Here is a 69,018-nt window from a genome sequence, read left to right as displayed (position 1 = left end):
AATACTATCTGATGTATCTTTTGCTGCAGTGAACTTCTCTTGCTAGTCAGCATTTCACACCTTACATACATGCAGCTCATTATCCATATATTGTGCAAGTTCTGTGATTTGTATCACTTGATTTGCTACTTAAATGAATCAGGACAAGAATTCTCTTTCTTATTCTGTTTTCTTTTGACTATTACACATGCAGCAAGTACATGAACAAGCATCCAAACTCTGGAATCCTCACAGCATGAGAAGGGTCTTCCAAAGGACCCATATGTGCTTCAGCTAGTTTTCCTGATTTAGTTTGTATCCTGAATAACCATGTCATTTGTAAATCTCCTTTTAACATGTTCTTATCATCTTATCAGTAGTATGGGGGGTGATTGAATTATCTTGTGAAACCATATCCATGTTCATCATTACACCACAATACACAGATAGCATTAGAAGGAAACTCTTAGCCAAAGAAACCTCTTTATTTTCAATCTGGCAAGCCATTCAATAGTTCTATTGGCTCCCTAAAACCCATTTTTGATTTTATAATTCAAATAATTCCCAAATAGTAGACAGATATGTACATACATACTTGGAAACAATAGCTATTGAGATATTGATAGGTTATTAATTTTGTTTGACTTGTATAAATCAATATCCTCTTCCTCTTTAATGGAGGAAAATGCAGTTGGCTAAGGAGTCTATTCATTGTGAACTACTTTGGTGGCACTTCAATGCTCTTCTTGCCTTTGTCAATTAAGTGTCTGTCTATGTGTAAGCTTATCATCTTGAGACAGGTCATATGCAGCCATCTTCACCCAATTTGGACAAGCAAAAGACTAGTAATGTTTCTTATCCTTTTCTTTGAGTTCTTCCAACCTTACCATCTTAGACTTTCACTTCCTCCGAAGACTCTTGATCTTGCAACAAGCATATTCAAGAAAGAGAAAGAAAAATAACCTGTCAAGTATGTAGATGAGAGAGAGAGAGAGAGACAGAGAGAGACCTTGTACCAAACACATTCAAGGAGAAAGAAAAGTAACCCATTTATATATATATTTATAGAGAGAGAGAGAGAGAGAGAGAGAGAGAGAGAGAGGTTTTATCAGTGTCAGAAGGCTATGCATCACAAGAGAAAAGAATGAATAAAATAACACAAGAGATTAATTCTATGGTAGCTGCTTGGACTGCAGAATTCCATGGTCCAAGGAGTGACCACCATCAAGAACTCATCCAATGGTGGTCAGGAGATCAAATCCCTATGATCGAACCCTGTGTGGAGATCAAGATCAAGTGACCAACCTGTGAAAGAGGAGGAGGAGGTAAACAGAGGCCAAAAAGTCAGCTCTGGCACAGAAAAGTCCAATGATGGCCATCCCTTCACCTTCTTCTTCCGTGCCTCCCTTCAGCTTGTCTTCATCTACATATCTGGGAATTGGCTCATCAGATCCCAGAAAGCTCCGGGAGAAGGAAGAGTAGGAGTTGACAGCAAGTTGGTAGCAGGACTGGACGAGTAGTTGCTTCCTCCATCGAAGAAGCTCCGATTGCCGCTGTTGATGGTGGTGGCGAAAGCTGGACTCAGGTCATGCAAGAAGCTGAGCACACTCGGGTCGAACGAGGGAGAGAAGAGGTTGGGAGATATCGGGGGGAGCGACGCCGGAACCGGCGACAGGATCCCCGGGAAGGAAGCAGGCCGGTCAATTTCCCACTGGTCCACGGAAGCCGCTCGTGGCGACGACGTCGCCTTTTCGAACGAGGCGATGCGGGCGGCGGGAGAGAGCGCGCCGCCGGGCGGCGACGGCGGTGGCGGGAACTGGGAGCCGGAGTTGGAGCCGGTGAGTCGTTGGACCAGCGTCATGAACTCGCTGGGATCGGTGTGGATGATCTTGGGCGAGACGGCGTAGATGATGACCGGGTCCCGGTGCTGCTGCGGGGGTGGCCGAGGCGGCAGATCCGCCGGGGGTTGGGAGTGGTGGGACGGGGCCACGGGGGGCTTCTTGATCTTGTAGGAGTCCTTGCTGACCCTGAGAGGAGCAGGTCGCGGGCCCTGCAGCTCACGCCGCGGCGACGGCCGGGACTCCGAGGGATCCATGTATAGGACTGGTCTTGCTGGGGACGAGGAGGAGTTGAAGCTTAAGGTGGAAGGGTAAGAAGTTTCGTTGGGGGCGGGGGCGAGGCCGAGGCCATGTTCTTTAGGTAGAGAGAGAAGGAGAGAGGAAAGAGGCACTGTGGAAAAGTAAGAGTCAAAACTTATTTTTGCGGCCGAGTCAATTGACAGACCGCTTATTATTTTAGTCAAACTTGCTCTTTATATATATATATATATATAGAGAGAGAGAGAGAGAGAGAGAGGGAGGAAATATTATAATGAATTCAGGGTGTCCTACATAGCATATATATGATATTTTTTAAAAATTAAAATTTTATTTTTTTACATAGCATATTTTTTATTTTATTCTTACAAAGCATCTATTATTTTTTAATGACAAGATTACCCTAGCTTCCGTTCTATATAGTGGGCTACCTCTATCATCATGAGGATTTGCTACCATATATTTTCTATTGTAGTTGTCTTACCACGTTATATAGTGGGTCACCTTTGTCACTAGGAGGCTTTGCCACAACTCATTTATTATTGTCCTTATTATCTTTGCAACGAGGGCTCGCTTGATCTCTCTCTTCATTGTAGCTTTAGTCACTATTTCGAAAATAAAGGCCGAGGAAGAGAGGGACGGGGTGGTCATTGTTGATGTGGGAGGAGATAAGACAGGAGCATTTGAAGGAAGCAGGCGGGTGAAAAGTAATTGGGAAGTCGAGGGTGAGGTTATGACATCATGGACAGTAACAAAAAAAGATAGGAGCTATGTCTCATCCTCTTTTGCGCCACTTGTGGCCACTTGGCGAAGGCTTCACCAGATTAAGATTAACCCCAATGCGAAGGGGCTTCATAGACGAAAGTGGTAACCATGCAAAGAGACAGAAATGACAACACGATGAGCCCTTGTTGCGAAGATGACAAAGATAATAACAAGAACCCCGGGTGATGAAGGTGGCTTGTGATACAGCCTAATAAGATAGAGGTGAGAGATAGAGGTGGCTACGGTGAGGTCACAATCGATAGGACGAAGGTAAGTATAATCTCACTCTTTAGAAAATAAGAGGTGATACGTTAGAATAAAGAAAAAAGATGTGCTATAATAAAAATAAAATAAAAACTTTTTCTTAGAATTTATGTCTCTCTCTCTCTCTATATATATATAAAAACCTAAATGAGGAACAAATATTACCTAAATATTTTAATTAAACACCAAACATATAACAAATACGTCATGTTATTATCATTGATAAAGATGTTGATTGGGTAATTAATATTATCTTAGGAAAGGATCCTATAAATATTTTCATAAAGAGGGACAATGATCGATCATTAATCTACAATCTTCTTGCATTTTCTTTGATTTCAAGCTCTCGAAGCTTTACTTGCTGTTTACCAAAACACAAACAAAATTAAATGACATAGTATTAGCTCAGTGACCGCATGAGACGCAACCAAGTCCCACTCCATAATTCAACATACATTACTTGACAATATCAATCATTAGATCATCCAAATGTTGGCGAAACTTGTTGCTTACAAACCATCATGTTGTCATGCATGTCTTGTGAACACAATGTCTCATCTGTGATAGTTTCAGATCACATGAGAAGACATGGCCAATGTTTTGCAGCCACATTTGACAGTATTCGTGCTCTCTTTATCTTCCAAAGTCAACTTAGACACACTGCTTTTAATTTCTATTTTATGCAAATATTCGCCCGGAGAAGAAGACAGAGCTCGGTCACGTCGACTGGTCGTCGAAGAACAGCCACAGCTCAATCGACGCTGTCGCGGTGGTAGGTGATGCCGGCGGCGGTGGTGATAGGTTCCTTCACGATCTCAAGTGATATATATGTCCCACCCATGCAAACGCTGCTTTCTTCCTTCTCCGCCTTTGCCGTTCTCTGTTAGATTTGATGAGTGCAAGACGAGGGCCATTCCGTGGTCACCTAAGGTTTAAACCTCTACGTTAGGCCCGAGCATTTTGACCGCTGCTAGTGGAACTTCAATGCCGGATCTCAATATAGTCACCATCGGTGTACAGTAGTCTAATGATATCTGTAATAGCAGAGAAATTTAGGTTCATCAGCGATTCATTCAGAGTCCACAAGGGGTAGCGGTCAGCCCCAGTGACGGCGGATCATCTCCACGCCGGCGTTCATCACGCCTTGCTTCTCTCCTTCTGATGCTGTTCCATTCTACCTCACTGCCTTCGGAGTCCAGACGAAGACCGTTTTGGTACATTCAAAGCAATTCTAGATGGGCTGACGATCGAATAGCCATCGTCATCGCCAACTTCTTGTCAGCAGCATGTTGCGATCGATCTAAATATAACCACACCATGATGTTTCAGGTCATCGGTTGAAGTTTTTTCTGTAACCGTGTGGAAGGATCCAATTTATCCCCACACCACCTATCATGAGAATTGTCTTCCATTGGAATTCAAGTTTTGCTCAGATCTCATAGCCGAAGCAGAAGGTCAAGCAAAACCTGCAGCCTCTTCTTGTTCTGTGTGGAAAGAAACCGAGGGAGAAAGGTCAGCTGTGGGGTTAGCTGGACATGGAAGAAGTGGAAGAAACATGATCAAAGAATGCCAGTTCACAGCATGTACTTTTTATTCGAGTCTTGAGAGGAATCTGATTCAGATCAGTCCAAATCTGCAACATGAATTCTTAAGTAATAGGATTTGACCTCACACATATATCAATCGCGATCTCGAGCTAATGTTGACTTTCTCACATGCTTCTCTGCACCTCGTCTTAAAAGTCCAAGATGACAAATCAAACGGCCAATATCCAGCCGCGTGTCAATCTAGAGTCTGCAAAGGGTTCTTTTACACATATATCCTTTCACAGTATAAATATATTATATATATATATGCCTCAAATACTTGTATATGTAAAAAAAAAGGATTATTAATCTTATTATAAGTAACTAATTTGTGTTAGAAATATAAAATTAAATTATCTAAAATTCTTTTTCTAATTTCATTGAGTATCTTTTTCCTCTTTTTTATTTTCATTTTAAGGAGCATTTCAAGATAATATTGAAGACTGTCTGATAAAAAAAGTCACTAAATCTGATGGATATTAATGTCAAATTGAAGACAATGTTATTATATTAACAATCAAATCAAATAAAGGATATAAAAATGATTAGAAAAGCAAAATAAAAAACCTTGCAGGGGCGTAAACGTAAATTGCGAGAATTCAAGGACAACGAGGACGCGACTCCTTCCCTCCTTCAACAAGGCGTCTCGGCTACCGACCCCATCAAGCAATCCATCCATCCATCGCCGAGCGGGCGAGGAGACACGAGGAGATCGCCGTCGATGGGGGCTCCGCAGGCGATCGAGATCCTGACGCAGAGGGCGAGCGTGCTGCGGGAATCGCTGCAGCGGAGTCGATCCAATACGGAGAGCATGGTCGCCATGCTCGGCTCCTTCGACCACCGCCTCTCCGCCCTCGAATCCGCCATGCGCCCCACCCAGGTTCATCTTCCTATCCCTTCGAACTTGAAATGCTCTGGATTATGCATCGGATCTTTGATCGGTTGGTTGCAGGTGAGGACGCGTGCCATCAGGACGGCTCATCAGAACATCGAGAACACATTGAAGGCGACGGCGGTCGTATTGACGCATTTTGATCTCCTGCGGCAGGTTCGACAGCTCATCCACATGTTTAGCATGTTTGTGCTTTTCTCTTCTCTCTGACTTGTGACATGGAGTTCGTTTCTTCTTCGCCCTTTTGTTTGATTTGACTTAAAGTATGCTTATAATGGGTTGGCATTTCCAATTCATGTGTTCTAGTGTGTAATGCCATAGTTCATGAATTTACGGTTGCTTCCAAGATGTAATTTTGGAAACTCAAATTAAACTGAGGAATTTATGAGAGAGAGAGAGAGAGAGAGAGAGAGAGAGAGAGAGAGAGAGAGTGTTCAATGTTAGATAGAACACTTACTCTATAATCATGCATGATTTTATGTGTAATTGGTATTTTTATATGTGATAACACCTAGAAGCTTGACTGAATAGTTGATAGTTAGAGCTCTTGGTGACTTAAAGTGTGCTTTTAATTGGTTGGGATTTCCAATTCATGTGTTCTCGTGTGTAATGCCATAGCCCATGAATTTATGGTTGCTTCCAAGACGTAATTTTGGAAACTCAGATTAAAATGAGGAAATTATGAGAGTGAGAAAGAGTATTCAATGTTAAATAGAGCACTTACTTTATAATAATGCATGATTTTATCTGTAATTGGTATTTTTATATTTGATGATACCTAGAACCTTGATTGAATAGTTGATTGTTCACTTGGTGAGAAACCAATTCCCCTGCTTGCCAGTGCTTTAATCTAGTAACTAATATCATTCTGGAAAAGATAACTGACTGCTCTGTTTCTTGGCACATTTAAATCTGTCCATGTTTCTGATTTAGTAATCTTGCTTGTGAAGGCTGAGGTTGCGATACTGAAGGGACCAGATGAGGATCTAGAAAGTTTTCTTGATGCAGTTGATCTGTTGAAATGCAACATCAGGTTTTTTAGCACAAACAAAATCTCCACGAGTGAATATGGTTTGTTAAACCATGCAAATAATCTGCTATCTAAGGCAGTTGTAAAGCTGAGGGATGAATTTAGGCAACTATTAGCTACTTACAGGTATCTTTTTGCAGATTATTCTTCTCGCTGTCTCTTTTCTCACAATGTTGCAGATGCTTTCAAGTTTCAACGAACAGTAACAATTATCTAAATAAATATATGATCTGAATTACAATGAACATATAATTCAAGTTTTGCATCCATGTCCAGAAAATTGCAGTTGCCATTGTGTCCTAAGTTGAGTTTATTTGTTTTGTTGCAGCAAACCAATTGATCTTGAATTTATTGCCAATTTTCCTCCCAACTCCTTGCGATCACTATCTCAAACAACTGGAAGCCAATCCGATAGTGGCAACCATGTGCCCGCCAACAATCATTCTGAGCATCAAGGCAGGAGCTTGGAAACTCCTGTGTACAAGACACCAACTCTCATGCCTCCTAGGATCCTACCTTTGCTTCATAATTTAGCTGAACAGCTGGTCCAAGCTGGATACCAACAACAGTGCTCAAGGATTTACAGGTACGGTCACTGGAGTTCTTCAAAACAAGGTTATGTGCCCAACTGTTTATACTTTCAACTGGTTTTCAGTTTACTGCAGAAATTAGAAAGTTCACTAATCAAATCATTGAAAGAATGATAAGTTCTAGTGATGCATGTATTTCTGTTTTTCACATTTGCACTGTTTCTGTAGCCTTCCTCCTGTCTGGAAGTTTATTAACCATTTTACTATGATTTACTTATATCAAGTTTGTCATATTCCATTTAGTGATGTTCGTGCTTCAGCACTAGAATCAAGCCTTCAAAAACTTGGAGTTGATGCGCTCACCAAAGATGATGTGCAGAAGATGGAGTGGGATACTTTAGAAACCAAGATTCAGGACTGGGTTCACCTTATGCAGATCGCGGTAAGGATATGAATAAATTTTCTAGGCACATGTGACTTATTCTTTTCCAATCTGTTTGATTTTGTGTTGAACAGGTAAACCTTCTGTTTGCTGAAGAGCGAAAGATTTGTGACCAGATTTTTTATGGTGTTACTTTTAATAAGGATCTGTGTTTTGCTGAAGTAACAGTAAACAGTGTATCAATGCTATTAAGTTTTGGAGATTCTGTTGCCAAAAGTAAAAGGTCTCCAGAAAAGATATTTCCGCTTCTAGACATGTATGAAGTGTTGCATGAACTTCAACCAGAGGTATACAATTGAAACAGCTATTTACAAAGTCCTATAAGCATTTACTGGGACCTTAGAGCTAAAGAAGATGTTAAAATATTGTCGTTTGTTTAGATATTACCTATTTGAATCATATAGTTGACATGGCGAAGCAAATATTTTATTACTCATATTTATCTGGAGCATATATCCAAGTCAAGATTTTGGACTTGTTGTTTGCATTAAAGAATGTGAATGTTTGACCAGAAAGTTGCCTAATTAATTGTCCAACCTGGTTCTTAAATTGTATTCTCGTTCTTATTCTGTAGAGCTTAGACTATGCCTGATCTATGTAGAATGAAAGATATCTATAAAAGTTCATCCTTGGTTTATAGCCTGGCATCAGCCGCCTAGGTACCTCATTAGATATTCACCCACTCATTGTCTGTTTCTATGCACATTAGCATGTTTTTTTTTTTAAATCATTCACATGATATATTTGTTGATTTTCCTACCTATGACTATGAAATTACGTTAATGTTCACTTTCTAGTGTTTCATCAGATTGCGAGAATTTTCGAAGGCAAGGCTTGTTCTGAGATTCAACAATCCACATTGACTTTAGCAAAGCACTTAGCTCATGCTGTGAAAGGGACATTTCTTAATTTTGAGGAGATAATAGAAAAGGATTCCACAAAAACAATGGTCGCTGATGGAACTGTCCACCCTCTGAGCAGCTATGTTATCAACTACATGAAATTTTTATTTGAGTTAGTGCTTATTCTTCCTTTATTCTACCTTAATATATCAAATTGATTTGGCATTCATTCAAGCAATTCTCTAATATTTCCTTGTGCTGATCATTTTTGGCTATTCTGTCCTCATCAACTATTTCTATAGCTTTTGTTGTCTATTTAAAATACTTTCTTCTGAAATTCCAGTTTGGCCTTGTGAGTGCATGATCAAAGTCAGACACAAAAAATTTTTCATCTAGGGTGATCTGATGGTTATATTGTTTCTTTTTTTATTCATCGTGTGATTGGGAAACCTGTATTTTGGTGTATTACCACTGATTGAGCTTATTATTGATTAAATTACAATAAGAAGTTTTTGTATTGATGCATAGATCCGGAAGGTTTTTGCTCTCTTAAGATATTCTTTCTTTGTTTCCATGGCTATCATTTACAAGATTTGCTAAGAAGATCGACGAGTTACAGATCTACATATACCATATTTGTTTTATTGTCACATTAGCTTTCATTCTTATTGATTCTAAGACTACCATGAAAGTATTTATCTCTTCTATCTTGTGCCAGCTTTTTCATTTTGGTTCTAATTTGTATATAGTATCTCTCCAAGTTCTTTCGTGATTCTGTTCATCTATTGGAAGTTATTTCTGATGGACATATTTGTTACCTGGGGCTGAACTTTTGTGTGAATTTTTGGACTGTGCATACTTTGTCATGAAACTTTTTGTAATCTGTTGGTAATAACTGAGTTTTAGTTTGCATGTGAAGAAAATTTCTGATGCACATATGCATTTGATATATGCAGCTACCGATTAACAATAGAGCGTATTTTGCAAGAGGTGGAAATTGGGAATAAAACAGATTCTCAACTTGCAATCATGACAATGCGGATTATGCAATCTCTTCAGAATAATCTAGATGGAAAATCTAAGCAGTACAAGGATCCTGCATTAACTTATCTATTTCTTATGAATAACATACATTATATGGTGAGATCTCTTAGCAGGTATGGAGATAAAAAATTCAAACTTCAAACATTTACAAAATATGAAAGAGTAGATAGAATAATGTTTTTTTTGTTGTTGTAAGATCAGAAGCAAAGGATTTACTGGGTGATGACTGGGTTCAAATACACCGAAGGATCGTGCAGCAAAATGCAAACCAATACAAAAGAGTTGCTTGGGCAAAGGTTTGTCTGTTAAAGGACTGGTTCTACTCAATTGGTATTATTTATGTACTGTACTCAGGCTATTGCTGTCAAGATGAATTACATGATAGTCAATTATCATAATGTTTCATCATTTGAGAATTATCTTTTGAGTTCCCTTTATAGCCGATTCCTAGACCAGCTGCTGCAGGATCAAAACTTAGTTTAGTGGCTGCATGCTGTTCATGTCTTCATGACTCATGGTATCACACAAATTGCATGCATTGGTACCTATATCTGAATACTGGCCCCTGAATAACTAACTTGCTGTAGCAATGAGGATAGTATGCAGAGCCTCCCCAACTTGTAGCACATTTTATTGAGTACCAATAAATAAATCAGACAGACTCAATAAAATGCATCAAACAGAATGGCATCTGCCATTAAAAGGATATTATTAACAAATAATTGAAGCAGATTTTACTAGTGGCACCTCTAGATGCAGTTGAAAAGTTAAACATTGGAGAAAAGCAGTAATTATAACTTATAAGACCAACCTACTGCTCAGATAACAAATCAAAACAGCAACTTTGGCTTATTAAGGATGCCTGTTGTTTAAGTAAATTGATACAGAGCCAAAGGCTCCATCATAAAAAGAAAAGAATTTAAGAAATGCAAAGATAGGTAGAGAAGAGAGCAAAAGGGGAAAAAACGACAAATGAAACTACAAGGAGAAATGTTGTATGTCAGTTGTAGGTCCAACTTCAAAGTGCACTCAATCAGACTTGTCTTTGGGAACCTAACTGATTACTGTTCCATATATTCTCTAGATTCTGCAAACCCTTTCTGGTCAAGGTTTGAGTTCACTTGGTAGTAGTTCTTCTTTGGGAGCTGAAGGAGGTAACAGCAGTGGAGTGTCAAGAGCATCAGTAAAAGAGCGGTCCGGATCACTTACAGATCGCTTTTTAGTACCAATTTACAAATGCGTTGGAAACTCAGCTCCCCTTTTCCTTCATCAGGTTCAAGTCCTTCAACACGCAGTTTGAGGAGCTTCATCAGAGGCAATCACAATGGGTTGTACCTGACCCTGAGCTTCGTGAGTATCTGAGGCTTGCAATTGCTGAAGTCCTATTGCCAGCATACAGATCTTTCATAAAACGTTTTGGGTATGTTCCTCTAAATCCTTAATTTTGTACTTTCATCAAACATCTTCTGAATCTTTAGCTGTTTTCTTAAAGAATCTTAGGATCTTTTTCATACATTCAGATTCTAAATCTATGGTTGTACCTGCTAATTATTAAAGTGAAATTAAATGTCTGTTCAGATTTGTTGTTTCAGATTAATGTTAAATTAGATGCTGCTCCATAAGCCTATCATTAGCAGAACAATAGTTTGATCCTTTTTATTTTCAGGACAAAAAAGGTTAGTTTTACAGATTTCTTGAGAGTGCCCGGGGGAAAAGTAGAAAAATAAATTAAAAAAAACAGCTTTTTTTTGGAAAAAAAAAGTAAATTGATTTTGAAGCAGACGACGGGTAATTGGTGCCGATCTCTTGGTCAGACCAGTAAATACTAGATGGTACAAACTGGTCTGATCGGTTTCTAAAATGTTTGTTTGGAAATGGTTCTTTAATCACTTAGCCATCTCCTACTGCCTACGCCTCTGTTGCTACTACACACCACCTATTTCCAAGTCCCTTTGCTTCTTGAACTTCAAGCAACTTTGCCTCTCCTATACTGGAGCTATAGTTAAATAAGGGAGAATAAGCAAAATAGAAGGTTAACCTTTAGTTGGGAGTCGTAACTAGTTTGTACAGAGGAGAGGATGATAGGCGGCAATGGTGGAAAACCTGAACCATTCATCTTCACCACTTGAATGGATCAGATATGTGATGGAATAGGGGCTGAGCTGACTTGCCAAACTTCACTCAGTTCACTGTCTACATGTATTTAAGTTCATGTGGGGTTACTACTGGCATGACCGACTTGTGAATCCGCCTTACTGACCTAAAATTGGGCCCCTAACACCTTGATGTGAGGTCCAACCAGGTTAGGCTTAACAAGTATCACACAGTTAATGACTCATCACACTAATGGTCTATATGGCATCATCCACGTAGAGGATTATATCCAACCAGTATCAGGCTTCATATTTTAGATCACTACTTTTAATTCGTCAATGGCGATAGATAAAGTTACCACTGAGTTAGAGGTTTGAGTTGGAATGTCTTAGTAACCAACCATCAGTTTGTTGCTCGTTAAATACCATTCATGTTAGTTTCTTAAAACCGCACACACTTTTGATCTTACGCTTCGCTTTGTTATTGTTCTGAGACCACCGCCATATACATTCAGGTTACTAGTTGAGAATAGCAGCAAGCCTCAGAAGTACATCAGATACACTCCAGAAGATGTTGAACAATTGTTAGATGGGTTCTTCCAGGGAAACACAGTGGGGGAACCAAAGCGTTGAGAGTTGAACGGAAATGGAGCTGTGTAATCTGTGTAAGGAAAGATAGAAGAAGATTTTGGGTAGCATATGTGGCTGCTGGCTGTTGTTTTCCTTTTTCTATAATTTAAAAGTCTCTTCTGAGACATCCAGTGAATTAGAGAGAAAATTAGCATGACTTGTTAGATGACATGCGCAAATCAAGAAATAATCCTCTTTCCATTCATTTGAGTATGGAATGGAGAGGTTTAGTTACATTCATTTGAGTATGAGAGGTGAAGTTGAAGGCTTAATGGTTAGATTCATTTGAGTATGGAGAGGTTTATATTTCTTCCTCAGTTTGTTGTGGTTGTCTACATCAACACATACATATGAATCTGACCAGAATTCATTAGTCTTCTGACCAGAATTCATTGGTTCAGAGATGCCAAACAACAGGAACATGGCCTTCCATTTGTAGTCCCATCGAGTTATATATAGTGTGCACTCGTAATAATAGGTATGCTATTGCTATGCCCACTGAACCATAGCTTGGAATTGGCATGATGACACGGTGGTATACTAGTATTCATCGAGTTGATGAAACCCACCCAGTGCAGCAGCAGCAGCAGCAGCAGCAGGTTTCCACCATCTGAACAAGCTCTCTTTCTAAGAGTCAGACAAGTTTCGTCCCCAAATCCTGTCTCATCAGACCTTTACCTTTCTTCTCTTCCACAAAGCAAGGTCTCGGCCTATGCCCACCCACCATCTGTTTGTCTTGTGTTCATCACCATCCTCTCTCAGCTCCCAAACCAATCTCCCTGGATCATGGATCATTCTGCTGCTGCCCTTCCTCTTAGTGAGGAGCCTCCCACCAGCCTAACAAGTAAAATAATGCTCCACTAAAAGCTGCCATGTGTTTGGCCGTCAAGAATCAATTCATTCTATGGATTGGTGGATCAGTCAAACTATTTACGGTGATTTATGAGTTTTTATCCATAAAAATACTCTAAGATTGGTTCAAAAACATTATATATCGATATTATTTTATCTCAAAACATTCACATTAAGTCTTGACAAATTGTGGGTTAAATTTAAACTGTTTTACCGGATTAGATATTATTGATCTAATTTTTAATGATATATTTTCAACGACATCACAAAATTACCGTAAAAATAATTTTAAAAAACTATAAATATCATATTTTTGATTAAAAATTCAACCTACTTTATTTTATGAGCCAGTCCAAGTGTTTACAATACATACCATATGCATAATTACACCATAATGTCATTTGTCATTGATTTCAAAAAAGTGATCAAAATATATCATTATAGTGTTTTTTTTAAAAGTCATTAAAATGTGTTACAATATAAAAACAACATAAAGATATCCTAAAACCTTAAATTTCATCATTCTTTCGTTCATTCATACATAATTGTACTATACATTATTTGCACCATAAATTCTAAAAAAAGTGATTAAAATAAATAATTATAATGTTTTTTTGAAGTCTTTATGGTGTTTTTATTTGTAATCATAAAACACTATAATGGTAACATAAAAACACTACAGAGACTTCGTTTCGGTAATTTAACCTATAACCTATAAAGACTTTATGTTTTGAAACAAAAATAGTATATATATATATATATATATATATATATATATATATATATATATATATATATATATATATATATATATATATATATATATATATATATTTGGAACCCGTCAAGACTTAATACGAATGATCTGAAACAAAATGATATCAATATACACTTCCTCCATAACTATATAGTGTTTTTGAACTAATCTTATAGTATTTTTTTATTATATAATATTTTTCAATTAAAATTATAATATTTTTGTGGATAAAAACTCATAAAACACTGAAAAACATGATAGCTTTTGGAATGAGCGAAAAAACAAAATGACAGATTTTGGAATGGGTAGAAAAAAACATGACAGTTTTTGGAGGAATATTTTTGTATATGGGATGACTAGTTGAAAAAAATAAAAAATGAGGGTATCATCCGAGAAATACCCAAAAAAAAAGAGGGTGTTTTATAAGACAATCACCCTATATATAAAATAATTTTTTTTGTCAATATTAACTTTATAAATTTCTCTAGTATATTAAGGGTTTATATAATTTACATGTGTATATCATGTCATATATATTTGTTGATTATTCTGATTATGGTTATATTTACGTTATGATAATGTGTCTCATATTTTTATTATTTTTAAATTTAATCAAACAAATGTTGTTCATAATTAAATTGTTAGATTATGTGGTTCTATTTAATTAGGTAAGATATATTCTAAATATGATTGGATTTTGATTATGATTATTGGTCAATAGAAAAGAAGTTCATGCTATAGGATTCCTTAGGAGATAATGGAGAAACTCTCCTAATAACTTATTCTAGACCTTCTGCTCTTGTCTATAAATATACATGATTTTTATGAGCTAAAAATAAGCATCTAAATATAGTTATGAGATTAAAGTTATTTCTCTTAATATCTCGAATATATCAATCTAGTAAAAAGATAGGAAAAGATTAATATTAAAACTTGTTGTAAAAGCTGATGTGCTGTGAGAGAGAGAGAGAGAGAGAGAGAGAGGGAGAGATGATACGAGATATAAAGAATCATGTCCTTTTTTGTGGTGGCTCATCATTCATGGTGGGAGAGAAAAGTGTTAGAGAAGGAATCAACCCAACGAGGATGAACACCTAATTAGCCTTTGCAAAGTTCGAGGATGTTAGTCCTCGTGACTTTCTTTCTCATCTCATTCATAATATTATTCATACCCTTCTTTAACTTTTATTTCAGTGATCAGCCAATTTGGTCCATTGCTGGTAACACCACCACCATTACAAGTTGGTCCGATGCAATTAATTTACTCGATCCAAGGAATATGAATGCAGTGGACTTCCACAAGGCTGTGACTTGGAAAGAGAACATGTCTTGCGAAAGCTTAACATCAGGAGAGGAGAGTGTTTGTGTTGGAGGATGATGGGATCTGTGCACTTATTGTTTGCAGACTTGACACCAATAACATGTAGTTAGGTGTCTGTAGTCCTGTAAATGCTTGCTAGCTATGGTATCAAAGAGCTTGAAATGGTCAAAGGAATCATGGCAGAACGCATAAATAAACTTAATCTACTCTCTTGTATTTGGTATTTGTAAAACAAATCATGATAATGAACTGAACATAATCACATTTTAGAATTCGATTTAGATTTATGACGGTCGATATAATCTTACGTCATACGAGTCTAGTTAATTATTTTGAGTTAGGCTCATCAAATTAACGAGTTAATTATTGGATCGTATACAAATAATATTACGACGAATCTATTACCGGATACGACGAGGATCCAAAAATTTAGTGAATAAACCAAAGTTACGCTAAATTCTAGGTCAAGTTTAGGTCCGAACTAAAAACTCAATGATGAGTCTATTAACATGATTTAGGCTTAATTATTTTGGACTATATAATTTAAGATTACTAAGTTAGTGGATCAATCATCCCATCGAGTAAACCTTAAGATTCTTCGGTCGAGGCCTAAGGATGGATTAGGAACTAATTAACCTAGAGTAAATAATAATCAAGAGGTTCTAAATTTAGGTAACAATTCTGTAGGAATTAACAGGTGCTGCTTTCGGCTTTGTAACTAAGAAAGTATCTTCTTGTGCATTGGTAACTCATTTCATGCTTTTGCTACTATACTATAATGCAGTAATGTATGTTATCCATTATGACAAGATGGCAGACACAATGGTGATGACTGCACTACTGTGGTGGTGATATGCCACAGAATAATTAACTTGAGCTGATGACTTTGACTTCCTTAGACTCATATGTTACAGTCTTTTCTTTTACTTGCTACTACAACCTTCTTCTTTAGAGAAGAATATTATTTATGATGAGACAAGAAACTTTGCATAGTTTTATGGTATTGTCAATATTTTAGGTCAATCAAGTTAAGTCAATCAGACTTGCCGTAATACCATAAGCTAGAGGTAAGAATATTTTTTGAATTATTCTTTATTCCGTACATATTCATCTCAAGAGTCACTCAAGTATTATTCAAGATTTGAAATCTTACTTTTAGTTCTCAAACTAGATCTCTTATTGACTTTGAGCGACATAAACGATCTCGTTAGACACCCTTCGATGCTAGTTTTTTCAGATGATGTTGAAAGTGTATGATGAGATCGTCTTAACGCTTAAGTCAAGTAGCATGAATTTATCTCGAAGAAGTCGGTTTGAGGAAACATTCAGCCTCGTAAAGATTTGAGTTTTTAAAATAATTCAACTTCATAACATTGAATCAGTTTTAATCCACTAAAAATAATTTCTTTATTGGAATCCTATTACAACCTTTTGCTTCTTCTTCTTCTCCTCCTCAAAATATATTGTTTATGTTCACACAAAAAAAAAGGAATTAGGTAGCTTATGCAGATATGGCTAGGTTTACTTGACTTTTAACATGAGATGCTTTGATAAGACTGCATTCGTTAGATGCTAATCTTTCTTGAGAGGCACACACGACAGGTTCTCTCCTTGCAACTGGGTTTTGTGTGGGGTTGAGAGAGAGAGAGAGAGAGAGAGAGAGAGAGAGAGAGAGAGAGCTTTTTAGGATTCTGAGCTAACAAAAACTTTAAGGTCTAAAAGACTGGGATGCTTAGCTTTATCTTGCATTAATATTTTGACCCCACTACTTTTGATAGTCTACAAAGCTGGTTTGTGAAATCTAAAGCAGAGAAAAAGGGATTCCTTTCCAAGTTTCATCACCCCGCATAAAAAGCAGTGCCCTTTTGATAATTCTCAAGTGAGTTTCCATGCTTTTGCTGCCAAAGTGATCAACCTCTCCCTCCCTTTGCATAATTCTCAAGTCATGCCTCCTCCTCCTGCACTCTGTCCTTTCTTCATCACCTCAGTGCAGTTTCTACCTCTCCTAAGTTGACAAGCCTTATCGTGATTATGATACGTATATTAAACCACGATCATGCTCCAATCAATCGACTAGTTTTTTTGTCTGCTACACACACCATACACCTCTTGACTAAATCGATTCTCTCTGTGCATTCCGATGTTGTCATAGGTGATAGATAGCAACTCCCATGATGTCAGGATCAAAGTAATGGATGGATCCTACAAGGAAAGTAGTGACAATACTCTTTAGCGTTAGTGCCAATTAGTGATCAATCCAAATAAAAGTGACTGCACGCACTATGTGCAAAGACAAAGACACGGAAAAGTGGAGGTTGCCATTATCTTAAACCTGTGGGGAGTGCTTGTTCTCCTGCAGAAAGGGAGGAAACTCGGGTGATGGAAACAGGCCGAATGTGCTATTATATCATGCAGAAGAAAATTTTCCGTGTCCTCTTCATGATGAAAACGGGTTTGGAAGAAGATGCAGCAGGAAGGAACCACAAGCACATCGTTAGTGTGTTCCTCCATTGCTGAAATGATGTACCCGTCATGATGTGCCCACTATGGAAACAACTTTGATCGATGTTGCCCAATGAGTTCCTGAGAGTGTGATCAAATATTCCAATGAGTTGATCCGATAAAGTGGTTCTCTGTTCCGGCAAATCTAACACAGGGGAAGGAGAGAATTTGTTCATCTTCCGTCATCGATCGTGCCGCACAACAACATTAATTTGTTTCTCAGTGCAGCAAATGAAAGGAAGACCGGAAAAAGTTCCCTTAGCTGATTCATGAATAGATTTGAGAGATGAAAAGAGGTACAGCAATTTCATCATGTTTTAAGGAAAATTATAAGAAAGCTATAACATGCAATAACTCCATATCCCAACCCATAAACCAGTTCAATCTACAAGTGTTTTCTTCAAACTTCGCCTAAACTAACGAGATCCTCCGGAAGCTTTGGAGGATACAACATACGCTGCATTACAGGTCCTCCGGCAAATCAAAGCAGAATGCCCGATCCACCATCTCCGGAAGCCCAACGTCATCCACGCCACCATCATCATCAGAAGCACAATGATTCAAATCCAAAGGAAGATGCAGTTTCGCTTCCTTCTCATCATCACTCTTTGAGGCCTTGTACTTCGCTGGAGGATTGAAGCTTTTGCAACTGAGGATGATGATTGCATCACTTACACCGACTTCCTCACCGCCGTAACCACAAACTCTTCCTCTTTCTATCGCGGTCTTCATACCAGCTTGAGTGCGGTAATCCGCTTGCTCAGTGTCTTCGATGAAGATAACACGGTGCGGGTTCTCGTTGATTGCTTCGTACAGTCTCTCAAGATGGCCATGGCTTGCACCCTCTCTCAACCTTTTTTTGGAGTTTGAACGAGGTGATGAAATGCTGCTGAGACCAATCGAAACGAAGTTAGTCTTAGAGCAGAAAATGAGGCTTGCAAGCTCCTTAGCTACCCTCTTCTTGGCTTCACTATCATCGCCTCGGAAGAACAGCCATGTCTCTTCCTTGTTCTCGTAATTAGACCTCGACTTCTCTTTCCTCTTCGTCATTCCTGCTCTGCATTGCAGGATGGAGCTAGCGATCTCAGGGATGATCTCCTGCTGCCATGGGACCTTCTTCTCCAACGCACTGCAAAGGATCTTTAGATTCTCGGCATTGAGCTCCTTGAACTTGGGAATATACTCCATTTCCATGGTGCTGCTTGAAGCAGAAGAGTTAGGGTTAGAGTCAAGGTTAACATAGGGTATGCTGCTTCTTGAGTCATGTTCAAAGCCTTCTTGCTCGGTGGATTCCGACGACCGCAGCTGGTAACCTTTGCATGGGTCTGTGACCTTAAGCTGTGGTAGCCAATGCTGCTGGTTCTGATGCAAGCTCGGAGGGCGTTGATCATAGGAAGAGATGGAAGAAGAAGAAGAATCACACGGAGAAGCCGAAGAGAAATTAAAGGTTAGATCAGATGGTCTGTGCTGGCTTTTGAGAGCTGAGCTACACACGGAGTTCCACCCCCTGCAGGGATCTTCCAGTATACAGAAGCTCTACAAGGAGAGTACAAGGTAAAGGTTATACCATCATTGTATCAACCCAATCCATAGGTTTTATACATCACTGAGGGTTAGTAATTTTACCTGATCATCGCTACTTCTCCTGTTCTCTTCCTTGTACTGTTGGAGCCATGAAGGTAGAGTTGGAGCTACTGCACGATGACTACTGCATAATGGAGAAAGAGAGTCAGAAAATGGAGGTTTAGATGTGTGCAATTTCCCTACGTACAAAACATTGTGTCATAAATTCAAGGATTATGAAGTTAGGTATGACCAAATGATGCAGATGAAAGCATGTTTACCTCTCACATTTGAGGCTTAATCCCAAGCTGTCAGATGGAATGGTGAGAGGCTGAAGACCCCAAAGAGTCTCCAGTGAAGGCTGTCCGATCTTACATCTCATGTAGGTCTGATATGTTGCAGTTCCCATGAGCCATAATCTCCTGCTACTGCTCTCTACCTCAACTCCCTCACAGACCAAGCTGCTGATCTCCATCACGACGTGCTCCACTGGGCAAAAAGGACTTCTTCCCTTCTCCCCGGAGCTAACCCTATACTGAGAGATCCATGTGAGGTTCCCCAGGTACAAGACAACCACTCTTCCCACACAACATCTCCTCAAGAGGCATCTCAGCTCCGCAACCTTCTGATCCACCTCCTCCCTTGACATGTGCCTAAAAGAGAAGAGTGGGAGCGTGATGAACTCTGAATTCCTTAGAGCCACAGGCACCTCTCCCCTATCAACCCTATCTATCACCCCTCTCACGACAGCATCAATGGTATCCGAGCACTCTCCCACCACCACAAGACTCCTCCTGCCCATGCTAACTAATGCTTCCACGACGCTCGCTATGTCGTCGTCCTTCACCGCGGATGCTGCAGGCTTGGTTGTGCTTGCTTGGGGAGGTGTGGCAACACAGGTCTCCGTGCAGATTGACTGCTCCACATTGTTCTTGACTTGAGTGCTGCAGAAGCCAGCCTCCCTCATGACCCTGCTCACGCTCGGGTCATCGAGGATGGAGACGACGAGCTGTTCCAGCTCGATCTTGACGGCGAGCAACGCCGGCTGCTGGGCCTCGACGCATCCGCGCCGGTGGTTGGCCTGTGCCCTCTTGAAGGCCGCCACGAGGGCGTTGGAGAGGGAGGGGAGATGGTGGCGGGCGTGGTAGGGCGCCGACGCCGGGAGGCGGTTGAGGGCGACGTTGAAGCACAGTTCCAGGGCCTTGCAGCGGAGGGGGTGAGAGTGAGAGCGGAGACAGGCGGCACGGAGGAGACCTGTGGGGGAAGACAGCATGGTATTGGCCACATGGAGGGGTGTCACCTGCGTATGGCCTCGCCGCCGGGCTAGGAATACGGCTTGCCTCACCACGCTTGCAGCCTCCGGCGTCAAGCCTTGTTGCACGCTGCAACTCCCTGTTCTCATCTTCTGCAGATTGGCCTGCGGTTGAGGTGGTGGTATCAGATAACAAGAGAAGGAACAGAGGAATGGTTTTAGGGTTTGTCCTGATTCGCCTGCAAAGGAGTTGGAAGGAGGAGGAGGAGGGAGGAAATAGGAATGGAGATGACCGCAGTCTATACAGTAGAGATGGTGGGATTCCTAGTTTATATGGAGGTGAGTGCGTGATACTGTAGCAGTACGTGAAAGCACTGCCACAACTCGGTGGACGACTAAGACGCCAGCAGCAGCCGTGGCACGATGAGGAGCAAGCCACCTCGACCAACCCCACTCCCCCACCTGTTGCCCTTCGGTTCTTCTGGTGGCGACTTGAGTTATAACTGATGCGAACTTGTGACAGAGGTTAAGTTGGTGGTGGCGGAAAGTGATTGCATGAGCCACACTTCTTTTTGCTGGCTGAGAAAGAGGAAAGTAGAGAACGTCGTCAGTATTCCTTCTTGTCATATCATCAACCAAGTTATAGTTCAAGCTGTGTACTGTAGCGAATAAATAGAACCAAGTCACTACAGTGCTGATGCACACCTTTTAAAGATGGAGATGCTGCCCTGAAATGAACAGGCAGGAATGTGCTTTCTTTTTGTGAAATGCTTTATTTGAAGAACTCATGTATTCTTATAAACAAGAACACCTAATGGAGCATTTTTCATTACGTTACCACTTACTACTGGATTCATCATGTGAAGGTAGTGCTTTAATTTTTGTTCATTCAGTCTATAGTTAATGTCTAACATCTAAGAATTTAAACTCATGTCCTGCTTTAATATCATAAATGAAAAATACATCAGTAATCACTTATCCTAAACTTAAGTAGAGAAGACATGCAAGGCTATATTCTCTTTGAACTGAACATAAAGAGGCTTGTTAAAAGAAATTAAACAGCAAAAATTATGCTAAAAAATTTGGACTACCATTGCTTTTTATCTATCTATACATGAAACAATCACTAGTTTGTGCCAATGGATTGATGATTTGGATGAGCATATGTTCTTAGTTTACTAGTCCATCTCTCTCTCTCTCTCTCCCTTCTTCATATGCAAACACCCAATCTAGTTCAGGACAAGTTTTATGCATCTGAAAACCCTATTTTCTTTAAAATAAGTGAATAGAATGAAATTCCCTAGATAGGTGGACAGGTAACTCCAGTATCTGCATACCAAAAGAACATATTTTAATTCAACAACAAGATTTATTTCGTGACTACTCTAAGAATTGCTTCTTTATATGCATGTGATAGTTCATTTCCTGATCAATGGCAGTAAAAAGATGTCTTAAGAATATAATCGTTTTAAGTCCCGGACAATTTCATGGAAAGCAGAGCTAGACCTTCACTTTGGTGTTAGGAGGGAGGGAGAGGGAAAAAGACCACACACCTTCCAAGAGATCTCCCTTCATTCCTCAATCATGTTAACTTCTCGTTTGGCACAGATAATTTCTTTGGCACCCATCACCAATCAGCCTGCATAAGAAAGAGATTGAACAGGACAAAGTAAAGATAATAAGTTCTTAATCATCTGATAAATTGATGACCCAATATGCTATTTTCTTTTATGCTCATAACAGGAAGAGAAGACTGGTGTCTCAACCACTGCTGACAAAATATCTGAATCCATTTTGTAGAACATTTTTGTTCAAAAGAATAAATTGCTACAGTCTTGTGCATGGAACAGCAAGTTAGATACAATGTTTCTCTCTGTCTCTCTCTCCTAAATGCTGAAAGATTATCTGCTGCATCTGTCTCATGCTCTCCTTTTCAAGTCAGTCTTACAGTCACAGTCACAGTCAAAAGCTTTAGTATGCTATGGCCCAAAAGACATCAAAAGGACATTATCTAATAATTAGTAAGGTAAAAGCAACCAGCAATGCCATTAAAGGCGTGCCTGAAGGAAAAAAATTATCTGTATGAATGCAGTAAAGTCCTTAGTTCTGCCTCCTTTCTCCATTTCTAAGGAAACACTGTTTGAAAGCTTGCACACCACTCAATGCACTTGATGGTTGAAAAGAAATCAAGAGGAGTACCTCTTTACCATCTTTGCTTTTGAGTAAATCACTATTAGCAAAGTAACATAAAAAAGCATTACAAGGCATTGTCTTTGCAAATTTCTGCCTCATTTTTTTGATGTGACCTTCCATTAGCATCATTGATAGCCTCGGATCTTGTGTGCCAAAGCAATTCAGGTGGCAAGAAACACAGTTCCAGACAACCTATGTAGAAAGATAAGTAGTTAATATACCAAACAATATCAATCAACCAATGGTCCTTGTGTCAAAGATACAACCAGTTTTCCTAAATGTATCACAATCCTGCAGCCCTCTCTTATCCTAAAAGGCTTATTTCATTAAATGTGGATGTCTGTAGGATTCCTTCAGTAAGGTTGTTTTCATGGAGAGGTGCTTTAGTGGCATTTGAAGAGAACAAAATACAATCAAATTAATGTATGAGGCTTCTACCAGTATAAGATTTTGAAAGAGTTAATGTACACAATCTTATTGTTGCAAACATTGCAGTTGTATCCTCAACTCCAATTCGCATCGGCCATGTCAAAAAAGACAAAATTCATATACTTGAGATCTGATTCAAATGAAACTTGCGACTCTTTATTCACTATATCAATTACATTTTAAAATCAAATGTAGCCTTGATCACTTAGCAAATGCTCGTCAAGTGAAATTATCTGCTGTCTATCACAACATTACTGGCCATTCATGGACATGGACATGGTGCCTTGGACATGAGAATCTTATCAGGGCCTAGGCTATAAATCGAGATCATAAAATGCAAAGTAAATTCTCTCTAGAGGTTTGCTTGCTCAATTACTCTCTGTACTTACAGTCGAAATCCAACAAATAAGACCATAAGCCTCTGTTGAGTATAACTCCAACATCGTGACTGCTATTAGAAGCCTAAATAAGCCCTCGGAATTGGGAAAAGGTGGTCCATCACTAGGTTGAACAGAGAAAGAAAACGTGAAAACTCTTTTAAAGCTTGAAACTTCTACGTTCATGAATGTGACAGTCTGCATCAATGAATGTAAGTTTTGGAAAACTTCACACATGAATTTAACAAACCCGAAGCATTGTTTGCAAAACTGCAAAGCTTTGATTGAACCCGTGGTGTGCTGCCCAATCAGTCCCCTGTTCACATAAGAAAACCTGTGCAGTGAACATGACAAATAATACAAGTTAAAATATCCTGGTATCATAATTTCAAAATGGTAACTTATAAATGTTACTAAGCTGCCCTGCCTGGTAACAATGAAAAATTCAGCTAGTATGATGCACAAGTCATGATACATGTAGGTATAATAATATGGCACATCAACAAGCTTAATAACAAGCAGCCAAGATACCTTGCTTGCACGAAAGCTGCAAAGTGGAGATCTGCTTTGTCTCACAATGTACTCATGCTGAAAATCTGACATGTGGCTTCTGAGTCCAGAGTGCTTCTGCTTCATTGCATAGAGCTTTTAGTATAGGGTCAAGTACTACATGTTGAACATCAACTAGCTTAATAACAAGCAGCCAAGATACCTTGCTTGGACAAAAGCTGCAAAGTGGAGATCTGCTTTATCTCATAATGAACTCATGCCCAAAATCTGACAACATGTGGTTTATGAGTCCAGAGTGCTTCTGCTTCATTGCATACAGTTTAAGCATTGGGTCAAGTACTAGATGTCTGAAGCTCAATAATGGCAAAACATTATATTACAATAAGAGAATGTTGGGTAAATGCACTAAGAGTGACAAAACTCCTAACTATTTCAGACAATGGAATGCCTTTTGCTGTAGTTGCAATTATACTGTTCCCCTGCAAGGCACTCCTTGTCGAGGGTCTGGCTTCATGGACTTCTCTCGAGGCCTCCATCCTGCAGGGCCAACCTCATCTGTGTTCTCCTGGATGTGCTGCAACGCCTGCAATATGAGGTGTATGTATAAAACTGGAAGGTATGGTTGGGCCAATTAATTTATGGAATCATCAACTGTGATTCAATCCACCTAAAATATGTTATATATTATGTATAGAATGCTGAAGAACCATAAAAGCTAGATTTAAAGATCTGCAACAATATTGCTAGCTGAAGCACATGGTGCAAGCTAGAAATCCTCTGGTTGGGTATACTTTATGATCTTCTCAGACAGATGTCCAGCTATGATAGAGCAAAACACGAGTAGAAAATCATCTAGTGAATCATAGCATAACTACATGAGTGATAATTGCGTAAGTATTTCGTCTTTTGTTACCTGAAGGGTCCTCATGGTTTCATCAACACTTTGGCCAATGACAAGGTCTAGTAATGTTTGAATGTGAAATCACTCCTTTCTTGTCAATGATCAATAGTCCCTCCAAAGCAATACATTTAATATCATACATGACAAAGTTATCTTGTATCAGTGTCATTTTTGGTCATCAATCTGACGTGGTGAATTTGACTTGACCCGACTTTCTTTTTGAATATGTTACCACCGAAGTGTCACGGACTTAGCTAGAATTGCTAAGTCGTGAGGCACCATTGCGGCAAAGTCACGAACTTAGCTGAAGTTGCCTAAGTCGTGAAGCACCCTTGCGCCAACTCCTTGGACTTAGCTGGGATTGCCTAAGTCATGAGGCGCCCTTGCGGCATATGCATCCGCAAAGGTTCAACCTAGTTGCAACCTCGTACAGGTCCTGAAAGACCTGTAAAACAAAAAATTGAATAGATTGAAAATGAGCGACGGACAAGTCTCGACGTCTCCCGGAGAGGGAAGCTTTACAAGCAATTCAGCAAGCACATTGAGTACAAGAGAGAAAAAAGAGGAAGGAGAAAAAAGACTTTAGAGGGTAGAATGAACAGTTACAAGTCCACAAACAACTGCTCACCGAGTGCCGAGCGTGAAGGCAAGTTCCCATTAAGTTAACGTGCGAACTTGTGAAGATTTTTCAACGCCCGACAATATACTGAAGCCCCATCCAGCCCTGTGCCATCCGGGAGGTTCCAGGGTGCTGAGATGGTTGACGTTTCGCGTGCAGCTGCGGCTTGCCGAAAATAAGCTGTGGCATGTGAAAACGAAGCTGTTTTGGGCAGTTCGGCTCGACGCGGCGAGCGATCGCACTGCAGCGCTGCAACCTATTCGAACATGTATTTTTATAAGCAAAAACACACAAAACTAAGGCAAAACATGTTGCCATGACTCGGTACAAGCATGCAAAAGTGACGAACAGTTCGTTGAACGAAGTTGTTGCGGGTGTATGACGACCGTTCGTGACAGAAGGCCAGATAATCTTCTTTCCAAATGTGTCATAATTGAAAACCTAATGCCCCTTGAGAATGTCTGAGCTGTATGTCTCTTTGTATCTTGCTCTCTAGAGAGTAGCATCCTCCCAAACCACATGATTCTACAAAACTACGTTGGGAGCATACTCATCAAGGTCTTTCTAATGCTTAAGTCGGTAATAAGATCAAGAAACTAAGTCCAGTTTGGAGAGTTCAAAGTGTCGATATACCTCAAGAGGCCTCCTTTTGTAGGTATAGTTGTGACATTTGAGACATTAATGGGGAATATTCCCTTTTAGATGTAATGCCGATTGGGCATGCTTAAAAAGCACTACATCATTGCATCATTAATTGGTCATGCCTAGATGGTGCCACATACTCCTTGCTGATTGCGCTCATGTGAGGCCTCGATTGGCCACCCACTTCTTAATTGTCATGCAATAACTGAACTTCATCGACCAACACTGTCCATAATTCTTTCTTGAGTGTTCTGCAATCGACCGTTCTTACCTGATATGCAGCATAAGATTCTGAAATTAATTTACTAATTCCAAATCTCCAATCCCCCTGACCTGTCGTTGTCATGCGTGATGGGAGAACTCCAGATGGGATATTTACAATATTGAGGAAAGGTTCTATGTTCCATACACTGCAAGAAGAATACCTAAATTATGGTCCACACAACAAAAGATTCATAGCCTGAAGGAAGACTTCTTTAATCTACAGGTATTGCTACCAAAAGTGCACAATGTTTGTTTAACTGGTCTTCTTATTTGTTCTTATTACCCTCGATTTGTTCTTATAACCAAAAAGTGCAGATGATGGTCTCTATGCTATCAAGTGTATAGCAGCAAAAAAAAAATCGACATGACGTACAGGTTGCGATTAATGCAATCTGTGATCTGAGTCAGAAGCATTAATATCCAACGAGAGGCAACAGATCAATGGTTCAAACACAACGACCTAGTTTCCTCTATCCCCTTCAACTTTGATACTGTTTCCCGGTCTCGATTCATGATGATTTCATGCCCCAGTGGCTGTTGTACATGATCCAAAACAATAAAATTGGATATTCAATTTCATCAGTCATTCGATTTTACATGTTGTAACCAACTAAATACGTATAACAATAGAGATTGTCAATCACAGAATCCCAAAGAAATGCTCAAAACAACAAGCACACTAAATGATGAAGGGAAAAATCGATGATCTCAAAGCTTTTAGGTCTGCTATTACCTAAACAATGCTATGCGATCTCGCATGCATCTATCGACGGTGGAAATCCTCGATGATGATCTCTGATCAGAAGCCAACAAGGTAACGCGAAGAAGAACCCATTGGAGTTAAATCCTTCTATAAGAATAGGAAGAAAGGGAGCAAGGAGCCATGGCGAGATGGAGCTCTCTCCGTCTCCTTCTCTCTCGCCTGTCGCGTCCGCTTCGCTCTGGTTTGAGATGAAGAGCAGGAATGGGTTTCAGTTTATAGGCCGAACGAACGGAAGGCGGATACGGGTATGTTTGGATGATTCAAATCTAAACCCGAATCCGTCAGATTAATTTGATCCGGAATCGAACCAAATCCGCGGCCTATTTATACTTGCGGATTTTGCCTGACAAATATTATATATATATATATATATATATATATATATATATATATATATATATACCCACACATAAATATTTTCACATAATTAGAAAATATTATATCTCCTTATTATTAATTAAATATACCTTAAAATCGAGTCCAATTTCTGAATTTAATTAAAAGGTAGATTATAAATATATGCTTTCGCATAAACAAGCTTTTATCATCGTTTCCTTTATCTTCATCTTTTGCTCTTGGAAACAGGACATCGTCTGGTCCAAGAAAGCAGACATTGAGTCCGGTCGCAGGCAAACCGAATGATCCACTCTGATCCCCTGCGATCGCAGTGGCTCCCTTCCCCACGGATTGGATCGCAAGGACTCGTTCCCGAAAGCGCGCGAATCGCTGGTTCGAACTAAGACCACTCCACGAAGAATAACAACACTCGTCCTCACCCGACCGTCCACCCGGCTTCACCTTTAGCGACTTCGCGGGGCCCACCGGGACCCAGGATGTGAAACATGTCTTACGCCAATAGAAAGACAGGTAGGTTTGCAAGCGAGGAAAACTGTTTTTTTGACAAAGTTCCCGCAGGAACCAAAAGTAGGGAAAAAGGAAAACCCATTTCCCTGTGAGTCTCTTATACACCAAAATTCGATGAGGAGTTTGTTCCACTCCATTTCATATGGACTACGACAGCCTGTCGCCTTCACAAAGATTGGCTGAGTGGTGGCGCTTCAGGGGAGCCATTTTGGAGTGTTAGTAGTGTTATTTGGCACACGCCTTCCCTCCACATGTTTATCCGAAGCCCGAACACTATAATTTCCCTCCCTCGCCTCCCCTTCTTGTTTTTTTCCTCCCTTTTTATTCCGCTCTCCGTTTTCTCCACCCTCTGCAGTCTCTTCCCTCCGCGTTCTCTCGCCCCTCGGATCTCCGATTCGAAACCCTAGTCCGATCTCCCTCAATCCTCCAACCTCTCCCCCGATCGCATCCTCCCTGCCGTTTCCGCCGTCGAATCGCACCCAGAACTAGGGTTTTGAGGGCGGGTTTCGCCCCCCGAGCCGATCTCCTCGCCTTGCTCCCGGACCGGTGCTTTCTTGCTAGATTCCCGTTGGTTTGATCTGGTCCGAGTTGATGTCCGGCGGCCAGGCTGCTGGGAACCGATCGGCGCAGCAGCTGGGACAGATCTTCCAGCCGCCGAAGCAGTACTTGCAGTTCCCCTCGTCGAGGCCGCCGTTCGTCTCTCCGGATGAGTACCACAGGTTCGACGGGCGTCGGGGCGGCAGAGATGAGATGGCCGACGCCCTCGTTATTAAGACACCAGTGAGTTTCTGGTGGAGGTTTGTCGGACTATTTTTTATCCTTTTGATGAACTGGATGATTTTCCTGCTCGTATTCTTCTCATGTGCTATTTTTTTTTTGTTTATTTGGTGAGCTTGTAAGCGTAGGATTTTATATTGGGATGAATTGGATGTTCCTGTTGTGAAGAATTTAGATTCTAGGAATTTGGAATTGCCAAATTCCAATTTAGGAGTTTCATGTCATCGCTTGTTTATGAGTTTCCTTTCTTTTTGTTCTTCACATTGAGTTATATTTGGAACATCAACTTTCATGAGTTTGTTGTTTCACTTGAGAGTTGCGATATTTAGGAATATAATGCAGAGACACTCAAGACTGGTACTATGTTAATATCTAACATATAGGTTTAATGACGATCTTGTTTTGTCTTTGTCCTCACCTGAATTTAGTTTTTAGGGCTAATGGTCTACTCAAATTAGGGCCAAAGAGAGTATCATTTATGGGAATGGTGGACTTTTTTAATTGTGGGTATTATCAGCATGAAACATGAAATTCAAAGACCACTTGGGCTTTTTTGAAAATTGCATCATATTGATCCTATGCTAAATTCACAAGTAAAATGGACTATAGCAATTGAGTTTGCAATGAAGTAAAATTCTCCTCACTCTATGGTCTAAACTACTTGGTCGGATTGGTACATATTGATTAGTATTAACTGGTCTGACCAAGCATTGATATTGAACCAAACACCTCGATGTTGCTCAATGTGTCACTCATTCTTATTGTTTGATTCAAATTATATTTCTTGGTACCTTGGTAAGCACCTGTCCAATAGCTTCAATGGACATGTATTTTAAACTTTGTCTCACCCTTCTATTGCTTCATTTTGGATGATGAATGTCTGGGAGTTAGGAGACTTCTATCTGACACCTTCATGACATCCATGCATCTGTATGGATTCTAGACTAAATCATTATAAAATTTTGAAATTTCAGTAGTAAAATCTCAGGTCATGGTTTTCCTGAAAGGATACTACTGGAACCAGTCCATCTGTATAAGTTGCTATTATTGTATTTATCAATAGAAGTTGCAAGAGTGTTTAGCTACTGATCAAAGCCTATCAATAGATCTATATTGTTGTTATACGAGGATATCTTGTTAGATATATGATAGAATACCACAAGGTTGTGAAATTATTTAATTGCTTGCGTCTTTGATTAATTCCCTGATCCAAAATTTTGGTTCTGAAAAAGATCTATATGGTTGTAGTTTTAGGTCAACCATTCTATAGAAATGGTAGAAATAGCAAGCTTGATAGGGAGCCATTCCATCCTAAATAACTGAAGAACTAGATACTGACACTTTATAATCTTTCAAATGAAAAAAAAACTGAAATTGTAGTTATATTATATTTAGTGGCTAACTTGGTTCATTATTTAGTGGGATATTACTTGATGAAAAGCACCCTTAGTTCAAAAACATGTCAATGTTGCATCTTTGGAGAGATTGAGCTTAAGGAGGAAGTCATGAATAGGATCTTTACAGACTTTATTTCTAAAGGCTAATACTGCTTAAAATTTTAGTTGCACAAATCATTTTAGTCACTGCTTAGTATAGATGATTAAACTTCATATGCTGAAGAATGTGAGCTAGAAATCACAGCTTTCATTCCTCTATCTCTTTTCTGAACCTTTACAAGATTTTCTATTATTCTTTAGTAGAATTGTCTCCTTTTTAGCTTCTTGTATTGTCTGTTTTATGAGATATTCATATTATATGTTTTATATCCAATGTTTGCAGAACGTAAGGTAAGTTGCCAACTAGTTATTTGAAAAAAGATGTTTAAATTGTGGTTCTTGAAGGACAATATGGATTTTGTATAATTAATTATCTCATATTCTTATAATTTCTAAAATCTATCAGATCTAACATGCTGCACATGTTCTCATCTATGTGGCGAATGGTTTCCCTTCACTACCTTTGGGCTTGCTTAACTAGCTATTATTGAGTTCTATACCCAACTTGTGGCTTTGGATGACCATCGGTAAGCCTTGTAGCCTAGTTGCAAGGCACTATCCCTACTTAAAATTAGTAAATGTAATTTATAGTTGAATGGCTTGCCGAGAGAGTTCAATCACTAAAGTGCCATGTGATTGTTGAGAGGGACCTATTATTCAACAGGAAAATGGATTGTAAAATTAACTATTATAATAAAGATGCAATGGTTAAAATAGAGAGCTTTTGATTTTTTTTTTGTTACTGTAGGTTTCCCCTTAGATTAAAGGAAAGATACATAAAAATAAGTAGATATAAGCAGCATCAGATACAGGTTTACTTACCAACTGGGTACTTATCAGTCCGACCAAGGATCTCACCTAGACCAAGCAAAGTGTCACAACTCAAGCATGCGACCAGGTGGGCTGAGCTCCAAAAGAAGAGTACTTATAATTTACTCTTTTTGGGTGGGTAAGGACTTGAATACTATCCACATAATGGTCCACTTCCCATATGGGACAAATTGAAGGTATCTTCATACCCTTCTCCCATCTTGCAACATGTCCTTATGTTGTCTGTAGTCCTTGTCCCCAAAAAGTTCAAGGTACTATTTGGGGGCTGTAAGTTCTATATCATTCACTTAATCAATATCCCACATTCGAATAATTGGGGTTGTAGATATGATGGGACTTGGACTATCTAGTTGCCCTCAGTAGAACTCTTTGGCTGGAGAGGATTTGTAGTTGACCTTGACTAGTTGGGAACAATGATTTATTTCTTATTGTTGTTATGCTTTTTATTGGAATTAGGATCATTTTTTACCTATTCATTAATTTTGCCTGATGATTTCCTCAATATAGGTTCCATAGTTTCTCTGGCACTAAATATCACGGGTCATTTAATCAAAGTTTGCTGAATGCTACTGGATTAACTGTGGAATGTTTGTGTTATATTTATTTTTAACAAATTTTTAAACCATTCTTAGTTATATGTCTCTAATTCTGGTTTAATCTCTATCAATGTTAGTGTCTTCAGCCGAGAAAGAATGAGATTGCAATCCTTTGCAATTTTGAAATGTAATTTACATATGTTGAACCATGATGCCAACTCTGGTAACTGGTTATGTTAGTCTGAGAAATAGAATGCTGAAACCCTTCATCTTTGGACCTAAGTTCTCAAGTTAAAATGCTTACATGTACTTATTACACATCTTGCTATTCTGCTTAGCCAGTGGGCATTAACTTGCTGGGGGAAATACAACCTTTATTAGTCAATGTGTTTGTTTTGTTGCTTCTGTGAATGTACTGGGCTTACATTTGATTTTTAAATGCACGTTAAGTTCTGAGCAGTCGTCGATCCTTGGCATGTCATTTATATACATACATTTTGTGTCATAAAATTTGTAGAGATATAGATCGGCTTCTTTATCTTAGATATATATTTTTTAATCTTTTTTTCTGAAATACTGACCATAATTCAATAAAATTAATTTAATGTTCAGTTGAAGCAAAAGTCTGTACAAGAAGATAATGAGGTGGTAGAGATTAGCGAATGGACAACCAGCCCTGGGTGTGCTGTAGGATTTACTAGTCCACTACTCACACCGGTATCAGAGAAAGGAAGAAAGACATACAGTAAGTCAAAGGTTGCAAAGCACAATAAGTCTGGGGGTCAAACCCCTGTCTCCAATGCTGGTGAGCAGATTTTTTATCTAATTACTTCAACTCAACGTAATCACATCTAGCATTTGGAAAAAAATTGCTTGTTACTTTTATATGTGTATATTGTGAATCACTGTGGTAACTGTTAAAATTCTCTTCATCAAATGATCAAACTTTGCAATTCTCAAAAAAGTAGATCTATTTTTTTTTTTCAAAAGTTAGATCTATGAATATAACCAGTATTAATTTTTGAGTCATTGCAGGCTCACCTACAGGAGATAATCTTACTCCAGTTGGTTCTTGTCGCTATGATAGCTCCCTAGGTGATTCCGACTCAGTTGCTGTAAAATTGATAAAGAGCCATATGATTCTTATAATTATTGTGGATTTTGTTTTCATGTGTATTGACACTGAGTTCTTTGACCTTTCCAAGGGCTTTTGACTAAAAAATTCATCAACTTGCTTAAACACACACAGGATGGCATCCTTGACCTGAATAAAGCTGCAGAAATATTGAAGGTAATACAAAATTACAGATGACTGCTGATTTAAGTACTTCTGCTGTTTTCCAGGCTTAATGAAGATCTCTGATGTACAGGTGCAAAAGAGGCGGATATATGACATCACTAATGTTCTTGAAGGCATTGGACTCATAGAGAAGAAACTTAAAAACAGAATTCGTTGGAAGTAATTCCTCTTTTTTGTTTTTCCTCTCTCAGATCTTTGCTTGCTTCTGTGTAGTTCTACAGGCTCTTTAATCTTTGAATAATTTTGGGACATGTTAAATAAGTTTTACATCGCATGACAGGGGAATAGATGACTTGGGTTCAGTTGAGGTTGATGGTGATGCTTCAAAATTGCAGGTGTACATGGCAGCATTGATGTTCATTGCGCTTAGTAACTTTTAAGTACTTGAGCAGTGTGCTTACAATGCTCTGTTATATAGCTTTGTAAAATGTGAAAAAAAATTTATGTGAAACATCTTTCTGTTAATTCAGGCAGAAACGGAAAGCCTGACAACGAAAGAGCGCAGATTAGATGAGCTTATCAGGTGAGTGTTTTATTTAGAGCTGGAATATATTAAAGAGATTGTCTTACCAATTTGATGAAACCTATAAGTTTCTTCCAGCCAAATGCGAGAAAATTTGAGGGAGCTTACCGAAGATGAAAGCAATCAAAAGTAAGTGTTCTCATTTATGCATATACATGCTATTGATGTTAATTAGCCTTTGCTCGTATAATCACTGGCTACAACTTTGTGTGCTTGTAGGTGGCTTTTCATTACTGAAGATGATATCAAAGGCCTTCCATGCTTTCAGGTTTTCGTTGTTTGCTTAGATGTTCTAATTAGCCCAAGTTCACCTTACATGCAATCTGGGCACTGAAAATAGATATTACCTGCTCTAGATCATAACTGGTAATGGCTTCCAATATTTTCTTATCATCTGTTATATGCAGAATGAGACCTTAATAGCAATTAAAGCACCTCATGGAACTACCTTGGAAGTTCCAGATCCTGATGAGGCAAGTAGGAGAACGAAAAGTTATTTGAAGTTCAATGCTTGGTATTTATAAAAACATGTAATTATGTTTGGTGCAGGCTGGGGAATATCTCCAGAGGAGATACAGAATTGTCCTAAGAAGCACTATGGGTCCTATAGATGTATACCTTGTTAGGTGATATTATTCCCGCGGTTTCCATTTGGAATTTCTAGCTTTGCATTCATCACTTGAGTCATCGCTGTTATCCACAATTCATTACCAGTCCTTAATGCTTCGTTTTTTTCTTCTGTAGTCAATTTGAGGAGAAGTTTGAGGAGATGAGTGGTGTTGAGATTCCTCCAAAGCTCCTTCCCACGTCAAATTCAGATTCTGTTGAGTACTCCATGGTGCCGATTGTCACAGAAGAGAGCAGAGGGAATGAAATGGAACTTGATATTCAACAAAGTGAGAGGATCTGGTCTGATGTAAATTCTTCGCATGATTTTGGTGGTGGTATGATGAAGATTGTTCCTTCAGACATTGATGTAAGTAGTTTTGGAGCATGCATATTTAAACTGAATTAACTTTATTCTGAACATGCATATTTAAACTACATAACTATGTAATTGCCTGCCATATGATGGCTTTGGTGGACTTCATTGTTTGCACAAACCCTCTTAGCTAGAAGTTCATCACTATAGGGTTTGATTAATGTATAGCCCCAAGACTTCTTACATGCTTCCAATTATAATCCAATCCATGACAAATGAACATTATGATCAACTCCATCATAAATGTAATATTATTGTGATAATGGCCAAGCTTGACAATCCTTTTCATTGTTTTTCTTTTTTCTAATTTTCAGCAGAGCTGCTATAATTACTATTCTAGGCATTAAGCTTAGGTTTTGTTTTATCTGTAATGATCAGATATTATGTTTGCATGAAAGAACAAGAACGTACCTTATTTGCATAGGGTTTGCATGATTATGAACCTCTCACTTTCTACGAGAACTAGTTTGCTGCATTCTTCTCTAGAGAAAAAAAATCTCATTCCATAGGTTCATTGCTTTTATGTATAATCATTGATGATCTATCATTTGTAGCAGTACAAGGCAAAAAAGAGGTTAATCATTGCACATTCTGTTTGAAGAATATGTGAATGGATTATAAGAATATTTGCTAACTAAAATTGATTTATTTTTTCATGCAGACTGAAGCTGATTATTGGCTTCTATCAGATGCTGGTGTTAGCATTACAGAAATGTGGAAGACAGCACGTATCCTCCCCAAGATGATGCTTTCATTTGATATTCTCCGTGTAATCTCTTCGATGATCTTTTACAACCTTAACTCAAACCACAGCAGAGATAGAATGGGATGCCATGGGTAGGTTTGGCACAGAGTCTACAGATGACTTCATCACGGATGGCGCTACCACACCTCGGCCACAGACTCCTCCCTCTGGTGTTGTTGAGGTCCCCTCTGATGCAACTTCCTCTCGAAGATGAATGCAGGATGGATGGACTAAAACCCAGAAGCCGAGGAGTGCTTATTTTGTTCGAAGTACTGAAGATTGCCTTTTGTTGTGGGGGCACTCAGGCTCATCGTTCACCTCATCTTAAATCTTAATGGTAAACTGTGTATCTGGAAAGCATTGTGGAACATACATGACACAAGGAGAAGAGGCTGCTACTAGAGAGTTCCCAAACTGTTGGCTCATCGGATGTCTCAATCCCTAATGTAGGCAAGCAACCAGGTACATAATCCATAGTTTTTTGAGCCCTTCCTCTCTCTTCTCCCAGCAATCTTGTACTCGGCCGCTCAGTGAATTGTGGCTATATATCATTAAAATCTTGTTATTTAAGTAAGGTGACGTTTATCTCGGCAGATCTAAGTCGGTTCAATCTGTTCGTCTCTCTAAATTGTTGCTCCGATCAGCCGTCTCCAAGTTGATGGCTTGGGTTGCCTACCTTCTAGTCTGAGATGGCAATTGGCCTTCGTGGTGGTGACTCAATCTTCCAACTCATTAACGAATCATTCGATGTTATATTTTTAAGTTATTAAAATTTATATGTTCTTTTGGACGATCGGTGAAGATAAAATTTGATTTCAAATTATTGTAATCAAACCATATGCCAAACAAACAAGATGATACAGTGTGAGTCCAATACACCCGCGTCGGACTGAAGCATATGCAAGCTTTCGGATAAACTACCGCAATAAAGGCACGTAGGTTTCGCATCCGACGGTCATAACGAGCCATCAATCAATGACGTCGCGCATACAAGTGTCCCAGGTGTAGTAACGCCACACCGGTCCGGAAACAAGTAGACTTGGGTGCGAAGGCGATTGCGGCAAAGGCAAACCGATCGCCTCTATCGATGGCGTCGCCCATCTGATTAGGTGGAGTTCAGGGTTCTTGCAAGAGGTTTCTTCCCGATTCTTCTTCTTCCTCTCAGGTATCGCCGCTCGTCCCCTTTTCGTTCGATTCTTTCTCCGACGTTCGCCGTCCTTTTTTCTTTTTGTTAGATTAGGGTTTCGTGCTTTACGGTGGATTGTGATGGTTTATGCCAAGGCGCGCTGAAGTTGTTTGATCGAATCCAACCAAGTGGGGTCTTAGTGGATTAGGGTTATGGATCTGCGTCGGGGTAGTTCTGCTGCGGTTTGAGTGTGCTTTTTTGCTTGATTCTTGCTTTGGATTGCCTTTTCATGGTTATTGCTTGGAAAAATCTAGGCGAATGGGATGATAAAGCAAACTTTTGTCTATGACATGTGATCATTGTTGGTGATTTCGCCATTTATTTCTAAGGGCTTTTGAACGGCTAGTAAGCAGTTCAAATAAGTCTGGATAAGCACAGACAAGGGATTGTGACCAATGTTGACTGGCTCTTTGTTTTGGTGTTGGGTTAGTAGGTAATGATAGAACTCATGCTGCTAAGGTATGGAATGGTACTGTGGAGTTTCTGAGCTGTGCTCTCGGCAAATTTTAAAACTAAGTAGATTGTGATCATTATCACCCAAAACTTGACCTGAAACCCCTCGCAGAAACTTGTGTCGTGCATACATCTTTAAATTCCATTTTCAAGATACAGCATGTAACTGTTTCTTTCACATTTCTTGGTTCAATTACTGCATTGTAGGTTAGAAACAACAGCCAAGTTAGTTCTTAGCTTGTGCATCTTTGGTTTCGAATTCTGATGTAGGTTGTTCATGGCAGTTTAATGTTCTCAAGATTATTTAGTTGAGATATGCTAGAAGTGACACCTATGCTAGTGCCTGATAAGAAATGTTCATGTTCTATTAGCTTATTCATTGTTTCATATGAGGCAAAATGAAGTGTTTCATGTGTTGAAGCCGCATGAACTTTTTAGCTAGTTTGGGTGTTGATCAACAAAAGAAAGTAAGTGAAGGCAAAGTATTAACATTTTTTATAAAATTAGTATGAAATACAGATATTTTGTGGTCTATGAATCTACTTGATGTGAGAGTCCAGATATGATTCAATGAAGTTATAAATTTGTCAAAACATGCATAGTGCTAAGCATGATTCTGCAGGGATAATGGAGGAAGATCCAACTTTAGATTTAACTTTATAAGGAGAAACAGAGAACAATTAGACTGATGCAAAATTTTGAAAGGAAATATATGACATACACTGAGATCTTCTACACATGCTTACCTAAGCTTTAGTTGAAGAAAATAGCCATCATGCCATGGAATATAGCAACTTAAACATATGAAGTTCCTGTGTTCTATTAGAGTGCTGATAATTTACCATGTGGACCTTTTGCATTATTTGCATGAACACTCTGTAGCTTCCACAATTGCATACAAGAGCTTATAATCCGTGGTTTATTTTTCATGAAAGATGAAGCTGAAAATTTTGTCTGATATATTGGTCTAGTAATGATTACCACACTAACCTCTCAAATCAAGTGCCTTCAATCTGAATATTTGTATATCCAAATAAAGTCACATGGCAACTGCATTTTTCTTTGACAATATCATCATTGCAACTTGTGCTTTGTTACTACAAGTTCTTATATGGTCCTGTTTTTTGCTTAATAGTGTATGCTTCATAGATTTTTGTTTATTCAGATGCACTAAAGTCTAACTAACTCTAATTTCCAATCAGATGTCTTTGTACGTGGGTCATCTTTCTTCCCATATTCGACAAGAGGAACTTGAACGAGTTTTCCGAAGGTTTGGGTGGTGCAATGTACAGCTCAAAGATGGTTATGGCTTTGTTGTGTATCAAGCTCCTCCAGATGCAGAGAGAGCTCTTAGATCCTTAAGAGGAAAGCCTATATGTGGGGAGCAAATAACTATTAATTGGTCAAACAGACAGCCCAGACCTGTTCAACGATTAGCGAGGACGACCAGATTTAATGAACCCCTTAAACGAAGGAACTTTAGGGAAGAAAATGAGGAGGTTGGTATCAGGGGTTCTAATGCTAGGAGGGGCTTTTATGCTAGGACATTCCATAGCTCGATGTATAACCGTGAAAGACAAACTTTGGATGATGCACTTGATAAAAAGAGGGGCCGTACCACTGACGATATCACTGACATTGAAGGGGATAAAGGTGTAAATCTAGGAATGACGAATGAAGGTGGTATGAGGGCTCTTGATCAAGTAGAAAATGATCGATGGGGTGAGCCTAGTATAGACACATTGAATAGCAATGGAATTGATAATGGAGATGAGTTTGACCGTTATGAACCTTACCATGGGTATGATAAAAGGGATGAGAATGAAAACGTCCAGATTGATAGCCCTAGTTCTAGGGATAGAGGTATTTCTCGAGAAAAGAGGCAGAGAGAGAACTCTATTCATGGTAACGACAGAAAAATTGATATGTTAAAACCCCAGCAGACTTGTTATAAATGTGGTCAAGTTGGTCACATTATGCGTACCTGCCCTAAAACAGATGCTCGAAGAGAGAAATTTAGCAAATTTAACAGCAGTAAGGAAGAAGTAAATGTTAGAGAAAAAGGAAGACGAATAAAGAGGTTTAGATCGAATTCATGGGGATCACCTGATATCAGTAGAGATCCAATGGTATCAAGGCGTCACAAACGGGATAGAAAGGAATATCATTCTGTAAAGGCTAGAGGAATGAGCAGGGAATGTGAGAGATCTCCAGAAAGTAGGAAAAGACACAGGCCAAAGCTCAGAAAAGATTTTCCATCTAAAAGAAAAAGCAAGCTGGAAAATGGAGCATCGAAAAAGGCACTGAAAAAAGGACGGCATAGGAAATCTAGTACACCATCTTCTTCTTCTGCATCTGATAGAAGCAGCTCACAGTTGCATTCTAGGTCGTCCAGATCTGTTACTGGTTCTAGTTCTCCTTCACACTTGAGATCTGCATCTTCTCGGTCTCGCTCAGTTTCTGATTCAAGTTCCTCTTCCTACTCGAAATCTGTGAGCTCTATATCTAAGTCAAGGTTAAGGTCAAGGTCAAAGTCAAAGTCAAGGTCTCAGTCGAAGTCAAGGTCGAGGTCAAGATCAAGATCACTGTCCTTATCTGTCTCACTGGAGCCGAAGGTAACACCATCGAATAACAAGCAAATAGGGCACTCCACCAAAACCTCCTCAGATGAGAATGTGACAAGCCCCACATCTGAGCAATTGGAATGTAACAAAGCTGACGATGCATGTACAATGTTGGAAGATGGAAACCCAAGCACTTCTTTCAAGGTGGATAACGAAATTAGTGGTGAACATTTTGGGTATAATGTAGATGTCGTGGAGGATCCCACAATCAGGACTGATTATAATGAGAAAAATATATGCTCAGATCATTCTAAATATGAGAGCGACCAACATGAAGATCTCCCTCTTAAGCTGAAGAGATGGACATCCACCCAACAAGAGGCAAGCAGTTCCACTAGATTAACAACAGAGGAGATGTTCTTAGCTCTGAAACACTATGGATTGGAAGCTCCAGAAGAGAGCCACAGTAGCATAACTGTGGAGGAATACTTTGGTGCTGCTCGAATGTGGCCATGGGAAATGATCTATTATCGGCAGTCGAAAAAGGGTCCTATTTCTACTGAGAACTACGCAAGGCGGCTTGAACAAAATAGGCAATTTGGTATTGTGGATAAGTACATCAGAAGCAGTAGTGGTTGGGGAGAACACAACCGACAACAGGATACATGATTAACACTTTGGTACTGCCCCCTTTTATTTTGAGCTGCAGCAAAGTAGGCAACCTCCAGCATCATTTTCGTTGAGTGCAAATGATCTATTTGTCCGGTAAGAAAACTCGTTTTGTACCAAATTTGATTCAGCAACGTACCTGAACCCCAGCAACTGATGACGAGATCCTTTTCTGAAAAAAAAAAAGGGAAAAAAGAAAGCATTTGGATGAACTTGCATGTAGCAGAGGAATCTGCATCTTGCGTTGCAGTAATATGTATTTTGTTTTCAGAAACAAGTAAATCGAGGTTGTTTTTTGTTCGATGTTGTCTCCATGTTTTGCTACTAGGAACTAACTTGTGACTCATTGCTGCTTGTCCTCTCGTCATCTATCTTGGCGGCACTGATTTTAATGATGAGAAGAGTTCAGTGAAATCAGACTCAAGTTTTTATGAGGGAAATCTTTTTAAACCTAGATCTCAGAATAGCTGTTTGGTTTGATACTTAGTTGACTTTGTGGTTTGATACGGGTCTTATATCATGTGCCATGTGTGTTTTTTAGTTAGAAGATGTTATAGTTGTGTTATCATGTCGTCACTAAGAACTCCTTCGCTGTTCTCTGAAGCCGTGTGGTTGCTTTTGAATGATTCAGGAACTTTCCAAGGTTGTAGTCGTTTTTACCTTTTTATTTTTGTCTTTTTATTATTATTATTATTGGGTCGTGCACATAGTGTGCTTTCTTGTTTACGATTCAGGAGAACTTAAAGAAACTGCTTTTTTGTTTTTGGGGGGATAAATATCTCATTTTTGTGTTTTCTCAATTATTGTTTTCTTTTTCATTTATTTTCTAGAGAGATCCTTATTTTCATTTCTTTTTCAATTATCGTCTTCTTTTCTTTTTCTTTCATCGTTCTCGTCCGTCGTCGGTCGGTCGGTCGGTCATCGCCTTTTGTCTTAACCCACTTGCACGGGAGATTTGGACACGGAGGGTTTGATGCCTTGTCGGTGGCCCTCAGGAGAAGTACTGACGAGTGCAAAGTGATGTGGGGGCACAATTAATTAGAACCTGATACTGACAATTGCCATTGCCATGGGAGGAGTGGACAATGGTGGTGATCCGCACACTCGCCCTCAGGCGAAGTCTCGATGAGTGCAAAGTGGGTGTGAGGGCACAATCAAAACTTGACAATTGCCATGGGAGTGGACAATGGAGGGTGATCCTCACGCTCTCACCCTCGGGAGAAGTACGAGTGCAAAGTGGTGTGGGGGTACAATCGGAACTTGATAATCACCATGGGAGTGCACAATGGAGGTGATTTTGCATGCTCTCACGCTCCGATAAAGTATCGATGAGTGCAAAGTGATATTCGAGCGTGACCCGAGAGTGAGTGAACGAAGGTCAATTGCCAAAGGAGCGAATACAATCAAAGGTGGAACTTCTTGGAGAATATAGAAGTGTTGAACTTAGTGGTCGAAAAGGAGATGGAAGCAACGAGTCCAGAGGGACTCAGCTACCCAAAATCAAGCGTCGATTATAATGGAGGTAGACTTAGATGATTGTCACAGTGCCACAGAGACGGATCTACCGATCATGAAGAAAGGGACGTAGATGCGAAACATCAGATAGTAGAGCCATTGGCATGGCAACACCATAGTACCGTAGTGGCGAGATTTCCGTAGAGTCAATAATTCGTTGCTCTTATAGAGGGAAAGCGTTTGGTCATAAAAGGGGCTGAGGTGGAGAATGAACAAGCAAACTCTAAGTATCGAGATAAGGATGAAGGGCAGAAGTCAAGACACTTCATAAGACCGACGCTAATGGGCTTCTTATCAAAATAGTCAAAAGTGGGGAGACTTCGGGACGATCAGGAGTGCTCGACCAAAGAAAGAAGTAGGTAGTACACAGTACAATACCTTTTCTACTCAAAGGAGTAGGCGATAGAGATGATGGATAAGATATCACAATCCTAGAGATGACCAAAACTATTAGAGACTTGCTCTAAGTCGAGATGCACTTTTGCTCTTTTTTGGGTAAAATTTCTTCCATTTTAAAAGTTCGATAGCGGTAAGAAGGCGAATCACAATAGCTAACTCAACGCAAATAACACAAACACTTGGGTGGTTCGAACATATGAGTAAAGAGCAAACGAAGACTAGTAACCAGCTTAATGCATTAAATACAACTCTTGAGGAGGCGGGCGAAATCGAGTAACTTTTGCTTTCTTAACTCGTAAAAGAATGGGCAAAACATAGTACCATAGTTTTCTTATTTATTCAGCACAGGAGCTCTGCATATGTTCAAAGGCCCTTTGAGGAAACTTAGTGAAAGACAACAATTGTCAAATCATCACCAATGATAATCAGTACTATTGAGAGTAAGACTGTTTACTTTACTTTTCAATAAAATGTTGATCGAAAGCAAAAGTGATACGAACCTACTTAGAGGTGACAATAAAGTGGAAGAAGAATCGATGGGCAAATTTTGTGAAGGAAAAACCCAAAAAAAACTTTGAAGTCGGCAAGGTGATACTCATTAAAGCTCTAATAAGCATCCACCCAGATCAAGCAGTGTGAGACATTTAAGAGATTGACACATAATAAAGAATGTCTTTTCCTTCATCTAAAGGATTCGTAGGAACCAATAATGATCCACACAACTCAACCAACCCTATATTAGAGTCAGAGTCATTGGTGGGTTGAAGCAACGTAGCGAATCAAAGTTCGACTACTCAACAACAACAACGGAGAGCAACTGAGAGCCAAGAGGCACGTTGCTACTGGAGTAGAAGATTGAAGATACAGTAAAGGTGAGGAGATGCAGCGTCCGCAAAGGCTTCGACGAGGACGTCAAAAAAATAAGTATGAGAGAATATCACGGACAAAGCTATAAATAGGATATTCGATATAATGCTCGTATATGTTCATATCTTTCGATTTTGTTCATATTTTACATAGCATGTAGAAGGCTCGCAATATGTTTGATAGACATAGTTTAGTTAGCTTTTGTGGTTATTTCAAGCTTGTAAACACAGGTTGTGTGTAATCATCACGTAAAGATAAAATTATCCAGAAATAATCTATCCAAGCAATCTTTTTATGATAGTGTTTAAGAATGATAATCTATCCAAGCAATCTTTTTATGATAGTGTTTAAGAATGATTTGTTGATTTGTTTCGTAATAATATTACGTGAGCACTTATGAAGACTATACGTCACGACAAGTTACCTTAGACCCTTTATTACATGATCGTTTAAATATTACAAAGTCTATATTTGTAATTGACATTGTTCATCAAGTATTTATTGAAATTGCTACTTGTGTATCCCCTCCTAAGTTACGTTATTCTCTTTTGTAGATTCTTAAGGGAGCATAAAAAATCTTAGAAAAGCTGACTATTTATGAACAGACATCCTGACTTCTAACTAAATATATTGACAACATAGATATATTTTTTTATTTTTTAAAAAAAATAAAAAAAACATTTTACAAAAATATATTAAAAAATAACAGAAAAAAATAAAAATAATTTTTTTTTTAAAGAAAGTTAGCCTTTATTTTTTTCAGAGTATTTCTTTTCTTTATTTTTCTGTGGTCTAAAATCTACAACCCAAAATGGCTCAAAATCCACAACCTGTAAGAGAGATAGAGAGAGAGAGAGAGAGAGAAAAGAATAGGACCAACAAAGAAGCGAAAGCCCTTCATTCTTTATGATCCATGGCAACAGTGTTATTAAAAGACTTGCCGTCTAGTTCATGACGTTACTCACAACTAGCACCTCATGCTGAAAGCTGCATGCTCTACAGCTTCAGAGCTCCATCATGGCTACAACAATGGTAGCATCTGATATCCTTCCTTCATAACATCCTTATTAAACCGACCGTGTCTACAAACACTATATGCCATATGCACCCTGCTATATGCTAAGCTTGTAGAGGCTCACTCTGCTGCTTTCCCTTTATGTCTATTCCTGCCAAGGGGAGACCTGTTGCCTCCCATCTCCAGCAGGTAGCACACCATGGAATCCACATCATCACCAAAAATGCTGTATGCTTCGATGACCTGCATGTAACCGAAACCCATCGACAGAACCGTCTGCATGCTGCTGGTGGGCACCGTCTCTGGCAAAAAGACTCTCTGGCCATCAGCCTCCAGTGTAGATCGAGACGACCCTGTTGCTGTTAGCAATATATTGAATTTTTCATCATGAACAGACAAAAGACTACTATTTGCATTTAACTTCAGATTTGGATGCAATTAGACACGAGAGGGACTCACTTGCCACAGAGGATGATGGTTCCGCCCTAGACGTGGAGGACTCTCGGAACGAAGGATACTGCTTCAGGTTGTCCTTGGCTAAATATTCGGCCCGTGAAGCCTCCATCACCATCCGCTCGATTTCCTTCTCTGTCAGTTCAAGATCAGAGTAAAAACGTCCCTCAGCCACAAGTGCCTGTCATCATGCAAATCTTTAGACACCTCGTATCGCAGAAAGAAGCCCCACTATACCAGACTTGCAATGTTCCAAGCAAGAAACTTGTTACTCGAAACAAGCTACAAATTTTAAAAGATTATCTATTAAATGCCAAACTTGGTTCTTTACACTTGAAAATTCCTTAATATTAAACAGGATTCTAGTTTGACAAAGGTTCCAGGAGTATCATTGTCTCCAGTTAGCATGCAACGATATAGAAGAGGCATTCTTGACATTAATAAAATGAAATCTAAACTTGAAAACCCAGTAAACATCCATTACAATGATCATCAAACTCTAGGTTAGATTCCTAAAACTTTTGGATCATCAATTAAAAGATTGGAAAAACTGGAACTCTACATTAAGAAATGAAGAAAATATATATCAACGGGAGCAATAGGAGTAGATAAACCATGATCTAGGATCTGAAAAACTCATGGTAAAAAACATTGGACAACTAGGTATCATCACAAACATGTGATGTACTTGACGTTATGATGTCAAGGATACTTCTTTTGCACAATAACTAAATGCTTTATCTCATTTTATAGAGGAACCATTGACATCAGCAAAAGACATGAGAATTATCCAAGTATATTTAAGGGGAAAAGCAGTAATAAAATCTGAAGAACCTCCTTTGGTGGAAGCATTCTACACAACCACCACCAGACATTTGAAACTTAATAAGAAAGTTTTGAAGCTTAATAAGAATTAGACTTGAGCAACATGGAGTTGTTTTACTCATTAAAATAGTCGGAGAAAAGGAGAAAACCCAGCAAACAGAGAGGTACAGAGAGCCAAAAATTGAGACAAGCATAATTACTCAATAATGCTGAAGCATAATACGTTAGTGTGAAAAATGAAAAGAACACTCATAAGAACAATCCTTCAAAAACAGAGAGCTGGTACATAGGAGTCGAGATTAGCATCGCTAAAATAGGAAGCCAGCATCATTAAAGGCAAGATTTAAAATACTGCTACTGGTCAATACAGGTAGTTATTTACTAATCTAACAGCCTAACTGTAAATCTGAATACAGATTGGCTGACTTCTCCTGGTTCAATGCAGTATATGGAATGTTACAGTTCGGTAAGCCCACCACACCAAAGCTTAGTGGATGGCAAACAGATCATATTGAATTGTACCAAGCAATAAATTTTTAGTCCCGTATCAGTATTATTCTTTTATTTTGAACGACTCTAACACCATATCTTTCGCTTTTTTTTTTCTTTATATTTTTCTTTCTTGCCTTCTCTCATGCATGCTCTCTTTCTTTCATCCTCTCATTCTCTCATATGCTCTCTCTTCCCCTCCTGACCGTGTTCCCGCTGCTGCTTCCTCCTCATCCATTTCACCGGTATGCCTCCGCCTCCATTATCTTCTTTTCACCTTGGTGAGCAGACATTTACAGGCCATCCATGGTGAAAATTCACCATAAAGGGACAGACTCTTACAGGCAATTCAAAGGGACATTTCTTTTTACAGACTGCGCAAAGGCTGGTTGATAATTCAGTTCTTTTCATTCACATGATCAGACTAAGATGTGACAAATTTAAAAAAAAAGGGTCAGGAAATGAGATGGAACGATGCATGTTTCAGGATTTGTGTGTGAATATTGGATCAAAATAGTATAAAACAGAATGGTCTTCAATATGACTACATAAATTAAAAGATTTATTGCCCAGATACAATCACTAAAAGAAAATAGATGCAACAACTATATAGGTATTCGCACTATACGAAGACCTAGAAGCTTATTTAAAAATACTGCTGTCACTTTTATAATTCTATAGCAGCTTATAAGAAATCTTCAAATTATAAACATGAAGAAAACCAACAAGAAACTGATCAAAGGTCAGCTGGAAAAGCAGAGTTATGCAAAAGTAGTAGTCAGCGAGCATATAGGCAACAGTACTTACATTGTCAATTTGCTGGTCCTGCTGGGCTCTAATGGCAGCCTTCACCTGGTCCTTATCAAGGTTTCTCTACAAAGATAAAGAGCATCACTCAGAAACAGGAGACAACTACTAGTTGACAAATGATGCCATTGTGACCAAAATGTTTAAGTCAACGTCCAAGGGAGAAGACTTCCTAACCATTACAAGTGATCTCAAGACTGTTATAACTGAACTAGGTAATGCCCCTGCTACGTTGGTATTTATACAATTACAAGGTACACAACAATGTCTAGTCAATTTTTATTCCTTCCTAAATTATTAGCATTTAAGCCACAACCAGATCGATGATAAAAACACAAGTTTATAGAATTTAATACACAAAAATCCATGCAATAAATGTATATTACACTAGTAGCCAAAATTACTCCTTGTATTACTCACTAGTCTCTACTCTGAACAACCAAAAGAGCTAATGTAGAGACTTCTGAGAATGTATTGTCAATAGAAGTGTGAAAAATTGTATGCAGAAGAACGTACCTCTCGAAGACTGCTAATCCCAAGGCCTACACCAACTGTCATCCTGAGTGGATCAACAAGTGAGTTGTAATGGTTACCGTGATGGTAACTTAATCGAATTGGAGGTGTGTCAGTGTCATAATTTCCCTGGAAGATATTAATAGGTTCTGCATAAAACCACAAGACTTAGGAGCTAACGTTAACAATTCTACCACACGCATATGATCATCAAATTTCCAAATCATCACCTGTGCTATAAGAATATATATGTATAGGACGATTGTACATTTCAGCAAATGCCTGGATCTCAATGTTGTTTCCATAGACCTGTAACAACCCAAACTTTCTATGCTCATAAAACCAAAGGAAAATCATTTATAACTACATCAAGAAAAATCAATTATATTAGTAGATAAAATAAATTGTAAAGATGACTAAGCAAATATCAATGTACTGCATCCAGTGGCAGACACAGAAACAGAAAGAACATATAGTATAACTGTTCTGTTCCAGGGTTTCCTCCCAATAACTCTAATTCCATGCAGCTCTCTCACAAATCTTACTATGGGGCCTCGTGAGGTATCTTCATCTCCTTAGTTATAACTAACCGTCTTCTCCATTCTTCATCTCGTTTTTGTTTCCATAGTCCCAGAGCTCAAACAGCAGTGCTCTAATAGAGAACAAATAGGAAACTCAAGAGAAATGCTTCTAGAGAGATTGGAAACATTACTTTCATACAGTCTTTTTTTAACATTATTGGTTGCAGCTTACCAATGCATAATTGGAAGTAGCTCATCTTGTCAAATTACTGTTAGTATGCTCTTGTGCATTATTTTCATTGTTCATATCTTCTCTTGAATAATGGCTTTTGAGCACATTTTTATGCATTCTTTGTGCACATGCAAATCACATCCACGTCACATATGTATGGGTTTTTAGTTTCGTGTTCTTTCATTTGGTTTAACTGCCTACATGGATTCTACATTCATAAAAGACAATATTAGTAAATACTGGTCTGTTGAAATCTTAGGGCATAGACCACCATGTAGCAAAAGATGGAACACTCCAGGAGTTAAACCTAAGTCGGATAACTGGACCAGTAAAGTGCCAGAGTGTCCTTAGTGTTGGTAGAGGTCTGTGCCAATTGACACGGGCCAACCATATAGAGAGAGAGAGAGATGCATGCACTTGACAACAGTAGAGAGAAGATGTTTGACAGTGGAGAGGAGGTGGAGATGCAGACGAGGGGATGAAGAGGCAGAGACACAGAGAGATTAGAAACGGTTAAAAGTGAATCATGTATGCTAGTACCGGGCGATTGGCTTACTGCCCAGCACAATCCTTGTAAGGTTACCTTGCCACCAACCACCATAGTAAGCATATCAGGTGGTAAGCCTGGCATTGAACCAAACTGAGTGGAACCCCATCCATGTACTGATTGATAAATATCAGTTTGTACCGGCCAAACTATAGAATATAGATTATTATAGATCAATACAAGTTTGTTATGAGTGGGTACAAAACGAATACAAGCTAATGCTGATTGGTATGGATTGTCGCCGTTGATTCATACGATGATATAACATGGAGCCCACATGACACCAAGCCAGACATCAGTTCCTCCTATTCTCAAACTCATGGATAATAAATGCATGGTGCTCGTTGATCATTTTTTTCATAGTCTAGTGTATCTTATGGTATGCAGCAACAATTTAACAATGGGAGCCACAGCTCAGATGCACTACATCCTATGGAGCCGAATTTGCCATGATCCGACTAGCCCAAGGAGCCCTTTAAAACATGGGTGGTTCATGATGATGAGGCGATAACTACTGCCAAATTGATGCATCCGTTTCACACCATTTAATAATATAGATGTCCTGAGAGTAGTTTCATACTTGGGTCCTGGAAACATACTATATCGATCTACAATATCATCACATTAAGGACCCCAACTCACCTGTCATGAAATCATGACATTCATCTTGGTGGTAGGAACAGATATGGTCTTCATATATAACCAATTATCATGCACAATTGTTTACATGACTCTTTTAACTTATTTGTGCACTACAATGTATACTTTAGATTCCATGTTTGATCCTTTTCTGACACATATTTCACTGCAATATATTGTGTTGTAGACTTCAACCACATAAATTATATGAATCTTGACTAACACTAGGTAGGATTCATTTATGAAATAAATTTTTTAAAGATTTCAGATGGATATCGAACCCGTACCAACATAGGTATGCCAGCACACTGTACCTGTATTGGTTCAACAGTATACTTGTGGGTGTCTGATACCCAATACAGCAAATCATGATCATAATTACTGGGCTAAAGCTTGTGTGACATAAGGTTCATGTATATCAGAAATTCAGGATACACTAGGGTTGCTTTGATCGGCAGAATACACCAGAATTGTTGTGTTGTAGCTACAAACTAGCTTGAGACACCCTGGCGAGTAGTCTAAATGATGAATATCATAAGCTCAGAAAATATTTAAGTTTCTTTGCTGGCTAGGCGAAGGATAAAGCATAATAACTCAAGCTGTTTCAATTATGAAAAGGTCGACATTATTTACCTTGTCTCGCCTTTTCCGCTTGCAGTACGATGTGAAGCCTTCTGTTACAAATTGAGAGAAATGGTCCCTCTCTTTTTCCTGAGCAAAAAAAGAAAAAAAATGGTAACTTATCTATATCGATCTACAACAACTAGCCTTGATCATGCACACCATATTTTGGAAATAACATAAATTCTCACTGTTCTATATTTAATCTGTAGGAAGTTAAATTACTCGTCTTTTACCCATATCTCATATTCTTCCAACTAGCCTTGTTTCATATTGTGACAACAAAGTGCTCTAATGAACGCTGATTAAACCACAGGACTTATATTTCATGTTCTTCTTATACAAAGTGAAATTAAGAAGATTCCTGTCATCAGCTGTTACCAAATGTTAACATTAAATTCCTTTCTTTTCTGCAAAAAGGATGTTACTTTTGTTTGTTAAACCAAGAAATACAACTTGCATGTTAGACTGCTAGCTAGAGACAAAGCAAATTTAGGCCATAGTATTTTTAACAGCTCTGTTCTTGTTCAGTTACAAATGCCTTATTTTTTTGACTCTTCTGTTGGTTACATAACACATCATCACATTCTGACAAACCTATTGTTCATCAGTCATATTTTGACTGGACAACCCATTGAATACAAGCTATGATGGCATGTAAAATGATGTGAGTTTAAGGGGCCTTCCCAAAATAGAATAGGATGAATACAATGATGACAAGCATTATGCATATCTAACCACCATGCACTAACATGAAAGCATTAGGATACATCATCTAAAGTTGACAAGCATCAACACAAACTAGCATGAACCACAACATTTTCATTGGCAAAAAACATACTAGTTGTTCCTTGATAAAAGAAGTAGAAAATCAATTTATGCATATACAATGATGACTAACTACATAGTTGAAAAAATCTATACCAGTAACTGCAATCCATACAGCAGTGGATAACATCATTCATGTAGCATGATAATAGAACTGCCAAATTAGCACTATTTTAAGAACTTTTTTTTAATAATACTCACCATATAATCCAGGCACATTTGTCTTGCCAGATCATAAGATTCTGGCTCACCATAAACTTGGTCAGCCACGGCCCGAAAAAGACAATTCCCATCCTCCAACATTTTTTTGACTTCAAAACCCTTTGTTCGGCGTATCTCAAGGTCAAACAGCCTTTCTCTCTCCTAACAAGAAATTGACATTTTAGTATTTCATAGACATAAACAACAGAAAAACAAAAATCACATCACAACTAAGAAACAAGAAAAGGTAAATGTTATCATCATTTACCAAATATAATAAGTGAGTGCAACTTTTGCACTCAATTGGTATGAATGCCATAATCCAATTTGATAGGATAACTAACTCATTAACTCTGTTAAGGATAAGTCATAGGCCCACAATGCTTAAAGTCAAGTTATCGGTATGACATCCATCAAACCCTTACAAGTTAATTCAACTTTTTACCCACTTCCAATGTGCGACAAATGGACCTGGTATTTTCATTAAGGACCAAAATGGTTCAAGATCAAACCATAGTATGATGCACGTGAGGTCTAACCCGATGGTGGCTCCTAATATGTCTCGTCTCACTAGCACGTAAGTCTTTCGGGACTTGTGCGAGGTTGCTCTTAGAGTGATCCTTTGTGGACAAATATCTCAAGGATATCTCACGACTTAAGCAATTCCAACTTACATTAGCACATATTGGCTATCGCCATAACAATTTACATTAGCACCAACACCGATCAAAAGCCACCCAAACCCATCTTCTCCAACTAATATATGCGATGACACCCTAAATTATAGGAATGGTACAATGCCTTACTTGCAAGCCTTACAGTGGCCTCACACATTAGTTTGACGACCGAGGGACCATATAGGAAGAAAATCAAAAGCTTAATCACCATGAACATCAAATTTTTTGTCCTCATAATACTTTTAGCTTAATGTTTGGATGAAAAGATACTAGGAGGAAGACGTGATTGAAGACGTGAAGTACTTAATGGATGTTTTTTTTCTAACGAAGTTGACACAAGGATAACCAACACAACATGCCACAATTAGATAGATATACTAACTAGAATATGAGACCTAAATCTTAGTTAGTGGTCTTCCATGCCCAATGACTTCAGTGGTGGCTTAAGACACCATCATTTGACCACCATTTTCTCAACATGCTCTGATGCTAAAGTCATCTTTCTTCAGTTGGCACAAAGGTTAGCGAGACATGTTAACTGGATATAATATACTAAATGAAGGCAGCACCCTTATGTAGACACTTACAGAACTGCTCCTTAAGGTGTGATATCTGTTAAAATGATACAGCACTGCTCTTTTGTTTGTGGCAATAAAAAGTCAAATTATCTGTTAAAATGAAATTGATTAGGAGCCATAAAGAGAACTTTCAGTGCAATTTATTTGAGATTATAATTTATCTGTAGGAAAACTCAAACGAATATGCTACAATGGGTACTGCATCCAGACAATAAGTGCAGATATCTTTGCCTATGACAGATCCAATAATGGAAAGACATAAAATTTAACAGGAGAAAAAGTTAATAGCCTGATGAAAATCAGAAGTCAAAAAGAAAGGAATGCAAAGCATCAAAAGTCTACAAGATCTCACATAAAGAGGATCATAAAAAAATTTTCCACCACATAAACAACCATTGTATAAACACAATTATTTAAACTAAATTAAGAGAAAAGATGATATTATGTTCAGTACATGGAATCTAGTCCGCTAATATGTCTCCAAAAATGTCAAAAGGTAAATTAATGTTTCACCAAAAATATGAACTTAAGGTTCAAACAATTAGTCTAAATCATGTTGTCTTTTCTTCGCAAGATCAAAATTCAACAAGGTATCATACCGAATCATCAAAAGAGGACGCATAGCAAGGGCCTTGTTCATCTGCACTATTGTAACCTTCCCCTTCACCATATGACCTTGGAGAAGAAGGCCGAGATTCTGATGGTGACCGCGTTGAGACACCCGGCCAAGCTGACTGCCTTCTTAAAGAACTAATCCTTGCAGTGTTTGAAGACCCCAAGCTGGTTCTCCTTGAGCCCAAATTTGTGGAAAACGGTTTTGGAGGTGGGGCTGGAGGTGGTGGAGGGTATGAACCTCCATTAACAATCTGGGATGAGCCAGTACATAATCGCACAGAATCTTTTTGGTTCACACAAGGTTCACTCGTCTCTTGCCTAATAACTGTAGAAGCTGAGACATCATGCATAGATCTGTCCTCTTCAAAACAAACATTGGAACCACCCTCAACTACAGTAGAAGCTCCAGGATCATCATGCTTCAATATTTTATCGTCACCACTCTCTGATGGCTCTCTGGGATCGTTTAGTGCACTCTGGTCTTCAAGAACCTGTTTTTCTACATCCTGCTCCCTGGAACTAGACGCAGCCTGAGAGGCAGAAGGCTGGGGCACTGAGTTCGAAGGAGGGCGATTGGCATTCGAGGAAGACCCCACCGATCCACGCTGAACAAAGATTCTAGTCATCTTCTTCCCCTATCTTGTCTGCTGCTTTAACTTCTTTGAGCCCTTCTTTGTCCCTACTCGAAAGGTTCGGACCTCAAAGCATTCCTTTATTACGAGTTCTGACCTTGGCAGAACCGGCACGAAGCCCCCGCCCAATCTGTTCCTTCCGGCGCAGCACGCTTTCCTCTTGGTCGCAATCCAATCTCTGCATTCCCCTATCAATTCTCATGACATCAAATTTCCCTCCTTATACCCAGAAAACCCACCAAGAAATAAGCCTCACCAAACCCTTACGCAGCCGATCGAAGGCCTGAAGAAACCTAAAGACGCCACTAATTCCCTGTCAAGAACCCATCCGCCATAAATAACTTATTCCCCACGAAGCAAACTTTTCGCAAGAAAAGACTCAATCGAATCACCAAGAAACAAGAAACCGGAGAAACAAAAAAAGAAAATGAAAGATCGAAACAAAGAGCGGACCAAGAAAACCCTAAAATCCCCAGAAGAATCGGCGAGAAAAAAAGAACCAAAAGTAACAACGAATCCGAATAATAAGAAGATTGCCTTAGCCAATTCCAGAAGAACCTCGATATCTTCGATCAGAGAAGTGAAAGAATTCGTGGAAAGGGAGTGGAGACGGATGACAGCGGCGGACTTCCGGAAAACGATTAAGCGGAGAGGCAGGAGAAATTGGGGAAGGCGGCCGCACGGTATCAGCTCCTTATATGCGGATGGAGCGACACCGCACCGCACTGGCGTGATATGACTTTTATACCCTTTGTTCTTCGGGCATTCGATGAAACACAAGTCGTTCTTATCGTTCACCTGAGAATTAAATCGTAATTTCATAATTTTATTTACCGAAATTGTCGCATTGTATTTTGGTGGCGACGCGTGGTTTTACCGCTCTGATGTTTCACGTGTTGCAGGTGAGTACGTGCCGCCTTGTGATTTGGTGTATAAGCTGTTTGCTGTAGTATCTCATATGACAGGGATAGTGGGTCGTGTGGAATGGGCTCCGACCGACTCGGATGCGATCCGTTAGTAAAGCGGGTCGGATCGGGTCATTAGTACAGCCCGTCGGCGCTCTCTCAATCCGACCCATTAACACCCGCACATTCGACGAAGCCGAAACCATATAAATGTACCCAAACTTTACTCGGAAAGTGAGGTACGGGTGGGCCAGATCTTGCGTCACAATCGTCGCATGGGTACGTCGGGTAAGTTGAGAACGGGTAACAGGACGTCCTATATAAGGCACCGGCCAGCCAGCCACTAGGGTTAGCATCCCTTTTGCTGCCGACCGGGGGATCTCTCGCAGCCGTTCTCTACTGCTCCCACTTCGACCATGGTGAGATCTCAAGAACCCTCTCCTCGCTATCGTTTTCGTTTCATCCGCTTGTAACTCTTGGATTAGTTTTAGTTATCTATTTTGGATCCATAGCGGCGATGAATCAATCTTTTCCTGAGCGTTTTTATGCAGCCTAAACCACTTCTTTGGAAACCTGGAGTTCTTTTTCTCCTGAACTGAGCGAATCGTCTGAAAGATTTAGGTGAAATTTCAGATTTTGGGTACTAGAAACTATTGTTTTTATTTCAGTTGCCATTGCTCTGAGATGCTTTTCGGACGCATGAACAGTAGTAACGATTTTTATGGCTGTTGAGGATTTGTATTCCTCTTGGTGTTGTAAAGAAGATATTTTTATGCTTATTCTTCCATGTTTGCTAAAGGTGTTGTGAAATTTAGGTCTTGGTTCTGAATTAATGTCCTTGCGGTGCTGTGCAAATAGAATTATGGATCAGCTTAAACTTATTTGTATTGATCTTTTGGTAAAGTCTCTTTTTCGTCTAAGGTTATGTGCTTGTGACTGGCAGTTACCTCTTGTAAAATAATTTGCACCTTGTTGATTTGGTTAATTCTAAACTGCTCTACTTGAGCTTCTAAATTACCTCTATAGTGGAATCTCATTGTTCCTGGATCTGGGTCCACAGTCTGGACGAAAGAAGACCAGGGAGCCCAAGGAGGAGAATGTGACACTAGGGCCTGCAGTCCGCGAAGGGGAGCAAGTATTTGGTGTTGCTCATATATTTGCATCATTCAATGATACCTTTATTGTGAGTTCTAATGTGCTCTTGATACTGAAAGTACTTATATCATTTGTTTCCTGCTGACAGTTTATTTGTTTGAACTGCAGCATGTTACAGATCTTTCTGGGAGGGAAACCTTGGTTCGAATTACAGGTTTGTATTCCAAACCTTTTTAAATTTCTTAATCTGGAGGATATTTGATCTGCTTCTTTCCCATCTTTATAAGACAGTTACAGCAACATTATTGAATATTGTTTAGATATAATTTTTATAATCAATATACGAAAAATCAACTTTCAGTGGTTAGGGGGCAAAATATATTGATTATGGGGTATATGTGCAGTTATAATATTTATGAATTAAATCATGGATTAAAACCTGGGTTTAGTACCACTACCGCTCAGTGGTTGTACTGGTATGGTACTAGTACTAGTCAGCATATTGAGTGTTGGTGCGAGTCAGTACTACCTTAACCACACAGAGAAAGAGAGGCAGCAATGGTAAATACGGGTCCTTACCAACGGGTACTACTGAGATTTGTATCTATGAATTGAACTGACATGAGGTGTGATTTTTGAGGGACCCGGACATAATACGAAGTAAGGATATGTGAAGACCAAGCTAATGTTGATCTGGTCATGCTCAAACAAGGAGAAGCTCCACTTGCTTTAGGGTTGAGTTTCACTTCCTGGACATGTATCTTGTGATGTTACAAAAAAAATCATTATCAAACAGTGTTCAATAATTCTCCTTTTCTGTGTTTCACATTGGTTCAACCTGTAGTCATTAATATTTTGTTCTCTCCTTTATGAGGTTTACCCTGGCATTGCAAAGCTCGATTTTATGAAGTAATTATGAAAATTGAATCTTCCCATTAATAAGGTCATTATTGAAGTCTCCTTTGTTCTTTTGCCCCTTTCTTATTTTGGTTTGTATAGGTTATACCAAGCCAGATACTGAATGAACTTGAGATATGCAACCCAAGGGAAAAATAATTCAAATTATGATTCAACAATACTTTATTAGATGCATTTCTTAAAATTGCATGCGTGTAGAACAAGTTGGCTAGACGAAATTGCATGTAACTTGTATGTTATTTATGCTTGAAAAATATTCATACCTAGATACATGGCTATTCCGATGATATTTTGCCTGGAATTTACTGCCGCATAGAGGACACTGATAAAGCTTTTTTTTTCAGATTCCACTCCATTTGAGGTGTAGGGTTTCTTTCTGGACTACTTTTATTTTATAGTATGATCAGTGACTTTGGAATGCTGCTATTTGCAGGAGGTATGAAGGTTAAAGCTGATAGGGATGAGTCATCTCCTTATGCAGCTATGCTTGCAGCGCAAGATGTGGCACAGCGATGCAAGGTCTGCCGTTTTGCGGTGTTGAGTATCCTATTTTAAATGGTCATGCTGATGGCCTACTTTTCATTTTACTTATGCAGGAACTTGGGATTACTGCTCTGCATATTAAGCTGCGAGCTACTGGCGGGAATAAGACAAAAACTCCTGGCCCTGGTGCTCAGTCTGCCCTTAGGGCACTTGCTCGCTCTGGAATGAAAATCGGGCGTATTGGTGAGTTAGAATTTGTGTCGTTAGTCATTCCCGTATCAGCTCTTATCTGGTTCTATAAGCTGTTTTTTATTCTGAAGAGTGTGCCTTTATTAGGAGATGCATTTTCTATTTTCCACTATTAATTGTAATTGGTTATTTTTTACTTAAATTGCATGAGATGCACAGAAATATCTTGATGGGCATGCCACATGGCCAAGATGCTTTGTTGCTTTGTCTTCCCTATTGTCTAGCTTTTTGTCTCGACTTGTTACTGCTACTGTTTTTGTTGTTCGAATTTATACTTGCATTTTTTTTGCACTCAATAATTTTTGTCCTTGTACAAGCTTTGGTTCATCCCTGCTTAATTATTGACTGATGCTTTCCATGATTTTTTGGATCTATGTTTTTATAGTCTTTCTGACTGATACCACTCTGTGACTCTTTGGATCCATAACTTGTGGTGGTGATGATGTAAAAGTAGTGCTGCGCTCCCACTGTGTTTTTCACTGTGGTGCATCCGGTCATTAATGAGCTATTGCCAGCATACTTTAGTTATTAGACTTGTTCGTTCTCATGTGAGGTAGACATGGATTTCAACCTAGTCTTATTAAAGTTGTGTTAAAAGAATAGGGTGGCATATACCAGGCATCTGCAATGTGGGGTTTGGGAGGATTGATGATTGCAACTTTACCCACTGCAACTAAAGAGGTCAACTCCATCAGTCTATTGTTATGAGCTGAAAGCCTGAAAATTTGATATGGTAATTTGGGTATGGATCCTCAAGTTTTGGATCTAGAAAAGCTGTTCGGCAGGATGTAGAAAGTTTGACCTATTAGCAAAAGTTATCGGACTTGGTAATTGGGTCCAGGTTTAGAAGTGAGGTTGACTCGATCAAATAATGTTGATATAAGCACTATTTTGTGCTAATTGATCACATCAAGTGAACCATTATTTTGACCAATTGCTGGTTAATTGTTTTTCGGTCTGGGAGGAATGTGTTTTGTGATCTAACTCTTTTATTGGTGCAATTTAATAGAAATATTACATTTTACCTCTTTTTCAGCCAGAATGCTGGGATGTTAATGTTGATAAAGAATTGTGTTTCACCAGTCACACTGTCAAGATGTCCACTCTGCATCTTTTAAATATTTCTTCTCTTTGGACGTCTGGTTCATGGCTTTGATTCTATCAATTATTATCTGAAGTTGCTTGATTGTTTATTTTTTTCTCATTTATTTTACTATTTCCTTCCACTTTGTGCTACAACTAACTGTTGCTGATCCTAATTCTGCAGAGGATGTGACGCCAATTCCTACTGACAGCACACGCAGGAAGGGCGGCAGAAGAGGAAGGCGGCTTTAAACTATTTGTGCATTGTTTTTTCACCCAGTTGCCGTGAACAATTTTGAAGACTCATATTTAGCTGTTGAACAATGCTCGTAAGCTATGTTCTGACTCCACAGTTTTCTTTGGCCAATTCTGTTCTCGAGGCTGAGGATATACAAACGTAATGCTATTACGATGTTGGTTGTTTCGAACTATAATTTCGCTTGCTTCCATGCAAGTCATTGCTGTGCTATTGGCTTGAACATGTGGTGGTGTGCTTTGATTTAAAACCTTGCTAGGAAAGATGATTTAGCTGAAATATTGATGGAATCTTGTGTAGTCTCTCGTCAATCTCGATCCCACTAAGTAGTCTCTATGGTTTCTTCATTGATACTGGTAATGGGAATTGTTAGCAGCACATCAATATAAACACCATAATACTATTTGGAAAACATTATACTATTTACGAATAATTATGATTTGCCATAACAAAAATTCTATAAAATAAATTTGATGGGTAGAATTATTTTAGGTATTTTTAACTAAAAAAATTATTTGAAAAAATTATTTATTAGAAAAAAAAAATAAATAAAGAAAATATTCATCTAAAATTTTCGCCAACATCTATCTACACTTCAGGATAGCAAACATTGCTCCTCACAATGCCATCATCTTATCAGCAGCATCTCAAACCCATCGTCTGATAGCGACCCGTCTGCTTCCTTCCATGGCATATTCTTACAAAGCTGCATATTCCCCGACTCCGTCGGCACGATCGGTGAGTTGCTCCACAGATGCATGAACCGAGGAGAGTGATCCACGCCACCTTGTGTGACACGTCCGCTGGTTGGGCTCCACACACCACTCAGTGGCTCTCATGAACAACCTCGTCACTGTTGAATCCAGCCTCAGTCCCTCCTTATCTGGATTGGCTCTTTTGGCGATACTGAGGCCACAGAGATAAGCTTGTCGAGATCGTAGATCGAGGAGAAGCCACATGGCCTCTCATCACATTCTATCTTTATTTCTGTGCATTTTAGCTGTGAAGCCCTAAAAGATGAATCATCACTCAGCTGCATCATGATGTTCTTCCAATTAACTTATCTAGTTTTTGTTGTAATCCATCCTTTTAGGTTTCAGTACAATGATAAGATTGAGATTTGAGTCATTGAAACCTCTTACTATTTAAGGGGAAGACCGCATATATTATCTTAGATCTTGCATTAATGGAAAGTTCCTTACACTTACTTGAATCACCACCATCAATCACAAGGACCCAAAGGAGATCATCACCATGGCCAGGGAGGGTTAGCAGCAGCAGCAGCAGCAGTCATTCATATGCTTGCAAAGCCATGCAGAAGAGGGAAGTGGCCAGTAAACCACATGTCAAAGAATCCACCACCACCTCTCCTTCTAATCTCCGAGCCTTCTTCGACCCTCCTCCTCCTTCTTCACCTTCTCTCTACTGGTAGTTGATTGGTTCAGATCGAGTTCTCGTTCTTTCTGCACCAGGATCAGGATCATGGCAGCCTGTGGTAGCTTGAGCTCCTTGTTTGAGAAGCCGAGGCCGGAAAACCCGACGCTGATGGAGTCCCTGTCATCCTGGAGCCAGATCATGGCCAAGAAGCCGGTGGACAATGCCTGCAGCTTCACCGAGATCTTCGGCGAGTTGCACTTCCAAGAGAAGCCCGCGCCGCCTCCGGATTCCAACCACGGTTTCCCTCTGAAGAGTTCGGACAAGCTGCAGCTCTGCACCGAAAGGCTCGGCTCGGAGAGCTCTGATGATGTTGACGACCTGGTCGAGGAGGATGGTGATGACCGGGGCAGCGATCGTTGGAAGGAGAAGCAGGCTGTGGTTGGCGGTGGACATCCGAACAACTGTTCTGATGTGAGGACGAGGACAGGTGGCTTTCCGCCTCCCATTTCTTCTATCGGGAAGAGCGGCAAGCCATGGATCTACTTCAAGTCTTACAGGCATGAGGGGAGGTTTGTTCTGAGGGAGATCAGAATCCCCACCAAGGAATTCTTGCACGCTTCGCGCGAAGATGGCCGGCTCAAGCTGCAACTAGTCCACCCGGATGAGGAAATCCCTGAAGGAGATGAAGACGAAGATGATGATGATGATGATGAAGAAGAAGAAGAAGAAGAAGAAGAAGAAGAAGAAGAAGAAAAAGAAGAAGAAGAAGAAGAGAAGACAAAAGCTATCCAAGGCAATGTTGATTAATCCATGCTAATCATTGTCCATCTTTTTCTCTGAAAGCAAATCAAAAGAAAAAGGAGATGAAAAGAACAGTATTTATGAAAGTGTTACTGCAAACTGTGCTTTTTTGTTTCTTCAGATGTTTGCAGTTAGAATTGCAGATGAGTTGAAGCTATACAAATATGTTACATTTTTGCTAGGGGACAATATCTTTAACCAAGATAAATGATCCATAAATGTTGATTCTTAGCACCTATTTGCTGGTGTACAATTCAAGCCCTGATCCTTCTAACCTAACCTGGCAAAGACTCATCAGTTCAACATTCAAGATTAGCCAACCAGCAAGGGTGGTGTCTTTTCACTCTTTTTATGTGATTCACATGAATACCATGGTATCCACCAGAAAAAGAACCAAGCCATTTGAGGAAATGGAAGTCAAACTCAACATCCAACCACTGGTAATCATAGCTTTACAGATTAGTGATGATGACTCTCAAACTTTCCTTGTGAGAGCATCACAGGAAATAGTGCAAAGCCTTCTGTGATTGAACCTGCATGACCATAAAGTTTTTAGCTACAAGCTTCATCTGCATATGAACTTGTAATCAGGTCATGTTCTGTGGAGTTGACTTTGCTCAGGTTAACTTGGCTGGCTAAATGTCTTCTTCATCTTTGCAATTAGCAAACACTTCCATTAGTGTTCTTGTAGATTTATGAGGACTCAAGGATCATGAATTAGGGAGAAGGATTGCTTGATCATAACGAAAGTCAAATGTGTTCTTCATGGAGTCAAATTTCAGGACTGAATATACTTTCTTGGCACCATAAATACTAAACATCAAATAATTCAATGATTGATAAGAAGTTTTATAAGTTAAATCAAGCACTTGTCATTTAATGGGTTAATTGATCTACTAACATGAGAGACCTAAACATGAATATTGATCTATATTATTAATAATATAATCATATACTTACTTAAACTAACTTAAATTTTCTCTCACATCCTAAGTAGAAATAAATTTGGGTATTATAATCTTCTTCGATGTTCAAACATAATCTTCTCAATAACAACTTTTATACTTTCAATTTATAATATTTTCTTTCATGAATAATTCATCATATTTAATACTAGGGCTATTTTGAAATGGAAGTTTATATCTATATGTCTATATCCATTTTGATATCATTATAATCACATATTTTTTACTTTACACTCCAAAGAGTTTATCATCTAAAATTTATCTTTAAAATTATATTCTTCAGGGCCACTCTCAAATCTATTCCCTTGTGTCTTTTGGCTTTCTTCTTAAGTTAAGTCTCGAGTGAAGTTTTAGGATTATCATTGAAATCCTTTTCATCATCAGCTTCACTTTTCTATCTCGATTGATGTGGGAGGAAGAAGAAGTAAGAGATTCAAGGGAAAAAATTGATATATGAGTCATCATATCAAATACATCATTAACATAAAAATTTGATCCAATTGATAAATCCTCGGAAGAGCACAAGGTTAAATGTGACCCTTCTAGAATAGAAACGTCTAAAGTATCTTCATTGACATAAGCTTCATATATGCTCAATATGTCCTACTGGACATAAGCATATAAATCACTCAATATGTCATTCATGAACAAAACATCCTCAGCGTTCAATATATCCTTCGTTGACAAAAGTATCATAGTATTTTAGTAGACATAAGAACCTAAAATATCTATTGTGTCCTTCGTAGACATAAGTATCCTAAGTACTTAACGTGTCCCTCACGAATATGAGTATCTAATGTGTCTAGCATCAGAATAAACATAAGTATCTAAAATATATGGTATATCTTTTATAAATTAAGCATCCCAAGTGCTTGATGTGTCCTTCGTGAACATAGGCATCTAAAGCATTTGATGCACCCTTCACGGACATAAGCACTTGAGATACTCAATGTGTTTTAGTAGGCATAAGCATCCTAAATGTCTGATGCATCCTTCACAAATATGAGCATCCCAAGCGCTCGATGTGTCCTTTATGGACATAAACATCTAAATCATCTAATATATCCTTCATGGATATAAATATCCTAAACATTATATGTGTCCCTTATAGACAAAAGCATATAAAATATTCGATGCAACATAGTTGACATAAATATCTAAAGCATCTAATATATTAATTGTAAACATAAGCATCCTCAATGTGTGATGCATCCTTTACGAACATACACGTCTGTTCGACGTGTACCTTACGAATATAACCATCCTTAATGTGTAATACATTCTACATGAACGAAAGCATCTCGTAGGCATTCTTCAAGGATCTCCTACTCGAAGCAGATAAATTAGCATGTCCTGGAGCCCTCTTACCTGAAGCTAGCATGTCGACAACCTTTAGGGTATGCCAATAATCTTTAAGCCTTTCTTGCCCAATGTGAGTATGTCAATAAGTCTAGTAGGCCATCTTATCAAAAATGGGAAGATCAATATGTTCCCAAGCTCTCTTACCTAAAGTGACCAAACCATCAATTTCCAAGTAGGCCAACAACCTGATGTGAGCATGCCAACATGTCCATAAAACCATTTTGCCTGATTAGCTTTGCCAAATGTGTGTAGATTGGCCAACCAAGAGGACTTTTGCTCGATATGGACAGATTGATCGATTCAAATGACTTTTTAATCCAGGATAAGAACCTAAAATATCTAATGTGTCCTTGGTAGACATAAGTATCCTAAGTACTTAATATGTCTCTCACGAATATGAGTATCTAATGTGTCTAGCATCATAATAGACATAAGCATCTAAAATATATAGTATATCTTTTATAAATTTAAGCATTGCAAGTGCTTGATGTGTCCTTCGTGAATATAAGCATCTGAAGCATTTGATGCATCCTTCACGGACATAAACATCTGAGATGCTCAATGTGTTTTAGTAGGCATAAACATCCTAAATGTCTGATGCGTCCTTCACAAATATGAGCATCCCAAGCGCTCGATGTGTTCTTCATGGACATAAGCATCTAAATCATCCACTGTATCCTTCATAGATATAAATATCCTAAACATTGGATGACAAGTTGAAACATCTTTACCTAAAACAAACAAGTTAAACCTCATCTACTATAAAGCAAATGGGCAAGCCACCTACCCACATCTAGTTACATGCTTAGTACACTTTAAAGATCTTCTATGTCAAAGCAAGGGGGGGAGGGAAACAAGTGATAAAAAATTAATATAATTATTTCAAAGTTAATATAACACATGAGCACCTCCACCTCAATAATGAAAGCTTCCACCTTAATAGTTTGGTATCTCAGTTTGGCCACTTCAATAAGTAGTTAAGCCACCTGCGATTGAGTTATCTCAATAGGGTGGTACTATGGTTTGATTATCTCAACCGATAGTTGAGCCTCAAAAGTTTGATATTATAGTTTGATCACCCTAGAAGGTGATTGTAAATGATTAAGCCACCTCAACGAATAGTTCGACTACCTCAATTAAATAGGTTTCTTTATTATTTTTTTCTTTTTTTTTTCACACCCTTATTTCTTTTGCATCTTGAACGTTACTAACTTATGCATCAGAGAGATTAAGTTGGGCTTCCTCTGACCTTGATCTCTTGCAGAGTATCGGGTGGTATTTCAAGAGTTCAAACAATATATTAGAAATAATTTCATTGATCATTCTGACTTCATCAATTATCTAAATTCTATCGATTGATTCCTTTTCGGTCATTTCTTAACATCTCATAATGACACATGTTATTTTTTATCAAATCTAAATCGGATTAAGTCACGGATTAGAAGAGAGTAATACATCAATACATGGTAGGTGCCTCTTTCTTTAATCAATAGAGAGGATGATCTAACTCCTCTCCCATAATACATTTACCATAGTTAAAGCTAGGAATTAACTTATCATCTACTGGGGTAATTACATATTATCTCAAATAGTTAACTATGATTAGCATCCTGATCCTTATACTTTAAAAAATAGCATTGAGGTCCATACACTTATAAAAGTAAAATATTTAACTCAAATTCTCCTTACATTAATTTCGTTGAGTGTTGTCACGTGTAAAAAGAGCATGAAAGAAAAGGATAAAAGTAGAATTTTATTATCTTTTAAATTATTAATTTTATATGAACTTCTTGCCTTGATTTATTTCCTCATCATTTGCTCTTTCCAACCTGCTTGCCTATCGCCTGTCACACCTATCATTCGTCACCCCTGCTCGCCCGCTACTCACTCGTCACACCCTAATGACAAAGAGTTTGCTTCGGATGAGCGTTGAGCGAGCAAGTGCTGTGGGCAAGTAGGTGTAGTGGGTGAGTAAGTGTGGAAGGCGAGCGGCGGGCGATAGGTGCGATGGGCAAGAATTTTATATAAAATTAATAATTTAAAAAAATAATAAAATTATATTTTTATCCTTTCTATTCACGTACTTTTTATACGTGAAAATACATACGATTTTTTTCATTAATAAAATTAACGACATAAGAAGAATGGAGATTAAATATTTTACTTTCAGTTCCGGATACTATTTTTTTAAATATAATGATCAAAAGATGTTAATCATAATTAACTATATGAGATGGAATAATATGCCCCTCATCTACTAAATCAACTTGCATAGGGTTTGAATTGGGCTTGAAATGGCCCATCTTGGTCCGGTGCACGTTAGCGGAGGCCACGCAAAACCCTAGCCGTGGAGCCGCCCTTTTCCTTATAAAGCCACCCGGAGCCGCGGTAGCCGCCTCTTCCGAAGCGCCGTAGCTATTCTTCTTCTCCGCTTTTGAATCCAGAAGAAAGAAGATGGTAAACCGATCTCGATTTCCTTTCTTCTCGTTTTCTTCATTCGGTTACGGTATATCCTATGGATTAAGTCGCTAATGGCTTCTTTGGTGTCTGAGGTAGGCGCCCAAGAAGGATAAGGCCGCACCCCCGTCCTCGAAGCCGGCTAAATCCGGTGGAGGCAAGCAGAAGAAGAAGGTACGTGGTGGTTATAGCGTTAAAGATTTGGTTTTTAAGGGTTTTTTTCCCTTTTCTTTCGTTGTCTTCTCTGGTGCTTATGTGGATTAGGGTTTGGATTGCAGAAGTGGAGCAAGGGAAAGCAGAAGGAGAAGGTGAACAATGCGGTCCTCTTTGACCAGGCGAGCTACGATAAGATGCTCTCCGAGGTTCCCAAGTTCAAGCAGATTACTCCTTCCGTGCTCTCCGAGAGATTGCGGGTAAAAAGATCTCGACTTTATCCTGTTCGCTGGATCCAGTGTTGATTTCTAATAAGAATTCTGCCTCACTTTATATCTCGGAAGTAATTTATTGTTACTTTGATTGTTTAGCCTCTTCTTCATTGAATCCTTTAACCACTACAATCGTGTAGTGAGATGGTTTGATAGATCTGATTTCCTTTGAGTCTTAATTTATTGTGAACGAAATCTTTATGAGATAAATGTGTATAGGTAGAGAAAAGGGTCATACCTTTTTAGGCACTTTCAGCGTCTGTAAATATATGCCTTACAGCTTAGGTTATACATAGATACACAAGAAGATAGAGGTAGAGACTTTAGTGTAGTTAATGTAGCTAGTTTTCTCAATCTTCTCTAATCATTGGGTTGAATGTGCAGTATTTTCAAGGGTTTATGTTAAACTTTCTGTCTTATGCATTACTTTATATTCTTAACTTAATGATATCATTCCACTTAACTACCAAATAAGTTAAAATTTATCCCTTAGTTATTGAAATTTTGGTTCAGAAGAATATTACATTAGCAAGCTTTGACATGATGGATGTAAGTTCCCAGCAGCAATGTCCTATTGGTCGATACTTCTCAGAACATTTCTTAGATCTTAGGTAGTTTACAAGTCCAGTGAAAACAATAATGTGAATTATATCTGCTTAGTGTTTTTTTGGATGCATTTATCACTAAGATCTAATATGTGGCCAATATTTTAGGGTTATCAAAAGGCATATGTGGTCAATTCCAAATCCAGTACTTTGGGTTTGTTTCTAACATCATTGATAGTATGATAGACATTTTGAATGACCCATTTTACACTTTTCTCGCCATCTTTAGGTTAATCGGATCACTTAGAGGGCTAAGCATTTTCTTACATTTAAACTCGTTGTGCTTGTGTTAGTTAACCAGGGATGAGAGGGGTATTTATAGGCTTCAAGTTGATTTAAACTCGGAGCCTAAAAAGGTCTCATCCTAGGTTTCCTAAGTACTGGCGGTACCACTGCGGTGGTACTACTATCGTAGGATTTGCTACCTCCGGGGTAGCAAATCTGCCATCCCATCAACTCTGTTAGGGGCCCAGTTGGCCCCTAACAGAGTTGATGGGATTACCTCCCAGTCCCAACTCTAATTATGTGCTAAATGATGCTACCTCCGGGGTAGCATTAGCATTTCAGTATTTTTGGTAAGTTAATAATATAATTTTTTAAATTCTGAAAGTTTTCTATGATTTTATCTAAAATATCAAAATGATTTAGTAACAAACCAACATGATTTATATTTTCTACACGATGAAATTTTATTTATTTATGTGAATATATTTTTATTTAATATATTTGAGCCATACAAAATTTTTATAAGATTACATATATTTATTTATTTACTTATTAATTTAAATAAAAAATATATTTATTTTTGAATATATATTAAAAATAATATAAGAGTAAATTTGTCATAAAATATTTAATGAATTTTTGAAATATAATTTTATCAAACAACACTTACGCCAATGTACATTTAAAATGTAGTTTTCATCTATTCTTTATTAAACACCCAAAGCATTTTATAATTGCACATTCACTCAAACTCTTTTCTCCATTTGTATGTTAAACATGCAAATAGATTCCCAAACCAAGCCTTCGTCCACATGTCAAGTGTGATTGTGCTTTAGCATTATGATTGTGTTACTTTAGTGGCTTTCCAAATGCCTCAGGTTAGTAAATTTAGCACTATGATTGTGATGTATTTCATATTTCTCGAGTAAGAAGTTAATGTAGTTTTTCCATTAACAACTTACTTCTGCTACAAGATCTTGGACATGAGTTGTTATTACAGTATTCATTATCATGACATTCCTTCAAGTGATTGTTGCTTATTTCTTTCAGGTTAATGGATCACTAGCAAGGAGAGCAATAAAGGATTTGATGGCAAGGGGTGCTATCAGGATGGTATCTGCTCATGCAAGCCAACAAATCTACACCAGAGCTACTAATACCTAGGAGAACTTTAGTCTCCCCAGAGTTTCTAGGAATAGGTACTTATTCTGTACTTGGTTATTGGATGTTTCGTAACTGAGTAGTTATCACTTTGGTTTTTGTTGCTTTGTTAAGACAAAGCTCTTATTTCAGAGTTGAGCCTCATGCTTCATTTTGTATCAATTTAGTTTGATAAATTATTGTACTGTTAATCTAAACATTCCTAGATTTCGAAATGCCTTTTTTCTAATAAAAGAGTTGATGGAGATGAGCCATGATAAATTTACGACAGGAAACATTGTGGTTTATAATGACAGAAGTGCTAACATTTTCCAATTAGACCAACAGGAATATAAAGAATGGAGAATTCAACTCTATTTAGGTTGTTGTGCCATAATGGAGGATTGTGGTTTATTGAAATTTTAGGACCTGTGTCAATGCAAATAAAGCTCTCATCAAACATGATGGAGAGAGGCTTTCAATATTGGGGAACATCAATAGGTTTCTTGTGGTTTGGCCACTGCCTCTGCTCATTAAAACTATGAAACATGTCAGATATGCTCTGAGATAATAAAGAGATTGAAATTTCATACCTTGTTTGCTAATACTATCCAAAATGCAAATTAGTGTATCAAGTTTGATATACAGAATTCTCTAATGCAAACCTGTGATGATAACACTTGTAATCCTACCAATTGCTTGAACAGTGTTTGAAAAGGCACTACTAGTGACAATAACAGAGGGCATATGGTGTAAATATCATGGTGTCCAATGATCACATACAACATTCAACATTGACATACATACATTTCTACGGGTAGATAGTTATCAACCCCCCTCTCCTTCAGCAACACATGGGGCAGTGTCTCAAGCCATTCTCATTGCACTTCCCACATTTCACCATCTTCTTCTCCTCTTCATCCAACACCTTGCAGCTGCCACTGCAATCCACACACACCACAAAACTCACCCCTCCGCATCCCTCGCACGCCGTCGCCGCCCTCGGAATCCCCTGCAGCAACGGCCCCAGCGCCCCATCCTCTTCCAGCTTCGCCAACTCGGCCGCGCCACCGAGGAACCTCCCCTTCACGAAAACCGCAGGGACCTTGACCTCTCTTGCTCCTCCCATCAGCGTCCTCAGCTCCGCTCTGTATCCCGAGTCCATGGAGATGTCCCTCTCCATGACCCGAACACGGTGAGACTCGAGTGTGGACCTGACGCTGTTGCAGTCCTCGAATGTCTTCCTGATTCCCCGCAGCGTCGTCGTGTAGATGACCACCGAGTTCTGCCCGCCGGGCGGGCACTTCTCCTCGTAGTACTGGAGCAAGACGCTGGAATCGCGGGCCAAGGCCACCATCTTCTTCATCTGCTCGCCCTCCTCCACGTGTTCCCTCTCCAGGGAAGCAAGAAGGTCGGGGTCGAAGACCGGGCCAAGGCTCCTCCTGGACACAGAGCCGCCGCCGGAATCCCTCCCATGCTTCTTGCGCGGAGTCAACGACGAAGCGAGTCCGGCCCGCCTCGCGTTATCCGAGGAACTGAAGGGCCTCAAATCCGATTCGGGTCGAGATCCCACCTCGCCGAGTCCCGCCGCGGCTCCGTGTTCTCTTTCCCCGACTCTCTTCTAGTCTTCCGAC

The 69,018-nt window shown here is 39.0% G+C and overlaps 9 protein-coding genes and 1 pseudogene across 12 annotated transcripts; 6 read left to right on the top strand and 4 right to left on the bottom strand.

The window, feature by feature from the left end:
• Positions 1-1,003: 1,003 nt before the first annotated feature.
• Positions 1,004-2,215, bottom strand: LOC103976535 (protein MKS1-like). Its single transcript, XM_009391775.3, has one exon. It carries the CDS (start codon positions 2,072-2,074, stop codon positions 1,403-1,405), a length of 672 nt encoding a protein of 223 aa, XP_009390050.1. The 5' UTR covers positions 2,075-2,215; the 3' UTR covers positions 1,004-1,402.
• A 3,121-nt stretch (positions 2,216-5,336) lies between these two features.
• On the top strand, positions 5,337-12,429 carry LOC135631498 (exocyst complex component EXO70A1-like). 2 transcript variants are annotated; one of them, XM_065139223.1, is made up of 12 exons: positions 5,337-5,570; positions 5,643-5,738; positions 6,533-6,738; positions 6,941-7,198; positions 7,446-7,584; positions 7,659-7,871; positions 8,393-8,598; positions 9,383-9,583; positions 9,667-9,766; positions 10,555-10,664; positions 10,744-10,890; positions 12,079-12,429. In XM_065139223.1, the coding sequence occupies exons 1-12, from the start codon at positions 5,412-5,414 to the stop codon at positions 12,194-12,196; spliced, it is 1,953 nt and encodes a 650-aa protein (XP_064995295.1). In that variant the 5' UTR covers positions 5,337-5,411; the 3' UTR covers positions 12,197-12,429. The 2 variants fall into 2 exon arrangements, 1 of the variants encoding a protein (XP_064995295.1); XR_010494398.1 differs by lacking the exon at positions 10,555-10,664 and having other exon boundaries at positions 12,079-12,218.
• A 5,442-nt stretch (positions 12,430-17,871) lies between these two features.
• On the bottom strand, positions 17,872-22,091 carry LOC135631297 (protein SMAX1-LIKE 3-like). Of its 2 annotated transcripts, none has more exons than XM_065138850.1 (4): positions 21,994-22,091; positions 19,470-21,019; positions 19,252-19,333; positions 17,872-19,161 (listed from the first exon to the last, which is right to left on the bottom strand). In XM_065138850.1, the coding sequence occupies exons 2-4, from the start codon at positions 20,588-20,590 to the stop codon at positions 18,088-18,090; spliced, it is 2,277 nt and encodes a 758-aa protein (XP_064994922.1). In that variant the 5' UTR covers positions 20,591-21,019; positions 21,994-22,091; the 3' UTR covers positions 17,872-18,087. The 2 variants fall into 2 exon arrangements, with proteins under 2 accessions (XP_064994922.1, XP_064994923.1); XM_065138851.1 differs by having other exon boundaries at positions 19,252-19,330.
• A 6,184-nt stretch (positions 22,092-28,275) lies between these two features.
• On the top strand, positions 28,276-35,785 carry LOC103976530 (transcription factor E2FB). The gene is made up of 14 exons (XM_009391768.3): positions 28,276-28,782; positions 32,255-32,447; positions 32,678-32,737; positions 32,848-32,933; positions 33,013-33,101; positions 33,223-33,277; positions 33,413-33,465; positions 33,544-33,594; positions 33,685-33,733; positions 33,873-33,938; positions 34,015-34,091; positions 34,210-34,441; positions 35,109-35,175; positions 35,261-35,785. Exons 1-14 carry the CDS (start codon positions 28,594-28,596, stop codon positions 35,404-35,406), a joined length of 1,413 nt encoding a protein of 470 aa, XP_009390043.2. The 5' UTR covers positions 28,276-28,593; the 3' UTR covers positions 35,407-35,785.
• A 432-nt stretch (positions 35,786-36,217) lies between these two features.
• LOC103976529 (uncharacterized) lies at positions 36,218-40,365 on the top strand. Its single transcript, XM_009391767.3, has 2 exons — positions 36,218-36,357; positions 38,034-40,365. The coding sequence occupies exon 2, from the start codon at positions 38,034-38,036 to the stop codon at positions 40,062-40,064; it is 2,031 nt and encodes a 676-aa protein (XP_009390042.2). The 5' UTR covers positions 36,218-36,357; the 3' UTR covers positions 40,065-40,365.
• A 3,350-nt stretch (positions 40,366-43,715) lies between these two features.
• LOC103976528 (OVARIAN TUMOR DOMAIN-containing deubiquitinating enzyme 6) lies at positions 43,716-53,714 on the bottom strand. 2 transcript variants are annotated; one of them, XM_065138936.1, is made up of 10 exons: positions 53,576-53,714; positions 53,295-53,351; positions 52,391-53,226; positions 50,537-50,698; positions 49,520-49,597; positions 47,178-47,256; positions 46,951-47,096; positions 46,435-46,500; positions 44,320-44,494; positions 43,716-44,219 (listed from the first exon to the last, which is right to left on the bottom strand). In XM_065138936.1, exons 3-10 carry the CDS (start codon positions 53,030-53,032, stop codon positions 43,981-43,983), a joined length of 1,587 nt encoding a protein of 528 aa, XP_064995008.1. In that variant the 5' UTR covers positions 53,033-53,226; positions 53,295-53,351; positions 53,576-53,714; the 3' UTR covers positions 43,716-43,980. The 2 variants fall into 2 exon arrangements, with proteins under 2 accessions (XP_064995008.1, XP_064995009.1); XM_065138937.1 differs by having other exon boundaries at positions 52,391-53,216.
• A 533-nt stretch (positions 53,715-54,247) lies between these two features.
• LOC103976527 (small ribosomal subunit protein uS11y) lies at positions 54,248-58,240 on the top strand. The gene is made up of 6 exons (XM_009391763.3): positions 54,248-54,362; positions 55,004-55,126; positions 55,207-55,252; positions 56,390-56,475; positions 56,553-56,682; positions 57,956-58,240. The coding sequence occupies exons 1-6, from the start codon at positions 54,360-54,362 to the stop codon at positions 58,021-58,023; spliced, it is 456 nt and encodes a 151-aa protein (XP_009390038.1). The 5' UTR covers positions 54,248-54,359; the 3' UTR covers positions 58,024-58,240.
• Positions 58,241-58,690: 450 nt separating this feature from the next.
• Positions 58,691-60,443, top strand: LOC135631255 (protein FANTASTIC FOUR 1-like). Its single transcript, XM_065138775.1, has one exon. The coding sequence runs from the start codon at positions 59,510-59,512 to the stop codon at positions 60,209-60,211; it is 702 nt and encodes a 233-aa protein (XP_064994847.1). The 5' UTR covers positions 58,691-59,509; the 3' UTR covers positions 60,212-60,443.
• A 4,440-nt stretch (positions 60,444-64,883) lies between these two features.
• LOC135631333 (small ribosomal subunit protein eS25w) lies at positions 64,884-67,536 on the top strand. The gene is made up of 4 exons (XM_065138914.1): positions 64,884-64,989; positions 65,089-65,163; positions 65,268-65,402; positions 67,295-67,536. The coding sequence occupies exons 1-4, from the start codon at positions 64,987-64,989 to the stop codon at positions 67,406-67,408; spliced, it is 327 nt and encodes a 108-aa protein (XP_064994986.1). The 5' UTR covers positions 64,884-64,986; the 3' UTR covers positions 67,409-67,536.
• A 516-nt stretch (positions 67,537-68,052) lies between these two features.
• Positions 68,053-69,018, bottom strand: part of LOC103976524 (uncharacterized) — a 1,316-nt pseudogene continuing 350 nt past the window's right edge.

Source organism: Musa acuminata, chromosome BXJ3-2, assembly GCF_036884655.1.
Source record: "Musa acuminata AAA Group cultivar baxijiao chromosome BXJ3-2, Cavendish_Baxijiao_AAA, whole genome shotgun sequence".
Taxonomy (NCBI): domain Eukaryota; kingdom Viridiplantae; phylum Streptophyta; class Magnoliopsida; order Zingiberales; family Musaceae; genus Musa; species Musa acuminata.
The sequence above is the reverse complement of the archived record's forward strand: the minus strand, read 5'-3'. Positions and strand labels throughout refer to the sequence as shown.

Coding starts and splice junctions, on each gene's coding strand:
- LOC103976535 (XM_009391775.3), bottom strand. CDS start 2,074: ATGGATCCCTCGGAGTCCCGGCCGTCGCCGCGGCGTGAGCTGCAGGGC.
- LOC135631498 (XM_065139223.1), top strand. CDS start 5,412: ATGGGGGCTCCGCAGGCGATCGAGATCCTGACGCAGAGGGCGAGCGTG. Junction 5,739..6,532: donor ATTTTGATCTCCTGCGGCAG/GTTCGACAGCTC, acceptor TTGCTTGTGAAG/GCTGAGGTTGCGATACTGAA. Junction 9,584..9,666: donor ATGGTGAGATCTCTTAGCAG/GTATGGAGATAA, acceptor TGTTGTTGTAAG/ATCAGAAGCAAAGGATTTAC.
- LOC135631297 (XM_065138850.1), bottom strand. CDS start 20,590: ATGAGAACAGGGAGTTGCAGCGTGCAACAAGGCTTGACGCCGGAGGCT. Junction 19,334..19,469: donor TTAAGCCTCAAATGTGAGAG/GTAAACATGCTT, acceptor TCCATTATGCAG/TAGTCATCGTGCAGTAGCTC. Junction 19,162..19,251: donor GGAGAAGTAGCGATGATCAG/GTAAAATTACTA, acceptor CTCTCCTTGTAG/AGCTTCTGTATACTGGAAGA.
- LOC103976530 (XM_009391768.3), top strand. CDS start 28,594: ATGTCCGGCGGCCAGGCTGCTGGGAACCGATCGGCGCAGCAGCTGGGA. Junction 32,934..33,012: donor AAGCTGCAGAAATATTGAAG/GTAATACAAAAT, acceptor TCTGATGTACAG/GTGCAAAAGAGGCGGATATA. Junction 33,278..33,412: donor GTGATGCTTCAAAATTGCAG/GTGTACATGGCA, acceptor CTGTTAATTCAG/GCAGAAACGGAAAGCCTGAC.
- LOC103976529 (XM_009391767.3), top strand. CDS start 38,034: ATGTCTTTGTACGTGGGTCATCTTTCTTCCCATATTCGACAAGAGGAA.
- LOC103976528 (XM_065138936.1), bottom strand. CDS start 53,032: ATGACTAGAATCTTTGTTCAGCGTGGATCGGTGGGGTCTTCCTCGAAT. Junction 47,097..47,177: donor TATATATTCTTATAGCACAG/GTGATGATTTGG, acceptor GGTTTTATGCAG/AACCTATTAATATCTTCCAG. Junction 46,501..46,950: donor GGATTAGCAGTCTTCGAGAG/GTACGTTCTTCT, acceptor TTATCTTTGTAG/AGAAACCTTGATAAGGACCA.
- LOC103976527 (XM_009391763.3), top strand. Junction 55,253..56,389: donor AACCTTGGTTCGAATTACAG/GTTTGTATTCCA, acceptor TGCTATTTGCAG/GAGGTATGAAGGTTAAAGCT. Junction 56,476..56,552: donor ATGTGGCACAGCGATGCAAG/GTCTGCCGTTTT, acceptor TTACTTATGCAG/GAACTTGGGATTACTGCTCT.
- LOC135631255 (XM_065138775.1), top strand. CDS start 59,510: ATGGCAGCCTGTGGTAGCTTGAGCTCCTTGTTTGAGAAGCCGAGGCCG.
- LOC135631333 (XM_065138914.1), top strand. Junction 65,164..65,267: donor GAGGCAAGCAGAAGAAGAAG/GTACGTGGTGGT, acceptor TTTGGATTGCAG/AAGTGGAGCAAGGGAAAGCA. Junction 65,403..67,294: donor TGCTCTCCGAGAGATTGCGG/GTAAAAAGATCT, acceptor TATTTCTTTCAG/GTTAATGGATCACTAGCAAG.